The 72,089-nt window shown below is 39.6% G+C and overlaps 3 protein-coding genes across 3 annotated transcripts in view; 2 read left to right on the top strand and 1 right to left on the bottom strand.

The window, feature by feature from the left end:
• LOC114667673 (gastrula zinc finger protein XlCGF26.1-like) overlaps positions 1–91 on the top strand; it is a 29,333-nt gene extending 29,242 nt beyond the window's left edge. Inside the window, exon 3 of the mRNA XM_028823064.2 lies at positions 1–91. This exon is cut by the window's left edge and continues 1,403 nt beyond it. The gene's annotated coding sequence lies outside the window, so the exon portion shown is untranslated.
• A 14,003-nt stretch (positions 92–14,094) lies between these two features.
• LOC127527713 (uncharacterized) lies at positions 14,095–19,367 on the bottom strand. The gene is made up of 2 exons (XM_051927334.1): positions 19,320–19,367; positions 14,095–16,687 (listed from the first exon to the last, which is right to left on the bottom strand). Exon 2 carries the CDS (start codon positions 16,647–16,649, stop codon positions 15,798–15,800), a length of 852 nt encoding a protein of 283 aa, XP_051783294.1. The 5' UTR covers positions 16,650–16,687; positions 19,320–19,367; the 3' UTR covers positions 14,095–15,797.
• On the top strand, positions 18,701–64,547 carry LOC114666990 (NACHT, LRR and PYD domains-containing protein 3-like). Its single transcript, XM_028822052.2, has 8 exons — positions 18,701–18,845; positions 31,645–32,082; positions 38,900–40,595; positions 42,243–42,416; positions 51,008–51,181; positions 51,400–51,573; positions 63,347–63,520; positions 64,308–64,547. Exons 2-8 carry the CDS (start codon positions 31,683–31,685, stop codon positions 64,408–64,410), a joined length of 2,895 nt encoding a protein of 964 aa, XP_028677885.2. The 5' UTR covers positions 18,701–18,845; positions 31,645–31,682; the 3' UTR covers positions 64,411–64,547.
• Positions 64,548–72,089: the final 7,542 nt, after the last annotated feature.

The following is a 72,089-nucleotide window of genomic DNA, read 5'->3' as shown; positions in this document are numbered from 1 at the left end:
CTACTCTAATATGTCTTCTTTAATTGGGAACTTAAAGTGAGGTAAACATTAAAATTTATAAGAGCTGAGAGAGCACGAACTGTGTTTTCAAAAGCATTCACACGAACGAGAGGTGAGAGGACCTTGTGTGTGGTTTAATATGAGAGGAGGGAAGAGGAGGGTGGGACTTGAAACAATCTCATGACCAAAGTCTCATCTCGCGGGACTTGAAAAAAATCTCGTCTTGTCACAGAATTTTCTTTATATAATAGAGATTGTTTCTCGATGTTCATATTGTTCATTACGTGTTCATAATGTACAAATAAATGTTTGTAAACTAGCTTATTATAAGCTGCTGTCTGACGCTAACCCTCTCTTTTTACCCGGCCTGGAACAAGTACTAGCTGGGCTAGTTTGACCCTTGGTGACTCGGTTTTCAAGGTAAAGGATCAGACTTGGGGAGGATGTAATGGACTGAGGTGGATGGAAAGGATCATCAGGCACATTGACTCCACATAGAAGTGGGAAGAGATGAAGAGGAAGAAGATCGTTGATGAGCATATAGTTATTAGCCACCAGCCAATGACACCTTTTTTTTCTGAAAAGGCTAGCAAGTTATAGCATTAAACTGCATACAACATTACTCCAGAGTATCCTGTATGCACAGGAATATAAATTATGGACTATTACCTATTAAAGGCAGAGTTATCTCATTTGTGATGATATAATTTAGCTACATACATAGTCAAGTTTGCCCAGTCCAATTCAGGATCATAAAAGCCAAAGCCTATCCTTTCAACACTGGGCATAAGACAGGAAGCAACCCTGGACAAGGGACAGTCTGTCAGATGGTCCTCTCTGGCACACACCAACACTCACTTGGGGGTCAATGTAGAACAGCAGATTTATTTAATGGGCACGTCTTTAGGGAATGTGAATGGAAAACCAAAGTACAAAACACATCAGCACAGAGAGACCATGCAAAGATAAACACAGATAACAGTCAGGCATAGGAATTAAATCCAGATAACGGTGTCTATAAAAGTGGCATGTTCTGTGCTGATTATATTACATTTAAAAAGGAGGAAAATTACTTGAACTACCTTTTCAGATGACAGTAATACTTGATGTTCTTTGAACTCATTCTGTTATAGAAAATACTTCCCCTCGGGGATTAATGCAGTGTACCAAAACAAAAAAAAAAAAAGAAAATCATGGATGACCTTGTGGCTCTCAACAGATTTGACATTTAGGTAGCCAAATTCTGTTCACCAAAGTAATGGGTATATCATAAGACTTGCTATACAGCCCTATACCATTATGTGTTGATAATTTAGCTATGAGAAATGTCGAAATGCTAGAAATTGTTCAATGAAATAACATTCATTACATTAAAAAAATCTGTCTAAATGAATTCAAGTTAGTGTGGTTGACTTTTATTATTATTATTATTATTATTATTTATTTATTTCCCACATTGAACAACACTTTCAAAAGTAATGGGATAAGGCAATTTCCATCTAGTCCAATTTCTCAGTGGAATTTTCTACCCAATCTTTAAAAGATGGGTACTCCTAGATTTTTATTATTTGGCAAATATAATAATAACAAGACCAAAATATTAATAAATTCTTACGTCTTGGTCACTAATGTTTAAATATGGTTTCTCTTTCAGTTTTTTTTTTCTTCTGTATTAACCATGATACCCTATACAAAAACTAATTTTGATCCGTAATATAAAAGTAATATTTTATTAGTCATTCAGCCTCTAAGATCAACGAGGAGGCTATATAATTAGTCTCATTTTTACTATAAGATTCTGATATGTCCTAACCAGTTTTCCCCTTAACCCCTCAATTTATGGTAAAGTAGTTAAATTTCTCCATTAGAAACAAAAAGATTAGTATCTTCTTTCAGTATAATTTAGTGATTATTCCTTATCTAATGGCTAATTGTTTTTTTTTTCTTGCAACTACACAATGAACAAATGTTTTTAAACACAAATTTTTTACATTTATTTTAGGAATGTACCTTAATAATAATAATATTTTATTTACATAACACATTTCTCATGCTTAAAGCGCTTTATGAAAGCAGTTTTATTAGAGGTTTCATTTTAAATAATTTTCTCTATTCTTTAAAGATGTAGCGCTTAAAGAAATCTGCTCGTTTTACTTATAAAGTTTCACAGTCCCAAATGTAAATTTAATGACAAAAAGAACTATTTATTGAATAGGTCAAGCAATAAATCTGTTAAAATTGTGAAAAATGTTTAATTGGTTCTTGTTTACTTTGCAGTATTTATTTTTATTGCTTTCTATGAAAAAATATTTGATCATAATATTAACAATTAAATTTTTAAAAATGTTATAATGGAACATATTTTTTATGGATATTAGCCTAAAATATTTTATTTTGGTAGCGACTGGTAATTTCATGGAGGAGCGTTAATTGCAAGTAAGTATTTTATTTCGACGGCTTCAATTATTTGCGCCAAAGATATGTGCATTTTGATCAGCGGAGCAAACCGTCACGTGTTCCTATGGTGGAATGCTGCGTGATGCTATCAGCAGCGTCGAGAAACTGAAGTGACAGCTGCTGCCGTCTTTCATTTAAATTAATGTTCAACACACATATTGGATGAATGTCAGTCGGCTTTTATAAAAGGAAGAAATATACATAATCCTATTAGACTGATTCTTGGTATGCTTGATTATCGAGAGCTAATTAAAATATAAAGCTTTTGATACTGTTGAACATTCTTTTTTGCTTGAAACCTTACATCACCTGGGTTTTGGAAAAAGTTTTGCAATATAATCAAAATGTTTCACACTAACATCTTTAGCTTGGTTTCCCTTAATCCTGGAATGACCCCTAGGTTTGAGGTGAAGTGAGGTATTAGACAGGGATGCCCAATTTCCCCAAAACTGTTCATACTGACCACTCAATTACTGGTGCTAATCATTCAAAATGACCCCAATTTACAAGGCATAACCATTTTTGACAAAGAATATAGAATCAGTCAATTTGCGGACGATATAGTTCTGTTTTTAAAAGACTAATCCATGGTAATTAAAGCTCTCAGTATTATTTCTTTATTCTCCCAGGCTTCATGACTATGTCTGAATATTAAAAAATGTGAATTATTACCTATCCACACATATTCTGATTCTAATATTGCTTCAATAAGAGTAGAACCAGAAGTGAAACATTTAGGAATAGTGATATCTAAAAACATGATCAGAAGGGAAGACACCAACATCTGTAATTGTATTGTCGACATGAAGAGATCTCTTAGTTGTTGGCTGGCCAGTGATTTTACTATAGTTGGTAAAGTCATCCTTTCCAAAGCTGAAGGTCTATCCAAATTAATTTACTCCTGTCATTTTCTGTATGTCTCTCCTCAAAACATAAAGAAAGCCAACTCAGTAATTTTTCAATTGCTATGGAAAAATAAAAACCAACTATATTAAAAAAATCACAGTTCGTAAATGATTATGATAAGTGTGGTGTTAAAGCCTTAAACTTTGAATCAATGGTAGGAACTTTTAAGATTAACTGGCTCAGAGTTTGTTTGTCACAATCTGATTCCATGTGGTTTCATATACCCAGATCTATATTTAAAAAATTAGGAGGAATTGAGTTTCTATTAAAATTCAACTTTGAGATTAGTAAAATTCTTGTTAAATTATCTAGTTTTCACAAACAGATCTTTTTTTTCTGGAAAATGATATTTACACACAACGTTTCTCCCCACATGTCTACCCTATGGAACAACAGAGTGATAACAGCTAATAGAAAGTCATTATTTAATAGAAACTGGTTTGAGAGTGATATCTTGTTTGTAACTGATTTGTTGGACTCAGAAGGTAGTCTGCTAGATTATATGTCCTTTTTGAAGAAATTTAAATTAGGTTGTACTCAAAATGAGTACAGGCAGGTTTGTCATGCAGTCCCATTGGCATTAAGGCAGTTAATCTACAACATCATGTTATATTCAGAAGTCAAGCCAGCATTGCCAAACTTAAAAATTGGAAATTGTAATCTAAACGATAGTAGTTGTAATTCAGGAAAGCATTTGCAAGTTTTTAATGGGGATCAGTCAATTATGGAAAAGGCTTTTTCTAAATTTAAGTGGCCTGTTTCCTCAAAAATTAAAGAAACACATTTCAAGATAATTAATAATATATACCCAGTGGCAGAATTTCTAAAAAGATTTAAATTTGAGGTGGACCTGTGTTCCTTTTCTGATTCAACTTGTGAAACATTACAACACTTGTTCTTTTCATGTCCTGTTTCGGCTCATTTTTGGTTAGAAATACACAGCTGGTTATCACTCAAGGTTAATGATATCCCATAGTTTGACTTATCTCATATTATGTTCTACACGGATAACTTATATCCATCTGTCTCTGATATGATTAACATTGTCATTCTTAGGTAAATACCATATACACTGTATTAAGTGGAGAAATAGCAAACCATCTTTTACATGGTTCATTAATTATTTTAAACAATACTTCCTTTCACTTAAGGAACTGAAATCCAGCAAATCTGTAAGAAGGATTTATGATAAAATGTCTCATTTATTACTGTTTTGATTTATGCCTCCTGTGTCTGGCCTGTGCTCCATATTTGTTATCTTGCACTGTTTTGTATACTGTGAAATTCATCTAGCCCCCCTGTACTCTGAATGTTGTTAATACTTTTTTGAATGTTGAATTTATATCCTCTATGAGAGTTTTGTTTTGTTTTGTGTTTCATTTGGTAATATAAAAGTAAAATTTAAAAAAAAAAAAAAAAAAAAAAAGCTGCTGCCGTCTTACATTTGCTGCTACGTGAGACGAAGGCTCTTGTCGCGAGGGTAAGTGCTCAGTACTTGGGAGCCCATTATGATGCGTATTTAGCCAGTAGATATTCCTGGAAAGCTAATTTTCAACTGAATGTACTCTAAAATTTTACACTAACATATCCATACCAATAGCTACAGTTTTATCAATTCTGTTTCACACCATTTCACATTTTTGAAATTTTATAATTGTATCGTGCCGTGTGGTGTTCATCAAAGCAAGTGGAAACATATTAAAGGTATTGTTACAAAAAAGAACCATTATTTGAGCTCATCCCTGTCTGTATATAGTTGTGTGCAAGGTTTAAGAGTTTGTTAGCGCCTCCGACATTATATATTTTTTCAAAAGATTTTTTAGAGAGCAGGAAATGAGCTCTCTGTTCTACATCAGGCACTCTCACTAAATAAAGAGATTATTTGGCTTATATAGACATAGATAAGAAATATAGTGAACAAGTAGTAAATCACCCTATAGACAGTGGACGTTTACTTGGAAAACTTAAAATACTTCACATGATTCAGTTTACCCACCGTTTTAGGTGTAACATTTAGCGTTACATATATTTTAGCTTTTTTCCCCCATTTGCTTTGCACCACTCCACTAACGACAGTTTATTCTGTCAAAACAACACATGGAGTTCTCCACAATTGTGCAGAATGAAATCTCATTTCTGTAACTTTTTTTTTTTTTTTTTTTACAAATTGAAAATGCTTTAGTACACATGAATAAATGATGAGTACAATTGTCCACAATTTGAGCAATTGTCAATTTAATGTGACTTTGTGATGAAACCAGGTTACTTCTCAGTTGAATAGTTTTACACTTCCAGACATTTAAGAATTCCCCCATTGTATAAGTCATCACAGATCTACTAGTGCTATGTTTTGTCGATTGCTGTGACATGGAGTTATTGTAATGTCTCCTAAATTTATGAATCGGTCCTCCAGCAAAACCTGAACTTCACTAACAATGTGGAAGGTTCTCACATCTTAGATTAACCAATGACACTTGCTGTTAAGTTATCTCATAGGTAGGATTCATGAGTATAAGTATTGTCAAACACATCTGTAGACAATAAGTGCAACTGAATTTGTACACTTTGTGAACATGATGGAACCTGTGTGTTCAAACATTCTACTTGGGCAACAGACTGTTAGTGGAGGAGGAAGAGGAGGAAGAATGTGTGGCAGTGGTATGAGAGCTAAACAGTAGAATAGAAGGAGGGACAGAAGAGTACAAAAGCACCAAGCTTTACCAGAAGAAATGCGGGCCACACCTGTGGACCAGGCCATTAACCATGGCCTTACAATTGCAGAGGCTGATCGCTGGGTGAAATCTAATGTAAGCTGTTCTACATTGTCATCCTTCATCCTGACATTCCCCAGAGAAAAGAGTACAGTTTTCAGTTTGATACTCAATAACTAGAACAATAACAGTTTGGTGTAGTAGACATACAAGAAATGTTTGAAATTAGAAGATAAGGAGTATATTTTCAGAGTTCACTGTCATACTGACAAAATATTTTGACCACCATGATTCTAGACAATGCAAAAGGAACTTCTCATTTTGATGACTTGAACTTATTCATTGACACAACAATTCAATTTTGAAGCAGGAGTTAATAGTTTTGAGTGAGAAATTTGCTTTTGAACTTGGGCTATAGTGTCATCATAGTAAACTGATTTTAATAAGTGTTTATATTGTGATGTGTGTGTCACAGACTTGCACAAGAGAGAAGGAGGTGAGTCCAGGTTTCTGAGACAGGACTAATCTTAAGCATTTAACTAAATGGGAGCTGTCTTATCAGCACTCCAACACACAGCAAGCAAGCAGTGATACTGAGAGTCCTCCTGCATTTGCTCCCTTCTTCAGATTAACACTAGAATTACCAAAGCTTACAGAAAAACTCGTAAATCCGGCCCACCTTAAATCCGCTCACACCTCTCCATTCAGTGTCCTTTGTGTTGTAAATGTGTTGTACAACACCGCTTTATAAACGACAAAAACCTCTCCCAACTGAAGCCTTGTTTATCGGGGAGTCCTAGAGCTATATAGGCAAAAAAATATATATTGTTATTTGGAACACATGCATTTCATGTGTGTTCCATGTCTACAAAGATCTACTGTCTATGTAAGTGTAGGAAGACAGAAATGTTGAACACATACCTAAAAGACAAACTTTTTTCCATGTTTTAGTACTAACGATACAATTTTGACATGAAGTGTATAATGTGTGAAGACTGAAGTCCAAATATCAAATGAACACTTTCACAAAAGGTACAAGTATAACAAAACAAGTCCGCTTTTATTCAAGACTATAACCGAAGAAAAAGAAATTGGGTTAGTATGGCTTTTTGTCGTGACTTCTTTGGTAGTATAGTGGTAAGAGCTGCTGACTCCTATTCAGAAGGTCCCGGGTTCGAGTCTTAACATGTCCCAAAATAAACATTTTCAGTAGTGAGCTGCTCTTATTGTTACTATTATACAATAAAAACATACGTTTAATTTAAGTCTGTAACAGCCGGTGTAAATGTATGGTACTTGTAAAGGTTAGCATTTTTTTTTTTAATTCAGTTTTATTCTCTCAGTCGCATTCACGCTTGCCCCGATCTGACACTGCTGTTTTCAGATAAAGACGAGCTGTAGCAGAGGTGAACTGAGATCGGAGAAAGCGAACTGAAGCCCTCCCCGCAAGAAACATTCACTCACATATAAGAACAATGCAGTTGCACCAGGCGTAAAGGTGAAAGATGGTACCGTTTCGATGCAGGAGGAGGTCTGGCGTCATCCTGCCAATCAGTCTGCTCTACAACAGCACGGCTTACAGAGCTTGCCAACGTATCGTGTAAACTCCTGTTTGTGATTATATTTTGTGATGGTATTTACATAAAAAACATTTAGATGTTACTTCTATAAAAGCCAAATCGAATGTTAGTTACCTTGATTTGTTTACTTATTTTCCTACAGTGTAAAGTCACAAGTAGACTGCAGAGCTTCCTCTGTTTGATCAACAAGGGCGAGCTCACAAGTTATACGTGTAATGCCACGAAAAAATGCCGGCTGACACTTTAGTACATGAGCAATGGTACGAGAATGCAGTTAGACTTCTTTTTGGGCACATACACTAACCACATCTAAACACTAGCGTGGAGAGTCGCTCGCGTACTGAAGAGTCTATAGCTGTAGGTGGAAGCTGCCATTGCACATTTCCAGTCACTGTACTTTGTATATAAAAGTCACATCGAATGTTATTTACCTTGATTTATTTACTTATTTTCGTACAGTGTAAAGTCACAAATAGACTGCAGAGCTTCCTTTGTTTGATAACGCAAATATCCAATCAACCAATCACATGGAAGTAACTCAGCCCATTTAGGTATGTAGACATTGTCAAAACAACCTGCTTAAGTTCAACCCAGCATCAGAATGGGGAAGAAGGGTGATTTAAATGACTTTGAACATGGCATGTGTAAAAAAAAGGCTCCTGTGCCTTTAAGGTGCTGAAGCATGATCACGTGAAAACCGTGGCGTGTGCAGTGAGCATGTGCGTTTGTGAGATGTACCTCGTGAAAGCCGGAACTACTGGAGCCACTAGAGAAAGTTTAAGTTTGTGCGTTGTTGATCAAATGTAAGTGCTTATGTACATACAGTGGTGTGAAAAATTATTTGCCCCCTTCCTGATTTCTTATTCTTTTGCATTTTTGTCACACAAAATGTTTCTGATCATCAAACACATTTAACCATTAGTCAAATATAACACAAGTAAACACCAAATGCAGTTTGTAATGGTGGTTTTTATTATTTAGGGAGAAAAAAAAATCCAAACTTACATGGCCCTGTGTGAAAAAGTAATTGCCCCCTGAACCTAATAACTGGTTGGGCCACCCTTAGCAGCAATAACTGCAATCAAGCGTTTGCGATAACTTGCAATGAGTCTTTTACAGCACTCTGGAGGAATTTTGGCCCACTCATCTTTGCAAAATTGTTGTAATTCAGCTTTATTTGAGGGTTTTCTAGCATGAACCGCCTTTTTAAGGTCATGCCATAGCATCTCAATTGGATTCAGGTCAGGACTTTGACTAGGCCACTCCAAAGTCTTCATTTTGTTTTTCTTCAGCCATTCAGAGGTGGATTTGCTGGTGTGTTTTGGGTCATTGTCCTGTTGCAGCACCCAAGATCGCTTCAGCTTGAGTTGACGAACAGATGGCTGGACATTCTCCTTCAGGATTTTTTGGTAGACAGTAGAATTCATGGTTCCATCTATCACAGCAAGCCTTCCAGGTCCTGAAGCAGCAAAACAACCCCAGACCATCACACTACCACCACCATATTTTACTGTTGGTATGATGTTCTTTTTCTGAAATGCTGTGTTCCTTTTACGCCAGATGTAACGGGACATTTGCCTTCCAAAAAGTTCAACTTTTGACTCATCAGTCCACAAGGTATTTTCCCAAAAGTCTTGGCAATCATTGAGATGTTTCTTAGCAAAATTGAGACGAGCCCTAATGTTCTTTTTGCTTAACAGTGGTTTGCGTCTTGGAAATCTGCCATGCAGGCCGTTTTTGCCCAGTCTCTTTCTTATGGTGGAGTCGTGAACACTGACCTTAATTGAGGCAAGTGAGGCCTGCAGTTCTTTAGACGTTGTCCTTGGGTCTTTTGTGACCTCTCGGATGAGTCGTCTCTACGCTCTTGGGGTAATTTTGGTCGGCCGGCCACTCCTGGGAAGGTTCACCACTGTTCCATGTTTTTGCCATTTGTGGATAATGGCTCTCACTGTGGTTCGCTGGAGTCCCAAAGCTTTAGAAATGGCTTTATAACCTTTACCAGACTGATAGATCTCAATTACTTCTGTTCTCATTTGTTCCTGAATTTCTTTGGATCTTGGCATGATGTCTAGCTTTTGAGGTGCTTTTGGTCTACTTCTCTGTGTCAGGCAGCTCCTATTTAAGTGATTTCTTGATTGAAACAGGTGTGGCAGTAATCAGGCCTGGGGGTGGCTACGGAAATTGAACTCAGGTGTGATACACCACAGTTAGGTTATTTTTTAACAAGGTGGCAATTACTTTTTCACACAGGGCCATGTAGGTTTGGATTTTTTTTTCTCCCTAAATAATAAACACCATCATTTAAAAACTGCATTTTGTGTTTACTTGTGTTATATTTGACTAATGGTTAAATGTGTTTGATGATCAGAAACATTTTGTGTGACAAACATGCAAAAGAATAAGAAATCAGGAAGGGGGCAAATAGTTTTTCACACCACTGTATTTGGAAGTTAAGTGTTAAAGGTTAGAGAGAAAACTGTTCTGAATTAGTAGTTAGGTTAATATTTTACGTTTCCACATTGAAATTGTAATTGCAAACGCCTTACGTTGAAAGTGTGAAGCTATAGTGCCACTTATTGGACATTTGTGTATAGCATAGTGAGATAACATGTATATATGTACTAAATGTCTTATTTTGTTGTTTGCCTGTTAGAACCACACATACACCTACTCACCTACCTGTACAGTTGTTCTACTTCATGTGAAATTTTGGCATCTCAACATTAAAGCGATTTCCTGAAATGGTTGGATTAGTTCCTGTGTTCTAACCGACACACCACAGCGAGTACAGCGTATTGCAAGTCTGCCTTTCTTCATAACAGCATGGTTATTGGTGCCAGATGGGCTGGTCTCAGTATTTCAGAAACAGATTATCTACTGGAATTTTCACTCAAAGTCATCTGTAGATTTTACAGTGAATGGTCTGAAAAAGGGAAAATATCCAGTGAGTAGCAGTTCTCTGGGAGAAAATACCTTGCTGATGCCAGAGGTCAGATGAGAATGGACAGACGGGTTCGAAAGAAAGGTAACAGTAACTCAAATAACCACTCGTTACAGCCAAGGTATGCAGAAGAGCAGCTCTGAATGCACAACATTTCAAACCATAAAGGACATGGTCTACAGTAGCAGGCGACCACACCAGATGCCTCTCCTGTCAGCTAAGAACAAGCAGCTGAGGCTGAAATTCCCCCAGGCTCACCAAAATTGGACAATAGAAGATTGGAAAAATGTTGCCTTGTCTGATGAGTCTTAATTTCTGCTCTGACATTCGGATGATAGGGTCAGAATTTGGCATCAACAACATGAAGGCATGGATCCATCCTACCTTGAACCAACAGTTCAGACTGCTGGTGATGGTGGTTTAATGGTGTGGAGCATATTTTCTTGGCACACTTTGGGCCCCTTAGTACTAATTGAGCATTGTTTAAATGACACCTAGCCTACCTGAGTATTGTTGCTGACCATGTCCATCCCTTTATGACCGCAGCATACCCATCTTCTGATGGCTACTTCCAGCATGATAACACACCATGTCACAAAGCTGAAATCATCTCAAACTGGTTTCTTGAACATGACAATGAGTTCACTGTACACAAATGGCCTCCACAGTCGCCAGATCTCAATCCAATGGAGCACCTCTGGCATGTGGTGGAATGGGAGATTCACATCATGGATGTGTAGCCAACAAATCTGCAGCAACTGGGTAATGCTATCATGTCAATATGGACCAAAATCCCTGAGGAATGTGTGTATAATATACAGTGCATCCGGAAAGTATTCCCAGCGCATCACTTTTTCCACATTTTGTTATGTTACAGCCTTATTCCAAAATGGACTAAATTCATTTTTTTCCTCAGAATTCTACACACAACACCCCATAATGACAACGTGAAGAAAGTTTACTTGAGGTTTTTGCAAATTTATTAATAGAAAAACTGAGAAATCACATGTACATAAGTATTCACAGCCTTTGCTCAATACTTTGTCGATGCACCTTTGGCAGCAATTCCAGCCTCAAGTCTTTTTAAATATGATGCCACAAGCTTGGCACACCCATTCTTGGCCAGTTTCGCCCATTCCTTTTTGCAGCACCTCTCAAGCTCCATCAGGTTGGATGGGAAGCGTCGGTGCACAGCCATTTTAAGATCTCTCCAGAGATGTTCAATCGGATTCAAGTCTGGGCTCTGGCTGGGCCACTCAAGGACATTCACAGAGTTGTCCTGAAGCCACTCCTTTGATATCTTGGCTGTGTGCTTAGGGTCGTCGCCCTGCTGAAAGATGAACTGTCGCCCCAGTCTGAGGTCAAGAGCGCTCTGGAGCAGGTTTTCATCCAGGATGTCTCTGTACATTGCTGCAGTCATCTTTCCCTTTATCCTGACTAATCTCCAAGTCCCTGCCACTGAAAAACATTCCCACAGCATGATGCTGCCACCACCATGCTTCACTGTAGGGATGGTATTGGCCCGGTGATGAGCAACAACAACAACAACAACATTTATTTATATAGCACATTTTCATACAAAAAGTAGCTCAAAGTGCTTTACATAATGAAGAAAAGAAGAATAAAAGACAAATAAGAAATTAAAATAAGACAACATTAGTTAACATAGAAAGGAGTAAGGTCCGATGGCCAGGGTGGACAGAAAAAACAAAAAAAAACTCCAGAAGGCTGGAGAAAAAAAATAAAATCTGTAGGGGTTCCAGGCCACGAGACCGCCCAGTCCCCTTTGGGCATTCTACCTAACATAAATGAAATAGTCCTCTTTGTATTTAGGGTTCTCACGGAGTCACTTGACGCTGATGGTTATACAGACTTCTGGCTTTTAATCCATCCATCATTGTTGGAACATCATGGTGCTTTGGGTAGATGGTGGTGGCACAAGCCACCACCAATAGGACACCGGAAAAGAAAACAGAAGAGAGAGTAGGGGTTAGTACAAATTTTGAATGAATAGTTATTATAATGAATTGGATATACAGAGTGTCAGGATTAAATTACAGTGAAGTTATGAGAAGGCCATGTTAAAGTAATGTGTTTTCAGTAGTTTTTTAAAGTGCTCCACTGTATTAGCCTGGCGAATTCCTACTGGCAGGCTATTCCAGATTTTAGGTGCATAACAGCAGAAGGCCGCCTCACCACTTCTTTTAAGTTTTGCTCTTGGAATTCTAAGGAGACACTCAGTTGAGGATCTGAGGTTGCGATTTGGAATATAAGGTGTCAGACATTCCGATATATAAGACGGGGCGAGATTATTTAAAGCTTTATAAACCATAAGCAGAATTTTAAAGTCAATTCTGAATGACACAGGTAACCAGTGTAGTGACATCAAAACTGGAGAAATGTGTTCGGATTTTCTTTTCCTGGTAAGGATTCTAGCAGCTGCATTCTGCACTAACTGCAAACGATTGATGTCTTTTTTGGGTAGTCCTGAGAGGAGTGCATTACAGTAATCTAGCCGACTAAAGACAAACGCATGAACTAATTTCTCTGCATCTTTCGATGATATAAGAGGTCTAACTTTTGCTATGTTCCTTAGGTGAAAAAATGCTGTCCTAGTGATTTTATTAATATGCGATTTAAAGTTCAGATTACAATCAACGGTTACCCCTAAGCTTTTTACCTCCGATTTGACTTTTAATCCTAATGCATCCAGTTTATTTCTAATAGCCTCATTGTATCCATTATTGCCAATCACTAAGATTTCGGTTTTTTCTTTATTTAATTTGAGAAAGTTACTATTCATCCATTCTGAGATACAGGTTAGACATTGTGTTAGCGAATCAAGAGATTTGGGGTCATCAGGTGCTATTGATAAATACAGCTGTGTGTCATCAGCATAGCTGTGGTAGCTCACGTTATGTCCCGAGATAATCTGACCTAATGGAAGCATGTAGATTGAGAAGAGCAGCGGACCCAGGATAGAGCCTTGTGGAACACCATATAGAATATCATGTGTCTTTGAGTTATAATTACCACAACTAACAAAGAATTTTCTCCCTGCCAGGTAGGATTCAAACCAGTTTAAGACACTGCCAGAGAGGCCCACCCATTGACTAAGGCGATTCTTAAGAATATTATGATCAATAGTGTCAAATGCGGCACTCAAATCTAAGAGGATGAGAACAGATAAATGGCCTCTGTCTGCATTTACCCGCAAGTCATTTACTACTTTAACGAGTGCAGTTTCTGTGCTGTGATTTGTTCTAAAACCTGACTGAAATTTATCAAGAATAGCATGTTTACTGAGGTGCTCATTTAACTGCATAATGACTGCCTTCTCTAGAATTTTACTTAAGAAAGGCAGGTTAGAGATGGGTCTATAATTTTCAAGAGAAGAGGGGTCGAGATTATTTTTCTTAAGTAGGGGTTTAACTACCGCAGTCTTAAGACAGTCTGGGAAGACCCCCGTATCTAATGACGAATTTACTATGTCAAGAACATTATCAATAAGCACACCCGATACTTCTTTGAAAAAATTTGTTGGTATTGGGTCAAGGGCACAGGTGGATGGTTTCATTTGAGAAATTATTTTATGTAAATCAGGTAAATCTATCCTAGTGAAAGACTCTAATTTATTTATTATGGAGTACTGGGGTTTCGGGGGATCCTTAGTGTTGGGGAGATATACTATGTTATTTCTAATATCATTAATTTTTTGATTGAAAAATACAGCGATAGCCTCACAGGTTTTACTGGAAGTACTTAGAAGGCATTCCTTTGAGTTACCTGGGTTTAACAGATGATCAATTGTCGAAAATAAGACTCTGGGATTACTAGCATTGTTATTTATAATCTTAGAGAAATAGCAGCGCCTCTCAAGACGGACTGTGTTATTGTATTCTGTTATTTTAACTTTTAATATCTCATAGTCAATAGTTAGTTTAGTCTTCCTCCATTTACGCTCAGCTCTACGGCATGTTCTCTTTAAATCAGACACTCTTTGGGTCTTCCAAGGTATAACAATGCTAGAAGATTTTTTAACTGTCTTTTCAGGTGCAACTATGTCAACAGCAGCCCTCATTTTAGTATTAAATCTTTCCACCTTACTATTTACATTCTCCTCGCTATTATAGTTGGCACTATAAACGGACTGATTGGTTAGAATGTTTGTAAGTTTTAAAGTTGCTGATGAGTCAAAGAAGCGTTTTTTAACAATATGCTTCTCATGAGTGTTTTCTATCATTATTTCTATATTAAAAAGTAGAAGAAAATGGTCTGAAAGACCCGTATCAATGACCTGCTTTATATCAACTTTTAGTCCTTTAGTAATTACTAAGTCTAACGTATGACCTGCTTTATGTGTAGGCTGATTAACGAGCTGTCTCAAATCAAAAGAGTCCAGGAGGTTCATAAATTCTTTTACTTTTTGGTCACATTGATTATCTACATGAAAATTAAAGTCGCCGACTATTAAGAGTGCGTCATAGTTCGTAATTAAGATTGACATCAAGTCAGAGAATTCCTCAAAGAAAGACGCGTTGAATTTAGGAGGTCTATACACGGATAATACTAGAACGTGAGAATCTCCCTGAATAACAATGGCGAGATACTCAAAAGACTTGAACTTACCAAAACTGATATTTTTACATTTTAACCTGCTAGAGTAAATGTTTGCTAGCCCTCCACCTCTCTTTCCTTGGCGATCAGCACGAGTAAAACTGTAATCCGGAGGCGCAGATTCGATTAAAACAGCTGCGCCATCTGAGCTAAGCCACGTTTCACTTAGTGCAATAAAATCTATTTTTTTTTTCACTAATAATGTCGTTGATAAAAAACGTCTTGTTAGTTAAAGCTCTAATATTTAATAGTGCCATATTCAATGTTTCGGAGGAGCAGAGATGAATACTATGTGCGTTATTGATATAGGGAACAGGAATTAAGTTATTTTTATTAGCGCCGCTCTGCGTGTATTTTTTATTTAATCTATGATGTTTTTACAGTTTTAATACATTGTTCATCTAAAGTAGTAACTTTAATTAAATTATTGGCGTTTATGCCGTATTGCCTAGATTTTCTATGTGCATTAAGATTGGTTATTACAGTATTTATGTTGCGCACTTTTATGGAAGATTTTTTTAAACAATTATCATGACCAAACACAGGAGTGGCATTTCGGAAGGGGTTAAAAGCAGAGATAGATAGTCAAGATAAACGAATTACCTTCGCTATGTTTTCGGAGAGGACCCGGGCGCCGAAGCTGTTCGGATGCAGGCCATCTCGCTTGAAGAAACGCGGTCTTTCCCAAAAGAGATCCCAGTTGTTAATGAACCCGATGTCTTGATTCTTGCAGAAGCCCTGCAGCCAGTTGTTTAAACCAAGCAGACGACTGTAATACTCGTTTGATCGTCTGACGAGAGGGAGTGGACCCGAGATGAATATCTTTGCCGATGGGGTCCTCTCCTTTGTGTCTTTAATTAATGCAGTGAAGTCTGCCTTGAGGATCTCCGACTGTCGGTGCCTTATGTCATTTACGCCAGCATGTATAACAATGGCTCCAACTGCCCTGTTCTTGTAGATCGCCGGCGCACGTCTCGTCACATCTCGGACACGAGCACCGGGAAAACAAGAAACAAAAGATTTTCTATTAGGGCAAGTGATATTGAGGTTCCTAACAATAGAATCACCTACCACAATTACATCACCAGGAGCTGAAGGCGAACTGGGGACGCTTAGAGGGTCAAACCGGTTCTGGGTTACGATGCTTGCCTGTGCCGATGGAGGTGTTCTGGCCTTGAACCCCCGCCTGCATAGCTGAAATACACCGAGGTCATCATCGGTGTCGCTCCTACGAGGCGCGGGGGTGAAGGTGACTTGCGCGGCACAACGCGGGGTTGATGTTACGCCGATAACAGATGGCGAGGACGGTTTATCCAACAGCCGAGCCTTCAGATCTCTGAGGTATCTTCGTCTGGACAGAAGATTCTGAATCTGTTCATCGAGTGCCTGGAGTTCCTCGACTACAGTTGCAATGCGATTCACCTCACTGTCGGCCATTGTCCGCTTCTGCTTTGCTTCCGCTTCCGCTTCGTGCCCTAGGAAAAATGAGAGAGAGAGAGAAGGTGCCTGGTTTCCTCCAAACGTGACGCCTGGCATTCACACCAAAGAGTTCAATCTTTGTCTCATCAGACCAGAGAATTTTCTTTCTCATGGTCTGAGAGTCCTTCAGGTGCCTTTTGGCAAACTCCAGGCTGGCTGCCATGTGCCTTTTACTAAGGAGTGGCTTCCGTCTGGCCACTCTACCATACAGGCCTGATTGGTGGATTGCTGCAGAGATGGTTGTCCTTCTGGAAGGTTCTTCTCTCTCCACAGAGGACCTCTGGAGCTCTGACAGAGTTACCATCGGGTTCTTGGTCACCTCCCTGACTAAGGCCCTTCTCCCCCGATCGCTCAGTTTAGATGGCCAGCCAGCTCTAGGAAGAGTCCTGGTGGTTTTGAACTTCTTCCACTTACGGATGATGGAGGCCACTGTGCTCATTGGGACCTTCAAAGCAGCAGAAATTTTTCTGTAACCTTCCCCAGATTTGTGCCTCGAGACAATCCTGTCTCAGAGGTCTACAGACAATTCCTTTGACTTCATGCTTGGTTTGTGCTCTGACATGAACTGTCAACTGTGGGACCTTGCATAGACAGGTGTGTGCCTTTCCAAATTATGTCCAGTCAACTGAATTTACCACAGGTGGACTCCAATTAAGCTGCAGAAACATCTCAAGATGATCAGGAGAAACAGGATGCACCTGAGCTCAGTTTTGAGCTTCATGGCAAAGGCTGTGAATACTTATGTACATGTGCTTTCTCAATTTTTTTATTTTTAATAAATTTGCAAAAATCTCAAGAAAACTTTTTTCACGGGTCATTATGGAGTGTTGTGTGTAGAATTCTGAGGAAAAAAATGAATTTAATCCATTTTGGAATAAGGCTGTAACATAGCAAAATGTGGAAAAAGTGATGCACTGTGAATGCTTTCCGGATGCACTGTATGTACAAATGGATTAGAATTTTTTTAATCAAACAAACAAAGTTCAGATAGGGAGAAACAGATCAAAAGAAATTCAGATAGAAAATGGAGTCCCACAGTGAGTATACTTAGCCCAGTTTTGTTTAATATAATGGTTAATGATATATTTTCTGACTCCGGATTCAAAGTGGATCGACTCTCATATGCAGAAGATGCAGTAATTTGGAAGAGTGGTAGAAATGTAAACTATGTGAAAAGAATAGTTCAGAAGGTATTAGAAGTACTAGAACAATGTCTGTTAACATGGGGATTTAAATTTTGACCACAAAGACCAAAATATTTTTAAAATTAATTTTATTATTGGGCGGAATGGTGGCGCAGTGGGTAGCGCTGCTGCCTCGCAGTTGGGAGATCTGGGGACCCGGGTTCGCTTCCCGGGTCCTCCCTGCGTGGAGTTTGCATGTTCTCCCCGTGTCTGCGTGGGTTTCCTCTGGGTACTCCGGTTTCCTCCCACAGTCCAAAGACGTGCAGGTTAGGTGGATTGGTGATTCTAAATTGGCCCTAGTGTGTGCTTGGTGTGTGGATGTGTTTGTGTGTGTCCTGCGGTGGTTTGGCACCCTGCCCGGGATTGGTTCCTGCCTTGTGCCCTATGTTGGCTGGGATTGACTCCAGCAGACCCCCGTGGTTCAGCGGGTTGGATAATGGATGGATGGATGGATTTTATTATTAATGAAGATTAAGGGAAAGGTTTCAAAAAATTATATAACACTTGGGTTGAAACAGGATAACATTAAATATTTGGGTATTTGGTTTGATTCATATAACAAACATAGAAAGTAAATGTAAGAATGTGATAAAATCTGATGAGATGTCTGTAAGGCTGGGGTTCAGATAAATCAACGCTTATTAACTTTTACCCACTCTGATAAGATCTGTGTTTTTTAAACCCATGAGACTGAGAAAAATATTTAGCATATTTAATTCAATGATGAATTTTCCCTCCGTACAGCAGATGGCGGCAACATGCCAAAAGTATATTGGAGGAGGCTGCTTAAGATTGGTTTGGGAAGTCGCGACAAAGTACCTGCTGTCACCTGCATTGAAGAGGTGTTCGTTAATGGCCAAGGTTAACTGTTTTCATAAACCCCAGCCCAGATCTTGTCTGTCGGTCAGATGGATGTGATATTATTGAGTGCGTGACGTCTTCAAGAGTGACGAAAGCAGTAACACAGAGGGTAAGTGTTCGGGGCGTCATTTTACCGATATGTGAGTTTTCTTTCGCTCCACTCAGTTACAGCACGCGGATTAAACTAGAGGAGAGCGGCGCGTTTGTGTCCATCAGGCCGCTCCGCCGACTTTGCTCGAGTGAATCCCACTGTGTCCCGTGTGTAGTTACTGTTCACTTGTGATTGAGGTTCACTCAACATCATCGAGTCCCATTTCTATTTCAGAGACCCCACACACGTCGCTGCCTCCTCTTCGTTTTTTTCCGCATATTCCGTAAGTCGTGTTCTTCTCGAATCGCCCGAGTCGAGGAGACGGCCATTCCGCACACACGGCACTTTGATTTCTGTCTGTCTTTCTCAATTTGATCCGCGGTGCCTAGTTCAAAAAAGATCCATGCAATTTCTAACCTACCGACAAACAGACAGTAAGCATCATCAATTACATATGTCAACCTATGCTAGCAAATCAATTATTTCACCTACTGTTCGTCAACTGGGGCAGGCTTTGCGCTTCTGTATGGGTAAGTTTCGCTTTCATTAACCCCTTCCTGTCATGTGTCTGTTTCCGTGTTGTACCGTGTTAGCCATTATAGATGTAGTGAGAGGTCAAGCAAAATGACACCTTTGATTGGTTAAACTAAAAAGATTACAATATGCAAGCATTCGAGGCAACCCCGGCCCCTTCAAAACTTGCCTGAAGAAGGGGCCTAAGTTACCTCCAAAGCTTGGATATTGTAATTTAAAATCTACGTGTACAAGCATCCCTTACCATAATTGACAGCACATTCCCGTGATCCCAAAAATATTGTAGTGTGTCTGAAATGGTACCATACTAGCTGCGCCGTTACCATATCCTTACTTAGTCATATGTTAATGCTAATTTATTATTAGAGAAATGTTTCTAAGCTTGTTACCACTGCTGAAACCTGTTATGTTCATTTGCATTGCAAGGTACTGGCATTCCTAAAGTTCAGTTCTGGGTTAAAAAATGGGGAAAATGAAGCAAAGCAGCATTCTCAAGAAACATGTCAGCATTTTGTGGTGTGTTTAAGGTTATTCCATTTGAGGGACTGCCAAGAAACTGAATATTTCATACAAAGGTGTCTATTACTGCCTTGGGAGAAGAGGGTGAACTGAATAATAATATTAATTCTTTATTTGTCACATACATAGTTATGCAGTGAAATGCATCTTTTTTGCATACCCCTTGGGGTCAGAGCGCAGGGTCAGCCATTGTACAGCGCCCCTGGAGCAATTGAAGGTTAAGGGCTTTGCTCAAGGGCCCAGCAGAGTAGCATGTCTTTTGCCAGTGACGGGGATTCGAACCGTCGGGATGCCAGTGCAGATCCTTAGCCTCAGAGCCACCACTCCACCCTCAATCAAACCAGGAGAGAAAAAAAGGAGGAGGAAGGCTGAGATGGACAACTGCATAAGAGGAGAAGAACATCAGAATCTGTAGCTTGAGAAACAACCAACAATGTATATCTTGTATAGCCCAAAGTCGCACAAGGAATGCCTCAATGGGCTTTAACAGGCCCTGTTTATTGATGGCCTCCCAGCCTTAACTTCCTTGTTCTCAGTTGACTTCTTCTTTAAATACATGCCAAATACCCGTGCTGTCTGCAGCAGGATAAAGACCATTCTGGGATACCTTCTTCAAAGGCAAAGTAAAAATCAAAAACAGTGAAATTGGAAAATAAAAAGAAAAGGTAAAAATAGGCAAAGGAACAAAGACCTTTTCTTCAGTAATATATTGTAGATGACCCTGGTACTGGACATCTTTTTGATAAAGAAGACAACCAAGGACCTGTAAGGTGTGTGTTTCTCAAACTACATACTCTGATGTTCTTATCCTCTTATGCAGTTGCCCATCCCAGCCTCCCTCTTCCCTTTTCTATCCTGGTTACATCCAGTTCACCCTCTTCACTCAAGCCAGTAACAGACACCTTTGTATGAAATCTTCAGTTTCTTGACAATCTGTTACATGAAAATGAGCTTCATTCAGCCAAAATTTTTTTTACATGTTTCTTTAGAAAGCTGATTTATTTTGGCAATTTTTTTTCCCCAGAGCTGATCTTTGATGCCAGTGCCTTCTAATGTAAGTAAACAGAATAACTGGTTTCAGTGGTGCTAATGCAGTTAGAATGGTTTTTCTAATAACCATTTGACTAATTAAGGGTAAGCTTAGGGAGTTTATCATTAGGATGCAGAAGGAAATGCTACTGAAAATGGGGCTTTGCAGCCATATGTGAATAAAAAATTAAAAATCGGCCATTTCAAGCAGCAATAGCCATTATACACACTAGTAAAAAATAAACAATAAAATTAGCATAATGGTATCTTTAATAAAATAGGTAACTTTCTAACTAAAACATGAAAATTTCTGGGTGAGCCCAAACGTTTGACTGGTACTGTATATTGGCTTGAATTACAGCTAGGGGAGTCGGAGTCGGTAGTTTCCATAAACTGAGGAGTTGGTGTCGGGAGTCAACGTTTTTAATGTAACAATTCCACAGCCCTGAATATGCAGTTGCTAAATTTATTCTGACATTTTCCCTCGAGTAACTGGCAAATACTGTTTAAAATCAATACTAAAAATAAAAATCGGGAGTGTGCGCCCCTCGACTTTATCATGTACTGAGATAGAGGAAAAGGTTATCAGAACCACTTCCAGGTGCGCTATATTTCTTATCTCTTTGTTTCTTATCCTAACTAACTGATAATATCGACACAATCATTTATCTCTATTCATAATCAAACTTTATATTAAAATGATATTTTCGCACTTAGGGAGGTCAAAAATGGTGGTGGAATTTTTTCATGATTACATATGCATTACCTAGATTACATGCAAAGTAAAAAGAGTTATAGTCACCTAAAAACATAGAAAAACTGTTGGTATCAAATAATATTTTTTGTTGCAATAAATTGCTATAGGTAAAACTGCATTTAATTGTGATGATGATAGCGGGGAAAAAAAAAAATATATCATTAAATTAATAGTATTACCAGGAACACGACGGGGGTGTAACAACTTATTGTTTTAATTACATCTTTATATTTACATGGCATGTTCAATGTTTACATGTTATTGTTAAACTGATGATGTATAGATTAAAATTAATAAGTTACTGAAAGAATGTGTTATATTGAATTCCCACGATACAGAAAATTCGGATGGTCATTTAAATAAAATACTACATCCGGCTAAGTAATTTTTTTTTAATTTCCAATGTTTTCTTTTTATCATTATAAATATCTATACAAAATTTGAATCATCTGTAATTATAACCATAGTTTACTTGAAAATTCGTGAAGTATTCAGTTAAAGTGCCAACTCCGATTGTCGGAACTGACCCAAAAGTTGATAGGATTCCTTATTTTTGATATAAAGCAGGTGTACAAAATCTCATTGTCTGAGGTCAAAGCGTTTTCGAGTTATTGTGTTTACACACAGACCGACATAACTTCAAAAATGGTATTTTCGGACTCGGGAAGATCTAAAACGTCAATATTCATCAAAATCTTGAGGTCAGTTTTTTTTTTTGCAATACTTTCTATATACTATGTATGTGAGAAAGTAAAAAGGCAGATATTATTAAACCAGTACTGTTGAATTAATTAATACCATTTTATTTAATGAAATTTCATTTAAAGTAATTCTCTGACGAGTCACTTTTTTTTAAGCTGTTTTTGTAATTACATGCTTTAAAGAGTTTGTTAGGTTTGAAATATTTGCTATTGTGAGAGTTATGTTTGCATCGTTAGCTAGTTAAAAATCTTACTAAAGAGTTATACATATTGTAATAACGAGAAAGAGACAAGCATAAAAGTTTGGGGTTTTTAGCCCTGTATACTGCAACAAAAATTGGTAAACCGTTTCACATAAACTCAAGACATTGAAGGGTAGGAAGCTGGACAGTTTATAGGGAAGGACCGGAAATTTGAACGTGGAATGCTGGGAAAATCGTGGTGGTGTATGGGAGTTTGACGTCATCAATGGGGAAGCAGAGGGAAGAAAGGAACCTGGAAGTGTGCATCTCTTTGAGTCATCTGGGCGGTCTTTACGGCGGCGGTGTCTCGGTCTTTCTGAAGAAACAAATTACATTGCCTGAAGAAGGGGCCTGAGTTGCCTCGAAAGCTTGCATATTGTAATCTTTTTAGTTAGCCAATAAAAGGTGTCATTTTGCTTGGCTTTTCTCTGAAGAAACAAAGAAAGAGAGAGAGAGAGGTTAGCACGCTGCCGTTGTCCCCAGGCAGGATTTGTTGCGGTGCAAATCGGGTCCTTGAGCTACTCCCCAAGCGCTCGTGCATGACAATATATATTGAATGAGTCATTAAATACATTTCAAGTGGTAAATCCTGGTTGTGTTAATTTTATGAACTTCTCCATCTTTTTATAATATTAAGGCTTTCTGTGTAAAATCCATCCATCCATCCTCTTCCTCTTATCTGAGGTCGGGTTGCGGGGGCAGCAGCTTGAGCAGAGATGCCCAGACTTTCCTCTCCCCAGCCACTTCTTCTAGCTCTTCCGGGAGAATCCCAAGGCGTTCCCAGGCCAGCCGGGAGACATAGTCCCTCCAGCGTGTCCTGGGTCTTCCCATGAGCCTCCTCCCGGTTGGACGTGCCCGGAACGCCTCACCAGGGAGGCGTCCAGGAGGCATCCTGATCAGATGCCAGAGCCACCTCATCTGACTCCTCTTGATGCGGAGGAACAGCGGCTCTACTCTGAGCCCCGCCTGGATGACTGAGCTTCTCACCCTATCTTTAAGGGAAAGCCCAGACACCCTGCGGAGGAAACTCATTTCAGCCGCTTGTATTCACGATCTCGTTCTTTCGGTCACTACCCATAGCTTATGACCATAAGTGAGGGTAGGAGCATAGATCGACTGGTAAATTGAGAGCTTTGCCTTGTGGCTCAGTTTCTTTTTCACCACGACAGACCAATGCAGAGCCCTCATCACTGCGGATGCTGCACCGATCCACCTATCGATCTCACGCTCCATTCTTCCCTCACTCGTGAACAAGACCCCGAGATACTTGAACTCCTCTACTTGAGGCAGGATCTCGCTCCTAACCCTGAGAGGGCACTTCACCCTTTTCCGGCTGAGGACCATGGTCTCGGATTTGGAGGTGCTGATTCCCATCCCAGCCGCTTCACACTCAGCTGCGAACCGATTCAGAGAGAGCTGAAGATCACGGCCTGATGAAGCAAACAGGACAACATCCTCTGCAAAAAGCAGTGACCCAATCCTGAGCCCACCAAACCGGACCCCCTCAACGCCCTGGCTGTGCCTAGAAATTCTGTCCATAAAAGTTATGAACAGAATCGGTGACAAAGGGCAGCCCTGGCGGAGTCCAACTCTCACTGGAAACGGGTTCGACTTACTGCCGGCAATGTGGACCAGGCTCTGGCACCGATCGTACAGGGACTGAACAGCCCTTATCAGGGGGGCCGGTACCCCATACTCTCGGAGTACCCCCCACAGGATTCCCCGAGGGACACGGTCGAATGCCTTTTTCAAGTCCACAAAACACATGTGGACTGGTTGGGCAAACTCCCATGCACCCTCCAGAACTCTGCTAAGGGTGTAGAGCTGGTCCATTGTTCCACGACCAGGACGAAAACCACACTGTTCCTCCTGAATCCGAGGTTCGACTATCTGACGGACTCTCTTCTCCAGAACCCCCGAATAGACTTTTCCAGGGATGCTGAGAAGTGTGGTCCCTCTGTAGTTGGAACACACCCTCCGGTCCCCCTTCTTAAAGAGGGGGACCACCACCCCGGTCTGCCAATCCAGAGGCACTGTCCCCGATGTCCATGCGATGTTGCAGAGACGTGTCAACCAAGACAGTCCTACAACATTCAGAGCCTTGAGGAACTCCGGGCGTATCTCATCCACCCCCAGGGCCCTGCCACCAAGGAATTTTTTGACCACCTCGGTGACCTCAGACCCAGAGATGGGGGAGCCCACCTCCAAGTCCCCAGGCTCTGCTTCCTCATTGGAAGGCATGTTAGTGGGATTGAGGAGGTCTTCGAAGTACTTCCCCCACAGACCCACAACATCCTGAGTCGAGGTCAGCAGCGCACCATCCCCACCATACACAGTGTTGACACTGCACTGCTTCCCCCTCCTGAGACGCCGGACGGTGGACCAGAATCTCCTCGAAGCCATCTGAAAGTCGTTATCCATGGCCTCCCCAAACTCCTCCCATGCCTGAGTTTTTGCCTCCGCAACCACTGAAGCCGCATTCCGCTTGGCCTGCCGGTACCTATTAGCTGCCTCCAGAGTCCCACAGGACATTAGGGACTGGTAGGACTCCTTCTTCAGCTTTACAGCATCCCTCATCGCCGGTGTCCACCAACGGGTTCGGGGATTGCTGCCACGACAGGCACTGACCACCTTACGGCCACAGCTCCGGTCAGCTGCCTCAACAATAGAGGCACGGAACATGGCCCATTCGGACTCAATGTCCCCCACCTCCCTCGGGACATGGTCAAAGTTCTGCCGGAGGTGGGAGTTGAAGCTACTTCTGACAGGGGGCTCTGACAGACATTCCCAGCAGACTCTTACAACATGTTTGGGCCTACCAGGCCTGACCGGCATCCTCCCCCACCATCGAAGCCAACTTACCACCAGATGGTGATCAGTTGACCGCTCCGCCCCTCTCTTCACCCGAGTGTCCAAGACATGTGGCCGCAAGTCCGACAACACGACCACAAAGTCGATCATTGAACTGAGGCCTAGGGTGTCCTGGTGCCAAGTGCACATATGAACACCCCTATGCTTGAACATGGTGTTTGTTATGGACAATCCGTGACAAGCACAGAAGTCCAATAACAAAACACCACTCGGGTTCAGATCGGGGGGGGGGGGGGGCATTCCTCCCAATCATGCCCTTCCACGTCTCACTGTCATTGCCCATGTGAGCATTGAAGTCTCTCAGCATTATGAGGGAGTCCCCAGAAGGTATGCCCTCTAGCACCACCTCCAGGGACTCCAAAAAGGGTGGGTACTCCAGACTGCTGTTCGGTGCATAAGCACAAACAACAATTAGGACCCGTCCCCTCACCCGAAGGAGGAGGGAGGCTACCCTGTCGTCCACCGGGGTAAACCCCAATGTACAGGCTCCAAGTCGGGGGGCAATAAGTATGCCCACACCCGTTCGGCGCCTCTCACCGGGGGCAACTCCAGAGTGGTAGAGAGCCCAGCCCCTCTCAAGGAGATTGGTTCCAGAGTCCAAGCTGTGCGTTGAGGTGAGCCCGACTATATCTAGCCAGAACCTCTCGACCTCACGCACTAGCCCAGGCTCCTTCCCCTTCAGAGAGGTGACATTCCACGTCCCAAGAGCCAGCTTCTGTAGCCGAGGATCAGACCACCAAGGTCCCCGCCTTCGGCCACCACCCAACTCACACTGCACCCGACCTCCTTGGCCCCTCCCATAGGTGGTGAGCCCATGGGAAGGGGGACCCACGTTACCTCTTCGGGCTGTGCCTGGCCGAGCCCCATGGGTGCAAGCCCGGCCACCAGGTGCTCGCCATCGAGCCCCACCTCCAGGCCTGGCTCCAGAGGGGGGGGGGGGGGGCCCTGGTGACCCGCATCCGGGTTAAGGGAAAACGCCGTCCAAATTTTTTATTCATCATAGAAAGTCTGTTGATCCGCACTTTGTCTCATCCCTCACCTAGGACCAGTTTGCCTTGGGTGGCCCTACCAGGGGCATAAAGCCCCGGACAACAGAGCTCCTAGGATCATTGGGACACGCAAACCCCTCCACCACGGTAAGGTGGCGGTTCGAGGAGGGGTCTGTGTGAAATCAATCATGGCAATTTTGCATTACTCAATAATTTCAGATCTCCTTTCACTTTGCCTTTGTCGTGCCATTTTTAAGGTTGCTTATTTGTTATTGCTTAGCATGTGCAGAACCTGAACTAGGAAGTTTACTGAGCTGACATTACCTGTAGCTAATTAATTTATAATTGAGAGACCGCATCCCAATCACCAACTTACTGTTTGAATATATATGTGCTTTCACAACATTTTAGCTATTATATTAATAAACCATTAGTTTGACTTTAAAAATAAAAGCTAAATGTGTGTCATTTGTTTGAATTCGGCAATGGAGTTTGCCGTTTTGACAGTTCTGCTAACTGTGTTTCTCTGTGATGCGCTTCTGTTAACACAGTACATGTTGCATTAATAGCAAGCTCAGTGCCCTGAGCTTTGAACACTGAAACACTAAATCCATTTATGTTGGTATTAACAAATGGAGGAGCAGCTCATTTCATTTCCTGTATAGACGTGCCAAAGGTATAAAGATAGCCACTTCATTGGAAACATCCCTCTAATTTTTATGGTTACAGCTGCTGTCAGCAAAGCCATTGTGCAGTTTCCTTGTATATCCCAATGACCTGCAGGTTAGATTACAGTAATCCCTCGCTATATCGCGCTTCGCCTTTCGCGGTTTCACTCTATCACGGATTTTATATGTAAGCATATTTAAATATATATCGCGGATTTTTTGCTGGTTCGCGGATTTCTGCGGACAATGGGTCTTTAAATTTCTGGTACATGCTTCCTCAGTTGTTTTGCCCAGTTGATTTCATACAAGGGACGCTATTGGCAGATGGCTGAGAAGCTACCCAACTTAATTTTCTCTCTCTCTCTCGCGCTGACATTCTCTGATCCTGACGTAGGGGGATTGAGCAGGGGGGCTGTTCGCACACCTAGACGATACGGATGCTCGTCTAAAAATGCTGAAAGATTATCTTCACTTTGCTCCCTTCTGTGCAGCTGCTTCGTGAAGCGACATGCTGCAGGGTGCTTCGCATACTTAAAAGCACGCAGGGCACGTATTGATTTTTGCTTGTTTGTTTTTATCTGTCTCTCTCTCTCTCTCTCTCTCTCTCTCTCTCTCTCTTTGTCTGCTCCTGACGGAGGGGGGTGTGTGAGCTGCCGCCTTCTACAGCTTTGTGCCTTGGTGCTTCGCATGCTTAAAAGCCAAACAGCCCTATTGATTTGTTTGCTTTCTTCTCTCTATCTGTCTGACATTATCTGCTCCTGACGCGCACTCCTTTGAAGAGGAAGAAATGTTTGCATTCTTTTAATTGTGAGATGGAACTGTCATCTCTGTCTTGTCATGGAGCACAGTTTAAACTTTTGAAAAAGAGACAAATTTTTGTTTGCAGTGTTTGAATAAAGTTCCTGTCTCTCTACAACTTCCCGTGTTTCTGTGCAAATCTGTGACCCAAGCATGACGATATAAAAATAACCATATAAACATATGGTTTCTACTTCGCGGATTTTCACCTTTCGCGGGGGGTTCTGGAACGCAACCCCCGCGATGGAGGAGGGATTACTGTACTTGATAATGTTAAATTAGTCCTTAGTTATTTGTGATGCTCCATTTGATCTGCCACTGATCTAAATTGGATGATTTTGACTACAAAAGAATGAACTGATAAATTGGCTGATCACAAAAACACAACTTTCTTCAGCATCTGCTTTTGTAAGCTTTACAGTAATTTAGTTGCAGTGCTTCTTTATGCAAGTTATAAGGTGTTATGGTAGCTGAGCTAGTGCTTAATTGTGGATGCATGCAATGTTTCCACTGTGACTCTGAACAGTATAAGCTGGTTAGAAAATTGGTGGATGCTTAGACAGACATCTATAGGCATTCACGTTGGAATCTATAATAATAAAAGGCAAAGCCCTCACTGACTGACTGACTGACTCACTGACTGACTGACTCACTCATCACTAATTCTCCAACTTCCCGTGTAGGTGGAAGGCTGAAATTTGGCAGGCTCATTCCTTACAGCTTACTTACAAAAGTTAGGCAGGTTTCATTTCGAAATTCAAAGCGTAATGGTCATAACTGGAACATATTTTTTGTCCATACACTGTAATGGAGGAGGCGGAGTGACGTATCGCGTCATCACGCCTCCTACCTAATCACGTGAACTAAAAACAAGGAAGAGATTTACAGCACGAGTCACACGCGGGAACGAAGGTAAATGACGTTAATTTTTGACTGTCTTTTAATACTGTGTAAGCATACATATTAACACATGTGCAATTAAACGTGTGCATTTACGGGGTGATTTCTCAGGCTTAAAAGCTCACCTTTTATCAAACGCGGGAACAAAGGTAACTGACGTTGTTCACTGTCTTTTAATACTGTGTAACCATACATATTAACACATGTGCAATTAAACGTGTGCATTTACGGGGTGATTTCTCAGGCTTAAAAGCTCGCCTTTTACTAAAAAGGTAAATGCAAAACTATTTTCAATCAGTTTATTGAAACGCTCCCGTTAAGGATTGCAATAACATATTCGCGAGATAAAAGAACGAAGTAGGGGGAAATGGAGGAAGAGCCGCGAACAGCTAAGAGCAAAAAATTAATTAAACAATTGAGAACGGAGCGAGTTAAGCATACAAGCATGTTCATAAGGGAAAGAAAGCACGGTGTAAAACGTAAGTTTAAATGAAGTTTATAGAAACGCTCCCGCTGCGGATTGCAATAACATATTCGCGAGATAAAAGTTTTTAATGAGAACACACGAGGTATAAACGAAGCACACGCCGTGGCGCAACGTTAGGGGCAACAGTTTCAACCATTCTATGATCTGCTTCTCGCAACTGAAAGACGGCACATGGCGGATGTTAGCCGACTTGCTGACCGCAACGTTAGGGGCTTCAACTATGGCGCTGACGCCACATGTCAGTGCCAACACTTTGCAGACTGTACTTAAAAGACACGCCCTCCTCACTGGACAGTTAAAAACACCAATCAAACTAACGATGACATCAAGTATTACCCAATCAAAAGTAGGAAAGGAGGCATCTTCATAAAATGCGTGTGGGATGATTTGCATGAGACGCTGCTTTAAAAAAAAAATGATAAAAAAAATACGGGATAAATCCCGTCCAGTATTGATTCAAAACGGGACGCGCAATTTCATTCTCAAACGCGGCACGATTCCATATTTTAAAGGACGGGTGGCAACCCTACAGTGCCAGGTAACCACCCATACAATCAGATTGTGATTCAGACTAGGAATGCAATGAATGTAATTACCCCGATCTACATACAAGGCGAAAGTCTTGCAACATTCAAAGATGATGGTTTGGGATAATTAGTACTTATTAAGTACACCATGGAACATAAAAGAGCTTATGAAGCCTTGAACCGAAAAAAGCAACATCTCAGAGATCGTAAAAAAAAAAAAACGAGGTAATGTCGTTTTACTCGCTGTAGATTTTAGTCAAACATTACCAGTTATTCCACGAGGTAGACCAGCAGATGAACTCAACGCGTGTTTAAAATCCATGCTTCTCCCACGGTCGGTTATATGTCGCGTGTTCTCGGGTAGGTACACCAAAAAATTTATACATTTAAGCATGTAATGGGCAAACAAAAAATGAGGTATACCCGAAGGCACTGCAGTAGTACTCAATCTAACTTTACTTCTTAAATGTTAATGTTTTACTGTTTAATAATTTATACGCTTCTTATATATTGTTCAAATTCTTTTATCAAAATACCAGTGACAGCGCAATGCACGATAACATGGAGTGAATACACCATACGCATCTGCCCACGGACGCCCTGGTGTGCGCAGATAGGAGTTGATTCTAAAATAAAATAAACATAAAAAGAGTAATACAATCATCACCCATTAAGCGGATAGCAGACGTGACGTATTATATGTGTACCAGATTTCAAGTCAATAGGTGAAACGGTTTCCAAGCTACAGGTGATTTAAAATCCTGGACAGACCAACGAAAAGCCACGGTAGCAAATTATAGAAGAAGATTTTACTGTTTAATAATTTATATTTATATGAAATGTGCTTCTTATATATTACTTCATATTCTCATATGATAATGATGTTAATGTTGTTTATATTGATTTCTATGTTATTGTAAGTGCATCTATGTGTGTATATGTATGTATGTATGTATGTATGTGTATATATATTTATTTATATATATATATATATATATATTTATTTATATATATATATATATATATTTATTTATATATATATATATATATATATGTGTATATGTATATATAATATATCTGTATATGTGTGTGTATATGTATATATATATGACAGCAACACTCATAACAATGACAACACAATTACATTGACAATCATGTTACGTTATTTTTAAAATGTTTCCTTTACTTTTTCATAACCTCTTTAACACACTACTTCTCCGCTGCGAAGCGCGGGTATTTTGCTAGTCAAAAAATAAATGGTAGAACTTCCGTTCCTTTTTTTTGGTACTATGTATGACAATATTAAAGCGATTGAATCTCGAAACCATTTTGTCTGCCACATTCAAATGCAATATGTTACAGATTAAATGATTACAACTCACATCTGATTAATCACATTATTGGATTCTCAAATCCTGCAATAACTATTTATGAACTAATGTCGCTGACAAGTTTGAATTGGCAATGATGAACACCTGTTTGTACAAGGGTTTTTTTTTTTTTTGATAAGTTCGCACAATTTCTGCATTTCCAAATGAAATTCCCCTTGAGGCATTTTCATAGGCAGGTTCTATTATAAGTGTTTCTCACATATCTCATAATTTCGAGATAAATTGTCTTCTTGCTATAACACAACCGACCTTTGCTTGGTACTACCAATACCAACCAGTACCTCATACCTAGACTGACTTAATGTAATTCTTAACTGAGCAGGTGTTGTCAAATTATATTCAGATGTCTTTAGATCTAAATGTGCCTTTTATGGAATAAAATCTTTTTTTTTTTCTTTCAACAGAGAAAGAGAAAATATTGTAACATGCGGATTGATGTGAGATGTATGTAGCTGATAACAATATCATGGAGAAGCAAACCATAAATGTTGAGGAAGAGGAGGTCTGTGAATGGGAGTGTGTCCACGCTAAAGTAAAGAGTCTGGGCATTAAGGAAGAGGATTGTGAACTAGTGTCATTGGACATTAAAGAAGAGGCTGAAGTGAAGCCTTCCATCACAGAGACAAACGGATATAAAAACGTGGAGCGTGTCAAGAAAGATGACCTTCATCTTGGGTGCCAAAATGGAGCGGTGACCGGGTTAGCCTCATCTCAAAGCAGACACGTTTCACCAGTCAATGTAAAGTTTGAATCATTAGAGTCTGACACCAAGAGGACTGAGGAAATTTCATCTGTTGAAACTCTGGAAGATCAGCCACCACCTACAAATCCATCTGGAAAAAGTAAGTGTAAAAATAACTCAAGTTTTAGGGTCAAGTACAGTATATGGTCCTAAAAGGGAGGTCTTGTGCTTTTTGAAGGAAACAGAAAATTTAGTGAAATCAATTTGATTTAACATGGTTTGAGAGGTCACATATGTTAATGTTATAGGTTTCAGCAATTTGCTGTTCTTTTATTAGAGTTTTAAATTTGTGAAAAAGTGCAGAGGTACAATGGTAAGAAAGTGTGTGAACCCTTTTGGAATTCACTGAAATTTTGCCTGAATTCCTCTTAACAATGCGTTCTGATTCCCAGCTAAGTTACAATACTAGACAAGCACAACTTTAAATGATTTACTCGGCATTGTGTGTTAGGAGTTAAACATTCAGTCCAGTCAGAGACCTTTTTTATGACAATGACCTTTTCAGAGGCCAAACTAAGGAGGTTAAACTCGTCTGCACCTTTAGACCTGGGATACACTTACATTTCATTTTCTCTTCCCAAGCACATTTTTAAGTATTACTGTGTCTGTTGGTCAAGAACTCTCAGTCTTGCCTATTACTTATAGAGCTGCCGGAGCATGAGAGGAAATAAAATTTCTTTAATCTTGCGTCTTTTGCATTTGCTTCAGCTTCCCTTTACATAGAGTATTTTTTTCCAGTTTGGATTTCTATGGCTTTGACTCCCACTACTTTTTGGTGGAGGAGTATTTTATTTACTTATATATTCAGTGGAACCTCGGTTTGCGAGTAACTTGGTTTACGAGTGTTTTGCAAGACGAGCAAAAATTTTTAATAAATTTTCACTTGATAAACGAGCGAGGTCTTGCAGTACGAGTAGTTTGTCTGCTGAGCGTCATGTGATCACAACTGAGCTGATGGTTCTTCTCTCTCTCACTGCGGGATTGTGGGCAATCGTCTCCTATTCTCCGTCTGAGTCGGCGTGCCTCACTCATGTAGTCAACATCCGTATGAGCGTGTAGTGTTTATTACAGCATTAGCATTGTCACTGTGTGCGCGCGCGTGTATGTGTGCTCGCTCGTGCGCTTGTGTGTGCTGTAACGTGCGAGTCCCCGTCTTGCACCCTAAAACACGAAGCTGAGTCTCAGTACTTTAGCAACACAAACTTTATTCAGCTTGAAACAGCAACAGCACAGTTATTTATACACAGACACAGCAGTCAGGCAGGGCCCTGCACATTTATAATGTTCCTTGTTCCTTGTATCACCCATTGACGGCAGGCGCTTATAGCATGTCCGCGATCTTTTCGGATTCGCTTTTACGGAGAACTGCTACAGCGCTGGGAGACTGCGATTGCTTTGGGACGCTCTTCAGCATGTCATCCCGTTGGGTGCAATCCCACAAGAGTTTAGAAACTCACTCACACCAGCCATGATTCTTTTCAAAGGTAAAGTGCAAGTTAATTTGTTTTTTATGTATTTTTACTTTATATTTTGTATTAATCATTTTTATATGAATAGCTTTGGGTTGTGGAACAAATCATCTGAGTTTCCATTATTTCTTAAGGGGAAATTCACTTTAATATACGAGTGCTTTGGACTACGAGCACGTTTTCCGGAACGAATTATGCTTGCAAACCGAGGTTCCACTCTATTTTGTTTCATCGTGGCCCATGTGGTTTTAATTTCATGTTTCCATGCAGTTTGGAGAAAGTAATGTATCTGATAGAATGGACATCTATGGAAACCAGTACTAGGCAGCAAACAAAATATGAAAAGGTCCTTCAGAAATTTTCCATTACTTGTATCATATAATCCACATGTCAAGTCTTTCAGTCCTATCCTTATGTCCCCCTCATTCACTAGTCAAAAGTATTTGCCTTCAATTCAAAGGTTCAACCCTGTTTTGAATGCTTTTCCTATTCATGCACTATTGAAGTATTTGTTTCACAAAATACAAAATTTATGCATTTTTGCTAAACAACTGTTAATGTTCAACTGGACAATTTACATGTGGATTATTCAACACTAGTAACTTGATGTGTGTGTGTGTTTTTTCTTTTTCCATGGATATTTCAGTATTGTTTGCTGCAGTATTGGACCCCGCCAACCCTCACTAAAGTCTGTTGTATCAAATTTTTTGATCTTCGTTCTTCCTTATACTCCGCTCCTTTGTTATTCCCTTAATGGTAAATTTTAATGTGGCTCACCTGGCTGTGTATTTCAACTGTTGTCAGCACTAAATCTCAAGACAAGTAAGGCAATTGGTTGTGTTTTAGATTTTGACCAGTTATCTTTTAGGATTGTGTACGTTGGGTATCAACTTTGCTTTGTTAATTAACCTTTTGAGGCTGAATGATGTGCCTATGCATTCATCGTTCATGCCCTAAAACATCAACTTTGCCAAGTGAAACTTAAACCTACAAGTATGTCAAACAGTGTTATAAAGTTAAAACATTTTACTTGTAACGTCCTTGGTGTTAATCTGGTGCGCCACTTGGGCTCAATTCTATGTAATTACGGTTAACCATGAATCACACTCTGGGTGACATATAATGATCTACTTTACAGTTTAAGCCTGAGTAACACTCAGGACAGTATTCTGCTGCATTTTGTGGATGAAATAAATGAATATAGCAGAAACTCATGAATTTTGCCACTCTAAGGTAACTCCTCAATATTCATGATTGGGACAAAGATTTCAACCAAAACACAATGACTTGTAAATGACAAGCTTTACAGTCGGTTTTAGAACAATTTGCACCATAGAAATCCCAAGATGACACTGACAATGTGGCCCATTCAAACTGATTTACATCCCTCAGAAGACGAGGAGTCCTTTTGAATGCGGCCACAGCACATTCCTTACAGGGTGATTTCAAATTATTTTTCACTGCATACACAATAAAGACAAACATGAAATCTGTTATAAATATTCAACATCTTCCCATTTTTATTTCATGCCTTTTTGAAGGGCCAGAATTCTGCAGATTCCTTGAAGTAATATTGTGAAATTCATTTCTGAATTTATTACACAACATGCACCTCGGCGACCCAGAGGAGGATATTGAAAATGATAAGATGAAAGGAACACCACACCATGACAAGCTTTGCACCCTCAAACCTCTGGCTGATGACATCCACATTGCATGTCAAGCACATTGCCACCCAAGGAGATAGCTAGCTAGCTAGCTAGACGATGACGAGAAGCTGGTAGTGACAAAAGAGAGGACCAGTTTATGAAAGACAAGCCAGCCAAATTGGGGATAAAGTTATTTGTGCTGGCTGATTCAAACAATGGCTACATGCTCTCTTTCAATATGTGTACTTGGGATTCTTATACACCTAGTAAGCTTGGACTGTCGTATGATTTAATGGTTAATCTTATAAAACCAGCATATCTAGTAACTGATTACCACATTTACATGGACAAGCCCCAAGCTTTTCCTGGACTTGTGTGATCTGAAATGTGAAGCTTGTGGGACATATTGGAGAGGTCTTCCAATTGGAAGATCAAGTGCAATCACTAAAAAAAAAATCGCCCAATGTAGTGGATTAGAAGAGGTCTCATCCTTTTTTTTTTCCAAGCGGATGAACACAAGAGGTGGTTGTCTGCTTTACAATTCATCCATCCTTCAGCGGGGAAACAGTTGGGGAAGAATGAACAACCCAGATGAAAACTAGACAGTGACAGACATTGCTTGCCCTACTGCCATTGCACAGGTACGTGGGTGGGTTGATCATTCGGATCAACTTGTACAGTATTACTCTGCCCATCAAACTGTACACTGGTACCATACGATGTTTTTTTCATTTCTTGGACATTGCTACAACTGATGTCTACATCCTGCACTGTGAGATCACTAGCATACAAGGCAAGGAGCAGTTAGGCTACAAAGACTTTATTGTTGCACTCTTGTACCAGCTATGCACCATGGGCGGGGATTGGAGATGGACCCCACTGCAACAGGGGCACCAGTCATGCTCCTATGGCAATTGCCACAATAACTGATTCAAGATTGAAAGACCCTCAATGCTGCAGTTCATATTGCCAGTACATATGCAGGATTAAAGGAAATGTCACTCAATGGAGATGTAGAGCCTGTGACATGCCAGTCTGTCTGTCTTCTTTTACTTCAAGGAGTGGCACAGCTAAATTTATTTATTACATATTTGCATACATAAAAGTTGATCTTAATTAATTAAATTATATTGGCTAAATAAAACAATATTTTTCTAAGATTTTCTTTGTGGTTTGTTCATTGTGGTCCAAAAAAATGCTAACAAAGTTATGCAATGCACTGATCATTGTATTTAACCAGCTGAGACAGGCACATGGACAGAAAAGTTATCTAATAGCTAAGTTGTCCCAATATCTCATCCAGATCTTTCTTCAAGGCGTCCAGGGTTTCTGCTTCAACTCCATGCCTCAGTAGGTTGTTCCAGAGTCCCACAACTCTTTGCATAAAGAAGTGCTTCCTGGCTTCAGTTTTAAATTCACTTTCCATGAAGACCAACCTCCTCCTCTAGTTCAGCCCAGCAGCAGCTTATTCATTGGCTAACATTGCACTTCACATAACATTGAAATTGTAAAGTGCCATCATGACAGAGTAAAAGATAAACAAAGCGAGTGCAAATATAATCGAGAAGAGCATATTCCTTGCACTTGTGCATATCAGAGTTGCTTTAGTAAGCAGAAGGTCAGTTCCTCCGTGCAGTTTCATAGCCTGCACTAACTAATCCAGAGGTACTCCAGTTGCATTTATGAATATAAATGTAAATAAATGAGGGAGGTCAGATGCTGATTGATGTCTGAGTGTATTTCTTTGTCGATTATGAGATCATGTTTACTTTACTTGTGGATTATGTGACACAAGTAATGTGAGATTTTTTTCTCTTGGACTTCGAGATTCTTTGCTGTTGTCCAGCATTGTGCACTACAGACTCTTGTTCTGTCAGAAACCTCATCTCCTTTCTTCATTTAATTTTTTTTTCTTCTCCTCTTCTAATTCATCATTACAAACTAGATGAGGTAATTAACATATGAAAACATTTTTTTTTTAAGATGGAGACAGTAACAGGAGAAAACTTTGAATAAGAAGGATGGAAATTTAAACATCTCTGATGATTGTAATCTTATTCTTTAAAAAATTAATCACTTTTATTCTTCACACAAAACTGAATTGTTATTCTACTTGACAATGTGTGCAGAGTGTTGAAGCAGACTGGCACAGGCTCCCTCCACCCCAATGAAGGCACTCTGAGAGACTGGACAGACAGCAGAATCAGGCTTTATTGTACAGTGCACATACAGACTCCATTCAGATGACTGAGCCCTGACCCATAGGCATCTCATACATTTATTACAGTTCTTATTGTACAAGCCATTATTCATCCTCATCTGACTCCGCTAATCTTGCCTCTAGTTAATTCTACCAATATTTCTTAGCTTAGAGGGTGTCAAACCACTCTCTGTCCATCATTTCTGTTTGACAAGGCCTTACTCCTTAGTAGCTCGGTGCTTACTACTATTATTTACAGCAAAAGAGTTCACATTCTCTCTCTGTCAGCAAGGGGCCCATCTTTCTCCAGCTCTCCTTCACGTCTAACCTTTGGTTTAATGAACTAGTCGTGGTTTCTAGCTCATACGGAATAATAAAAATATGTAGGCATACGTCTTTTTAATCCTGACTCTAACATCTTAATACTTAAGAAAAGCAGACACAATATTTTACTATGTGCTTATAATACTTTTCTAATACGTAGAGATCACCAATTTTAAGAATACATTTTTCTATAGGAGCCAAACTGTTGTGAGTTCAAGGTGAGAAAATAAGCTTTGACTGTCAGGAACAGTTAAAGATTTGTTTCTGATGTTTATTTTAATTAATGATTGACAGAAAGATATGGAAGAAGATGATCCGCTGTGGTAACCCCTAATATGGGAGCAGCCAAAAGAAGAAGATTTTAGTTAATGATTGTTTGCAATTTTTATTATTCTTATTATTATTTTGGAGAAATCCTCTTATTGACAATTTTCCCTCGGGGATTAACACAGTGTATCAATTCAAAAAAAAAAAAAAAAAAAAAGTCCCTTTGCACATGGTGAGTTGCTTAACACATGACAAGCACACTATGTGATGGTGTTAACTGTGAAATTATGTAAAAATTGTTTTGCCTTTGATTTTTCAAAGCTCATTTAATAAACACAGTTTTGATGCAAATTCTCCTTTTAATTCAGCTTAGTTCTTTGAGTTTAGTCTAGCCCCTTATTGAGCGTACTGACCTGTTTCGATAGGTTTGACAATTGTCCTTCAAGCTCTAAATTATGATCTTACTTGATCTCGGGCACTCTAACTACACAAACTGCCCTAGGTGAATAGCTTCTTGGCTCACTTCGAACACAACTTGGGCAGGAAGGAAGACCTTCACAGAACATACTCGTGCACAAAGCCAACACACGGGGTCAATTTAGTGTCTACAATTAATTCAACCAGCACATTATCAGGCTTGTAAGGGAAAACTTAAGTACTGGGAGAAAAAGCAGCAAAGACATGGGAAGAACAGCCAGACTTGGCATAGACTGGGAAAGAGATTTGGGATCAAAACTAGGACTGGGAATCAATAGGGCAGCAGTACAGGCAAATCATGAATGAGTTATTTATTTAATGTAGAATGTATGGCATCTCTTGAAACTGCTGATGCTGTTCTCCTCTGCATTTTTCATTTTTTTGCAGGTCTGGATCTCTTGAAGGAGATTCAAGCCAGTGCCTCCCCTTGACCCACCTATTAAAGTTAAAGAAGTCCTCATGTCTCTGGTCAGGAAGTCCTTCATTCCTGTGCACCTTCTTTTCCTCACATGTTCTCATTGTGTCTTCCAGGCCTCCATGAATTACACAGACTTGCTGTGACAGAATTCATAAGAAACCCAGAAGATCCGTCTTTATCTGGTGATCCGCACAACGGAGCTGTGGACTTTGAGACACGATACACAGAGTTGATGATCATTGAACAGGACATTAAAGTTGAATTTGTGATGAATGGGAAGACTTGGGAACGACTTGAGGAAAAGGGAGAAAGTAAGAATTGTGAGAGAATCGAGACTGAAAACCTTTTCAGCAGGAGTCAAAGAAGCGAGACACCTCCCCGCATTGTAGTGGTTATTGGGGAGTCAGGAATTGGAAAGACCACAATGATCCAGAAGATCATGTTTGACTGGGCCAATGGCACTCAGTACCAGAGGTTTGCATTTGTGTTCTTGTTTACATTTAGGGATCTCAACCTTCTAGGCTATAAAAATGAACAACACATTTCACTGACCAAACTGATTTTAAGGCATTATAAATACATCAGTGATACAGAAGTCAAAGAAATCCTTCGGAAACCAGAATCTCTCCTGTTTTTACTTGATGGGCTAGATGAGTTCAGGCACAAACTGGACTTCACACAGAGTCTGATGTGCTCAGACCCAGACAGTTGTGTTCCTCTAAACATCCTGGTCTCCAGCCTAATCAGTCAGACATTGCTGAATGGCTGTTCAGTCCTGATAACAAGTAGATCAACGGCCCTGGAGGCCTTGGACATGCAGAGAGTTGATCAGTATGTCAAAGTTGTAGGGTTCGTCCATGAACAAAGAATGATATACTTTAAGAAGTTCTTTGGTGATGCAGATCTGGGTGCCAAAGCTTTTCAGTATGTGGAGGAGAATGCCATCCTTTACATTAAGTGTTTCAACCCCTCATACTGCTGGATTATCTGCCGTGTGCTGAAGAACTACTTTATGACACCTGAAGAAGAGCGAGGACCTGCCCCCAGAACTCTCACTGAGGTCTATGTGATGTTCTTTCACATCATCCTTACCAATCAGAGGCAAGAAACCGAGAACCAGAGGAGGGTTTTAATCCAACTAGCAAAGATGGCATATTATGCTGTAGATAACAAGATTCGTGTGTTAAATGAGACGCAAGAGATATTCACCTTTGGTCTCCAGTCAGTCCTCACCTCTTCATTCCTCTCTGGGCTCCTGTGGAGACAAAGCTATCAGGAGCACATGACATATACATTCTACCCTCTTGCCCTGCAGGAGTTTATGGCTGCCTTTTACTTCTACCTTGAACCATCAGAGGGCATTGAAGAGCTGCTTGTGAAGCTGGACTTGTGTAAAGATGAACAGTTTAAGATTCTTACTCAATTCTTGTTAGGACTGGCCAGGAAGTCAGTGTTTAAAACACTAGGGTGGACCCTGGGGGAGTCCAAGAGGAAGACAGCAATACGGATATTGAAGTGGATGAAGCACAAAGCAAAACGGGCCCTAAAGGGCCGAGATAAAAATGAAGCTCTGCTAGTGTGTCAGTGGCTGTGTGAGACTCCGAATAAGAAATTAATCCGAGATTCCATAGGGAAGGATTTAGAGATGGACTTTTGTCGATCAACATTATCTCTTCTGGACTGTGCTGTATTGAGCTCCGTCATCAGCTGCTGTGGAGAACTTAAGGTACTTGACCTGTCATCCACACATCTCACCCCAGAGTTCATCAGGAGATTAGCGCCAGGCCTCAACTACTGCACTAAAGTCTTGTGAGTAATACAACTTTTAGGGGTTTACTTTTATTTGCATGTAGGAGTACTTTTATTTATATTAGACTAGGGGGCTTTGCCCCCTGCTCGCTTACATGATATATGAATAATTTAATAAAATTATCTGACCTAGTTTCCCCTGTTTTGCCCGAAGTGTGCAGAAACTTGTTGGCGAGGTAGTGGAACTTAGATATTTTTTGTGGGGAACACAGGCTTTTTTCTTTTGAATTGTACAGGGAGATTTACTCGAAAGAGGCCCCAGATATTCTGTTGTAACTCCTGTGAGGATAAAGCAATCTGAACCAAAAACAAAAAGCTCTATACCTTGACGTTTTTTGTAATTGATTGCATTACATGCGATGCTGGAAGTGGTTTCCATTTTCTGCCAGATACATTTCGACACGGCGCTCCATGTTCCTGAATGTATCGGCGAGTGTCTCTGGGGGAATATCAGCAATTTCATTTTGGATGTTTTCCTTCAAATCTTCCACAGTGCGAGGCTTGTTCCAATAGACTTTTCCTTTGAGCAGACCCCAAAGGAAGAAGCCTGGTGGTGTCAGATCCGGCGAACATGGTGGCCAAAGCCCCTTTGAAATTACCCTGTTGCCAAAGAAGGACTCAGTTTCTGCCATGCTCCTTGCCAATATATGACAAGTTGCTCCATCTTGCTGGAAGTAACCTTCCATTAATTGATGATCATCCAATTGATGCTAATAGCTGTGGTCGCACATTTTAATTTAAAAAATGAACTAAAGAAACAAAATGACCATGAATGTCGGACAACATGGACATTCGTTAATAAACTCTTGAGACTGACCTTGACTAATATGAAGTGAAGGATTGTGGGCATTCAGATAAATGATGGAAATTAATGTGGACTGAGGTCACAAGCTCTGTGTGTAAAATGTACTCTTCTGACTTTATCAAATGTGCCTTTTTGTCCCTCTTTGTCATCACGCAGGTGACAGTGATGATGGTGGTAGTATTCTGACCATGTCACAATCAATGACATTCTTTGACCAACATGCAACATGTGGCCACTCTCCAGGGCCATGATAAAGAAAAATATATGAACACAGAACATTTGTTTCATTTGAGAAAGAACCCAAATGCTCTCACTTGCTATACTCCTTACTTCTGATTTAATGCTGTGATTACCTGAAACCTTGTGGGGGAAAAAAATGAGAAACTCAAGTGAAGTTAGGATTTAATATGGAGAGATCTGTCAGTAATATAGAGATCCATTAGATACATGTGTATGTGTTTTTTCTTCATAAACCTAGGATGTACTGTATATACCCTCCAAACTTTTATTGTCTCCTTTTCTGAACAATTCTAGTATTGTATTACTAAACAGCTTATGTAACTGCATCTCACAATGCAGAAGAGTATAGCAATTCATCTTTTTTTTCCTTGCTCTTTGTACTTCTTGTTGACTGCTTATCCCATTCCTTAGATGCTTTGTTGTCCACGGTAGTTAGTTCTTCACTATGGATGAACACCGCAGTCAACTTTTTGTTACTAGAGTGAACTGTTTGTTTTGTTTCGTTTTTTTTTTTTCCTCTTCATTTAGTTCTCTTAACCCTTCTTTTGGCCCATTGGTCTGTTGCTAAACATACCCTCACTCCTCTCCCTTTCTCTCTATAGCCTGGATAGATGTAATCTCACTTATGAATGTTGTTCAGTTGTCTCCTCTGTGCTCTCTGCCCCACACTCACAACTGACTTATCTGAGGCTGAATGGCAATAACCTGGAGGATTCGGGACTGGATGTGCTCTGTGAAGGGATGAGGAATGAAAACTGTAAACTAGAGAAACTGATGTAAGTAAACACTGAGTTTGGTGGTGGTGAGGGGGGGGGGGGGGGGGGGGTTGTATGAATTATTCCCTGGTGGCTTTATGGATATGAGTGTTAACACACTTAATAAAAGTGCTGTGTCTATATAGCACAGACTGCAGCTTCAGATGTGTACAAACAAATGGATGCCAGAAGGACATAAAAGGAGATCAAATTAGATCATTAACAGAGTGGTTAATTAAATAACATTAAACAGCAAAATTGCATCTTATTAGCCCAACAAGTCTAATAACATCAAATTTTTATGGGCCATAAGAACAACAAAATAACAAATACGTACTGGCTTCAAAATGTGGCTAGCCACATTCTGTTCCTAACCTATCCATTACCGGTATCACATTAATAGCAATTACCGTTACACTCTTCGTGATTGAGGTGATCCTGGTGCAAGCAGGTGCTGATACCTAGTACAGTAATCCCTCACTTATCGCAGGAGATAGGTTCCAAGGCTGACCGCGATAACTGAATTTCCGCGAAGTAGGGACACCATATTTATTTAATTATTTATCGTTTTTAAACCCTCCCTGTATTGTTTACAACCCACCCTTTACTCTGTTAATAACAGGTACAACTGCTTAGCAATATGAAATCGGTAGATAAGTTTACACTTACTGTATAGCGAAGTACACGTAGCTATATATGACGTGATGAATATGCTGCGCAGTAAAAATGATGACGATGAAGGTGATAATCCCCTGAATGCAGTAGCAAGAGCACGTTAATGCTGAATGAATGAGATGAGACTTCCTGGTTAATGCAGCACTCCGTCGCTGAACCAATCAGCAGCACACAGGAACTTAACTGCGTGCTCTGATTGGGTAGCTTCTCAGCCATCCGCCAATAGCATCTCTTGTATGAAATCAACTGGGCAAACCAACTGAGGAAGCAAATACCAGAAGTAAAAAGACCCATTGTCCGCAGAAACCCGCGAAGCAGCGAAAAATCCACGTTATATATTTAGATATGCTTACATATAAAATCCGTGAAGTCGTGAATCCGCGAAAAATGAACCGCGAAGTAGCGAGGGATTACTGTACTCCAATATATTTATGTGCTATGAAGATCTTAAACCTTTTTCTTACATTTTCTTGATGTGCTTCCTTGCTTACAGTATGCTCATAGAACATATGCTTGCGTCCAGCTCTGCTCATAGTAATCATGTCAGTTAGTAAGACCCTATGTGTCAGTGTGTATTTAAATAAACAGTGGACACAGCACTAGTTTACTTTTAGAATGAAGTGAAGGGACATCAAATGTACAGCATGGACATTTAGTTGATGAACCCTTGAGAATAATCAAGAAAGGGGACTTTATTAAGGGTTACAGTGACTAGTATGAAATACGAGATTGTTAAAATTCAGACAAATGATGGAGCTAGGTATTTGTGTGACATTTACTAATCTAACTTTATGAAATGTTTCTTTGTTGCCTTTCATTATCATCACACAGATAACAGTTGCTCCTCATGTTGTTTCTGTTGAATGTGATGCTGTTTAGTGTTGTTCTCTCCCTATTATGTGTATTTTGTTGGTGTTTTTCTTTCTATTTTTCTATGTGGAACTGCCTGTTTTATTAAATATGACTGCACATCATACCTGAGAATCCCAAACTATGTTCCTGACTATCTCCATTTTCCAGATTTATCTGAAGATATTGTTTGGAATGCTACAATTGGTGTTCATCAGCAGGTGAGGCAATATCCTGGCCTGACTGCAGTGGCATCCTTCCTAGGCACAGTCCCCATTGTTCTTCTGGCTAATCTCCAGTTCATGGAGATCAAGCTGGATGGACTCCAGTGTCATATCAACACTTAACACAACTTATATGAGTGGAGTGTGTTCTGCTTTGTAGAGGCTTGGCTGAGCCCAGACAGAGCTATATAACCCCAGGTTTTTACAGTTCACTGCTCAGATCGAAAACACAGCAACTACCAGAAAAACAAAGTGAGGTGGCATATGTGCTTATTGTGTTAACAGAGCTTGGCTCACTGATGCCAACACTTTTTCTTAGTCATGGTTGCCAGTTCTGAATCACTGATCAAATGCTGGCTTTTTTATTTGCAGAGTTTTCTTCTTTGCTATTTACTACTGTTTGTTTACATTCCCATAGAATCCCCAACCATGGCTGCACTGGATGAGGGCTGCATAGCAATTTGCTTACAATTGGCTCCAGCCAGAGATCAGTCTCAATGATAGCAGGATATTTGAACCACTGTAGCTTCAAAAAAGTTCATCCCAAATATTACCAACAAGTTACTTGCTGCACTAGGGGTGTTTGGACTCTTGACCTATGTTTTAGTATAGTCAGAGGTACCTATAAGTCCATTCCTTGTCCTGGTTTCAGCAAACCCAATTATTTGTCCGTGTTTCTCCTCCCTGCCTGTAAGCAGAAAACTGAAATGCGTGCAGACAGGGTGAGGAAAGTAAAATCCTAGATACCGAATTATGAAAGCAAACTTCAGGATTGCATGGACTTGACTGACTGGTCTGCCTTCATAGATTCTTCTGTGACTTTGGTGACAAATTCTGTTGGGTTTTTCAAAGCCTTATGTGTGTCTTCCTGGTTTGTATGACCCTTTCCTAACAAAAAGCCTTTTTAAACACTGCTTTTTGCTTGTGCTTGAGGTAATGGTCCACTGCTTTGATTTTTAATGATCCAAACTGCTACATGAATCCCAAATCTGATTTTTGAAAGGCTGATAAAGCAGCCAAGAGACAGTATGACAACAAGCTGGAGAGTGACTGGTAGCAGAGACTCGTGTCCTTTGTGGTAAGGAGTGCAGGTCATAATGTATTACAGATTTTAACTAGCTATGCTTAACAACACCCCCACCTCATGACAAGGCATGATAAATAACTGTTGTGCTTGTTTGGAGGTACACAGCCTAGACAGAGCAAGACGGACAGTAATTCCAGAGTGAAGTTGCCTTGCAATTGTCAATGGCTGAAGTGTGTAAAACATTAGATGGTTTAAAAACCATTCCATCTTGGTTCCTAGAGCCATGTACCACCCAGTTGTCATTAAGTGTATCAAGACATTTTAAACTTGTTCTTGTCTATATACAGTGTGCCACTGTGTTTTAAGAAAGCTACAGTTATGTCTGTGCCAAAGGAATCAGTTTCTTGCCCAAATGACTACCAGTGAGGGGCTTTAACCTCTACAGTGATAAAATGTCTAGAAAGGTTGCTAATATCCTACATCAATCAGAATATCCTTACAACATTAGGTCCATTACAATTTGCATTTTGGTCAAATAAATTTATGGATTATGCCATTTACCTTGCCCTGCAGAGAAAAGAAATATATCTATGTGCGATTTATCAACTACAGCTCTGCTTTTAACACCATTTTTCCATCTAATTTGATGCTAAAGTTCAGAGATATTGGCCTGTGCAGTTCCATCTCCATCTGGGTATTAGACTTTCCATCTAACAGACCCCAGACACTGAAGTTGGAACCATAGTGGATGAATGTCTATATACTATTTTCAGTGTCCTGTAGTGTCCTTCGCTCTACAGTCTCTTTAGCTATGGCTGTGTGGCAAAATAGGAGTGTAACAGCATCATTAAGTTTGCAAATATTAACACTGTAATCTGCCTCATTAGCAACAATGGAGAGTTTTCCACCAGAGGGAATTTCGGGAACTGTTTGTGTGGTGCTGTGACAACAATCTCTCCCTGAGCATTAGAAAGATGAAGGAAATAATTATAGACTTTTCCTTTTTACATTGGTGACTCTCCTGTTGAGACAGTCAGTAGCTTTAGGCTCTTGGGAGTTCAACTCACTAAATCTCTTTCATGGCTTTTCCACACAGCCCACCTCCTCAGGATGCCCCAGTGTGACTGTGTGGATCTTCTTCACTCTCTAACTCCTATTTTTAGGAGCCTCTGAACCCAATACCGTAACAGAGATGAGTCTGGAAAATGAGGACAAACACACATAGCAAAGGGATGGTGATAAAGTGAACAGTGCTTTTATTAACAAACAAACCAAACAAGTGCTCTAATAAATAGTGCAGGTTAAAATCTTCTTAAATATATAAATCCATAAAACAGGAGCAAATCCCTAGAGGATAAAACATCCATAAACTGTTCAGTAGAAATGAAGATAAAATCCCAAGGCAGGTAAAACCACAAACCCCTTAAAAAGAGTAAGAGCTTTGTACAGGTATATGAGCACTGGTGCTTCCTTCTCTACACAGATGTCTCCCAGGCTCACCTTCAACAGATCAGTCAGCCTGAGGAGATGTACCACTGACAGGCACAGCCACTCCTTAATCCAGGCTCTCAACATGACTGCCTCCTTTGGCGCATCTGCCATGCCGCTATGAACCTTGCCTCGCTCCATTCATCTGTCGCTGCCTCTCCCTGGACTTACGCAGAAACCCGCTACAAGAAAATGAGTTACTCTGACTATCCGTATTGCTCAGCCAAGTCACCGTCTTCAGCCCCCTAGAGCATCCAACCTCCGCACTCCTTGGGCTCTTCTTCCCAGCTGCCTGCCTCCAACCTCTCGCATCTGCTCATGCACCTCCTGTAGCCCTCCGTCATTACGCTGTATATTTCAACCTCTGTCTTTTTACTGTCTCTTTCTTCAATCTCTCTTGTTCTTTCACTGGCCAGTCTCTTTTCTTTCTTTCTTTCTAATCTTTTTTTTTTTTCTCCTTCCCCTTCCCATATATACTTTTTTATATAATCTCTGCTTGATTGGGTGCAGGCACTCTTCTTCCTGAAGAGGCCAAAGAGCTTTGGGGTAGGAATTAAAACCTTATTTAAATTTTATTTATGTACCATTGAGAGCACTCTGATAAGTCACATGTGAATGTGATTTCCCAAGATTGCAATTTACTTCAGAGAAATGTTCAAATTGCGTCAAGTCTTTGGCACAGATCTTTCTTCAGTCTAGACTATTCATTTGGTGTGCTGTCAGAGGAGAACTGCGTCTGTCATCTCTGATGCCAGTCATTCAGCTCATTGATTCCTTTTAGTCCTGCCCTGTGCAAAGTGCTATCAGTGCATTCTTTGTTGCACTTCATGTCAAAGAGAGAGTATCCCCCCCGACCCCCTACCCCCCCGCAAAGGCTATAAAGATAGTTAACAATAAATGAATGTGACATTTTTTTTTTATATAGCACACTTTCATGCAAAGAATGTAACTCAAAATGTGAATTACAAGATGTCAAAGAGAAAGTTACAAGAAGAGAAAAAACAAAAAAGATTAGATAAGAATATTAATGAATACAGTAATCCCTCTTCCATCACGGGGGTTGCGTTCCAGAGCCACCCGCGAAATAAGAAAATCCGCGAAGTAGAAACCATATGTTTATATGGTTATTTTTATATTGTCATGCTTGGGTCACAGATTTGCGCAGAAACACAGGAGGTTGTAGAGAGACAGGAACGTTATTCAAACACTGCAAACAAACATTTGTCTCTTTTTCAAAAGTTTAAACTGTGCTCCATGACAAGACAGAGATGACAGTTCTGTCTCACAATTAAAAGAATGCAAACATATCTTCCTCTTCAAAGGAGTGCGTGTCAGGAGCAGAGACTGTCATAAAGACAGAGAAAACAAACAAATCAATAGTGCTGTTTGGCTTTTAAGTATGCGAAGCACCGCGGCACAAAGCTGTTGAAGGCGGCAGCTCACACCCCCTCCGTCAGGAGCAGGGAGAGAGAAAGAGAGAGAGACAGAGAAAAACAAAGTCAAAAATCAATACGTGCCCTTTGAGCTTTTAAGTATGCGAAGCACTGTGCAGCATGTCGCTTCACGAAGCAGCTGCACACAGAAGGTAGCAACGTGAAGATAATCTTTCAGCATTTTTAGACGAGCGTCCGTATCGTCTAGGTGTGCGAACAGCCCCCCTGCTCACACTCCCTACGTCAGGATCAGAGAAAGTCAGCGCAAGAGAGAGAGAAAGACAAAAGTAAGTTGGGTAGCTTCTCAGCCATCTGCCAATAGCGTCCCTTGTATGAAATCAACTGGGCAAACCAACTGAGGAAGCATGTACCAGAAATTAAAAGACCCATTGTCCTCAGAAATCCGCGAACCAGCAAAAAATCCGCAATATATATTTAAATATGCTTACATATAAAATCCACGGTAGAGTGAAGCCACGAAAGGCGAAGCGCGATATAGCGAAGGATCACTGTACATAAAAAACAAAAATTAAATCATTCCAATTTTATAAAACAGATTTTTAATTAGAAGGTTAGTGTCCTTATGTACAATATCATAATGTAAGTCTGTAAAGATGAGTCCAGTGATAGTCATATGGCCGAGAGGACCAAAAAAAAACTCCAGTTAAGCTGGTGGGAAAAAAAAACCCAAAGTGTTTAGGGGTACCAAGACCAAAAGAACGGCCAGTCCCCACTGAGCATTCTATCTCACGGGTGTCGAACTCCGGTCCTGGAAGGCCACAGTGGCTGCAGGTTTTCATTCTGACCACCTTCTTAATTAGTGACCATTTTTTGCTGCTAATTAACTTCTTTTGCCTTCATTTTAATTAACTTGACTTGGGCCTCTTTGTTGTTTCTTTTTCCTTATTTAGCAGCCAAGTAATAGTGAGACACAAAACAAGCCACCACATGACCAGCTCACCTGTGCAAATCACACAATATCTGAAAATAAAGAAAAGTGAAGGTCTCAGTAAGGCTGATCTCTCAGGTCACCAAAACATTTTGACGGTGCTATGGCAGAATAAGAGCAGCAACAAGCCATGAAATTAAAAAAAAATGAGTGTAATTAACAGCAAGAATCGGCTTCTCATTAAGAAAGTGATTGGAGGGAAATTGGTTGGAGTTTGCAGCCCCAATTTAGTTGCTCATCTGTTGGCTCGTTTCACATCGCATGTCTGTTTGGCTGTCATTTAATGAAGAAAGGAATTAATTCAGAGAACTGAGTCCTTAAAAACAGAGCTATTAAGATGAAGGGAAAATAAGTTAATTAGCAGTGAAAATTGGTCACTGAAAAGGGTTAGAATGAAAACCTGCAGCCACTGCGGACCTCCAGGCCCGGAGTTCGACACCCCTGTTCTATCTAACATAAATATTCTTAAGTCATTCCTTATTGTTTCCAGGTATTTCCTGAGAGGATTTAATGCAGTTTGTCTCATGGACCACTAGGGCGCCCCGTTTCATTCCAGCATCACAAATGGCTGCACAGTGAACAGAAAACACCACCACATACGAAATTGGTGGGGAGGGGGCTGGGAATAGAGAAAGATTAGTAAAGATTTGATAATTCTATGCCTATGACCTGTTTTCATTGTTTGCATACTGTGCTTCTGGCACATGTTGCAAATGTTTTAAACTGTCATTTACCTGCACAGTATGAGTATTGCATTGCTTAATATATTGTTTCTTCCATGATGCCTCTGTACTTTCTGCTATCTGTACAAGCATGCCATGAACTATTGTGTGCATGTTTCTTGTCACTCAAATCCTTGAGCTTTTTGGGGGGGTGGGGAATCTTGTTGTAGTCGTATTGTTTCATGTAAAGTCTAATGAAATTTTTACCTGCATTCCTGACCAACATACAATGTCTGGTCACTATCTATCACCACAATAAACAAAAATCTATTAAAGTGCATTGCAAAGTCATTGTAATTAATAGATTACAATGATGTGCTTTTTTTTTTATTCCTGTATGTCTGGTCACTATCTATCACCACAATAAACAAAAATCTATTAAAGTGCATTGCAAAGTCATTGTATTTAATAGATTACAATGATGTGCTTTTTTTTTTTTTGCCTGAAACCTGGTGCAGAAAAACACTTGGAAAAACCCCAAAGAAGTCAGCATAAATAAAGAGATAGGGAGTCACTTGGAGTACTGTGTGCAGTTTTAGTCTCCAGGCTACCAAATGGACATAACAGCATTGGAAAACTCCAGAGAGGAGCAACTAGGTTGATTCTGGGGCTAAAGATTAAAAAAGCTGAGCCTTTACAGTTTAAGAAAAAGAAGATGAAGAGGAGACCTGACTGAAGTGTTTAAAATTATGAAGGGAAATAGTCCAGTGGATCAAGACTGTGACTTCAAAATGAGTTCATCAAGAACACGGGGACACAGTTGTAAACTTAAGTGTAAATTTTGCACAAACATTAGGAAGTTTCTCTTTACACAGAGAACCACAGACAGAATCAGTAACTTAGTAGTGTGATAAGCAGATGTTATTTCCAAATAGTTATGTATGCATGTTCTTTTTGTATAACATTGTAGCATATAAACTAATTTTTATCATTGTGTTTTCCCTTTAGTAACAGTGTTGTGTTACATAATTTCAATTGATGTAAATATATCTTGTTAGGGAAAAGATTACAACAGCTTCTAATCTTTTCTGCTCATCCTGATTATTATTTAAAATTGTTTTACTCACAAGATGTGCTTTCTTCCATTTTCTTTAAAGACAGTTTTTCCATATAGATTGACATTATGAGCCTTTGTTACAGGGTTTTTTTTTTTTTTTTTTTTTTTTTTTTAAACCTTTGTGTTCTGTCAACGTCTTTCCATCTGTTACTCCTCAAATCCTTATTTTTCTCCCTTTATCCTCTTAGGCTGTTCTCAAGTTGTTTTACCTCTGGATGTTGCTCAGCTCTGTCCTTGACTGTTTCTTCTCCACACTCACAACTAACTGACCTGGATCTCAACTACAATAAACTGGATGATTCAGGTGTGTGTCTACTGTGTGAGGGGCTGAGGAGTGCAAACTGTAAACTAAAGACACTCTGGTAAGTACAGAGGGTGTGTGAAGGGGTGCATGTAGGCTTTACAGATTTATTCCTATAGTTGTTATCGCCCCAGAATACCTATAGTTGTTATCGCCCCAGAATAAATTGTACATGCTGACAGACTGCAATTCCACATAATAATCAGATCTGTTCATTTCATATTTTATGTTCTGAGCTCCATGACACTTTAACTAACTTTCTTTCTTCACTTCTCTTAGCATGGTCTCCTGTGCTCTCACCTCTGGATGTTGCTCAGCTCTCTCATCTGTCCTGTCTACTCCACACTCACAGCTGACTGAACTGTGGCTGTGCTTCAATGACCTGGAGGATTTAGGAGTAAATCTGTTGTGTGAGGGGATGAAGAGTGAAAATTGTAAATTAGAAAATCTGAGGTGAGGAAAAATGTTTGTGTTTATTTTTTTTTCTTTTGACTGTTAAACATCCAAAATGTAAACACAGAATAACTTCACTTGTGAACAGAAACATAAACATGACCAGTAAATATATTTCCCTTTAATCAATACATTTATAATGGCAGCATTGTAACCCTGAGCCCATCTCGTTCAAGGCTGGATGTTCTGTGAAATCTTATCCTGGTGTTGTGGACTTGACAATGAATGAGGTACGGAGACTGGCATCAGTTAGGATATGCAGATCTTGAACAACTGAAAGGCATTATACATGAACACTCAAACTGTCAACAAACACCATTCTACCTTGTCCTTCTGACCAGCATGCCACTTTACAGGATACATGAAAGACTGCTGTAGCACTGCTCTGATTCCTTCCCTGTAAACAACAACTTCCTTTAAAGTGCATAGCAATCAAAGCCATTTATATTGGCTTAAGGCAACAACAGATCAGGGCAGGGGACAAGATCAGATTATTCCCAAGCAGTTCACATCCCAAATATTGTCAGTATTGTATTATTGTGGAATTGACAATTTCCATCACACATTTCATCAGTGCTAACAAGTAGTGATCTGATTTATTAGTTTCCTATGAAAATATGTTTAATGCTCTGTTTTTGAATCCTCCTGATTAAAGTATGCACTTTATGTCCTTGCTGACGTACTGTTGCCTTTCAAACATTTTAGCCTCTTTCTTGTCTGTGAAGAGCTTTCTGCACTGTTTTAAAATTTTCTTATAAACTTAGTAATAAGCTCTGAGGGATTTATAACAACATAACATGATTTTAATATTTGTTTTTAGGACTTGCAAAAATTAGATTTTTGTGGTTTTTAGGGAGTACACAAGGTTCATCAAGGGATCCCAGCCCTTGGGACCACTCACCAATACCAAGCTCCCAAATTTTTCACCTTGGCTACTCCTGCAGTTTTGTCTCTTTATGCAAAGAACTGCAGTTTTAGTGAGCTTTCTTTCAAAAATCCTAAATTCATGGATAACACCTCTCTAACAATCCTCCTCTCCAACGATAATGAGTTTACATACAAACGAGATGATTTATCTGTCAGCCTGTTTAAAAATGCCATTAAACTGGCAGAACAAGAGAGAGAGGAAGTTTTGCATTGTCCCTATTAGAGTTGTGTGGTATACCAGTACTAAAAGAGGACCAAATTATACCCAACTTCTAAAATGGTGCTGTACCAGCTGACCCCAGGTAAAAAGACTGTGATGGAGCATGTGTGAGTGAGCTGGGTAGGGGGTCTCTTTTGTTTGTTTTGGTACCAATACTGAGCTATTAAAGCTGGTTTTGGTACTGTATTCAAGCTATTAGTTTCAACCCAACACTATTCCCTATATGTAAAGCACAAGTTTTCTAGAAAAGGTAAATCTACCTGGCCAATAATGTCATTCTGCTTACTTCACGTTAGGGTTGCTGGGTAGCAGGGACTCTCCAGGTAGCTGTACAGGCAAAGCAGAAACTAGGCACAAGAAAAATGGACTGTCCATTATGGAATACACACACACACACACACACACAGTGTTTTAAAATGACCAAGTCACTCAACTGAATGTCTCTAAACTTTAATGAAAAATACACAACTATGAAGGGAAATTAATGAGATAAATAGACATAATTCTACTAGCGTACAGAAAGTCCTGAGTTGAACCCAGGTTCAGTGCTGCCTGTAATACCACCATGCCACCTGTTTGTATTTCCTCTTCATGAAATCCCACCTAAAATGTTGATTCACTTGTCCCATCTCCCAACCCACTGTTGAACCCCCTCCCCCTATACTTAATCCAACCTAGTCTAAATGGGGTTGGATCTCAAATGGCTAGGCTGCTGTGGGGTAGTGGCCAAGTAGGTGTAAATGACCATGGCAGCATCTCAAGGTTATCCCCTCGAATCTATGACCTTTCCTTTCCTGGGAATACCAAAAAGTGCGCAACCTAGAAGTAAATAATAATTCATTACATTTATATAGCACTTTTCTCAGTACTCAAAGCGCTATCCACACAGGGAGGAACCGGGAAGCAAACCCACAATCTTCCACAGTCTCCTTACTGCAAAGCAGCAGCACTACCACTGCGCCACCTGTGAGGTAAAGTAAAGAACAGATGTCACAAAGTGCTTTACATGCAGTTATCACAGACACACAAAAGCAAACTTAAACAAATTAAAACCAAGAATAAAATGCATAGACATTCATAATATCACTTGAATAACACACAAGTGTAAGCTTAAACTAAATTCACACCTGATGCCTAGACATATATATTTTATATATAAAAGCAAGGAAAACTGAAAGGTTGTGAGTGCATATGTATTCACCCCTATTGCTATGAAAACTCTAAATAAGATCTGGTTTAACAAATTAATTTCAGAAGTCACATAATTAGTTGATTATGGTCCACGTAAGTGCAATCAGTGTCACATGATGTCTGTATAAACTGACCTGGTCTTAATGTTGCTGGCTTAGTGGTGCTGCAGAGTCAGTGGCCTTTCAGAACAAGGAGCACACCAAACAGGTCAGAGACAAAGCTGTGGAAATGTACAGATCAGGGTTGGATTATAAAAAAATCATCCCAAACTTTTAATGACCCATGAGTCACCATTAAATCCATTATAACAAAATGGAAACAATTTGGCACTACTGCAGACCTGAAAAGTGAAGACAAGCCCACCAAAACTCACAGAGCTGTGTAGGTGGCACACAAGATGGATAGGCATCCTGACCAGGAAAGGGGATGGGTCCTCCCCGGACAAGATGCTCCAAGAGGACAGACAGGCATCCCCCTCCAAAGAAGAGAAACGTACTATATCCGAATGGGACTTCCCAGGTGGAAGGACGGACATCCTGAACAGAGAAGATACCTTAAATAGACAGGAAGCCCCAGGCATATGCATACGTATCCCAACCAGGCAGATTTGCAGTACCTTCCCTGGGCAGGATGAAAGGGAAAAATGGGGAAGGACTGGCTGTAAAAGATATTTGTTCTCCTAGGTTGCTAGATGGCAGCAGCCCTCAATATCGGTGCCCATTCAGGAACCAGCAGGGAATGCTGGGAGTTGCAGTCCAGTTGCACAGCCCTGATGGGGTTCGTGGGTGCTGCAAGAGAGTGCTGCAGGGAGAGGTACTCACACTTCTGTGTGACCCGGAAATACTTTCAGTGGGCAACATCCCTGGCACCAAACGGGGACTACACTCCCTTGTCCATGTGAATCGGAGCTGGGAGGAAGGAAGGAAGGCAGGCAACACTCAACAGGTGGAAGGCAATGCAGTGGTGAAAGGAAAGGTAGTGAGGAGAGAAAATCTGTGCTTTTGTGCTTATACTGAGGTATTTTTTTCTAATAAACATCTGCTTATTTGAACCCGGGACCGTATTTCTGTCTTTGTGTTTGGGGCTCACTGGTGCCCTGGTTCTATCACACTGGGCAAGGAGGGTATTGATCACAGATGCAACAAAGCCACCTATGATAACACTGATGGAGCAGCAAAGATTCACAGCATCTGTCCTCAGGACCACTTTAAGCCATGCACTCCACAGCGTGGAGCTTTATGGAAGAGTGGCCAGCCATTAATTAAAGAACAAAATAAGAAAAAAATGTTTCGAGTTTGCCCAACAGCATGTGAAGGACTCCTAAGCCACATGGAAGAAGGTTCTCTCGTCAGATCAGTTTAAAATTGAACTTTTTGGCCATCATGGGAAACAACATGTGTGAAGAAAACCCAACACTTCCCATTACCCCAAGGACACCATTCCCACAATGAAGCATAGTGGTGGCAGCTTAATGCTGTAGGGACAGGAAAATTGGTCATGACCGAAGGAAAGATGGATGCACTAAATACAAGGGCAATTCTTGAAGAAGCCCTGTTTTAGTCTGCCAGAGATTTGAAACTTGGACAAAGGTTAACTTCTAGCAGACAATGAATGACTTTAAACATGCTGCAGAAGCTACACATTGTCTTGTAAAAGCCCAATATCAAAAAGCAGTTTTGCTTTGTGGAATGGGTAAAAATCCCAATGTTGAAATGTGATAAGCTAATACAGTTCTCAAGAGACCTGCAACTGGAATTGCAGCAAAGGGTGGTCTACAAAGACTTTGGGGGGTGAATACCTCTGCACACTCAGGAGTTTGTTTTTTTTTTTTTTGTCTGAATTATTTTTATTGCATGATAAATATTTTACACCTTCAAAGCGGTAGGAATATTGTGTAAATCAAAAGGATGCTAACCCCCAAAATCTATTTTAATTTCAGGTTGTAGTGCAACAAAACAGCACAAACATTGATGAATAATTTTGCAAGTCACTGTTTAAAAAAATGTGTGTGTGTAATATATATAATAATATTACCACAGTCTTTATTTGAGGAAATAGGGATAACATGGGATGCAAAAGTGACATTCTTATTAATGGTATAAAATAAGATCTTTGGATTGCATCTACTATTGGAAAATCATTTTGACCAATAAACAGATCTGGCATCCTTCACCATCTTGTTAAAAATCAAACTAACCAATTGTTTAAGTAAAGACGTGAATTTGAAGTTGAGTGGATTTTCACAAATGGTTCACTTTCCAACATTCCCACTTCGAGGCTCGAATACTGTCATTGAACCAAGAAGTGTAATTTAATGAGGATGCAGATTAAGTTTTAATAAGAGCAATTTTGTCTAAAATAAAGTCAACAATATTCATTAAAAAAGAACTAAAAATCATTGTTATTTTGAGAAGAAAGAGCTAAGCCAGGCTGGAAAAGTTCAGAAAGCTTATCTGAAGAAAGATGATTGAGAATGCAAGAGCTGTTCATATTCCGACAAGGCAAGGGGTCCATGTTAAAAGACAATTCAAATAAAGTACAATTTTGATCAAAATACTCAGATCCTCAGAAACAATAGTCAAGATTTATTAAAAACAAAATCCAATGTGTGTCCTTCTATACCTGTAGGGACAGAGACATGTCGAGTGAGATTAAGAGATTCAGTTAGAGTGATGCATTTTGAAGCAAAGTTTACATGAAAATGTAATTCTACTGAACCAGTGTCTCTTTCATCAGTAAACAAAGTAAGGCAGTATGCTATGTCACAGTTTTCATAAACTGAAGTGACAACGCTGTATAAACCAGCCAGTGTATTTGATTTTAACAAACATTGTAAACTTCACTTACACTGAATTAAAAAAATTACTAAATTGTCAGCAGAGACACCATGACATTATTGGACAGAAAAAGTGGGAGAACGAAAATAATCTGAGATTATCTGGAAAAGGAGAAAGGTCACAGAAAAGAACAGTGAGATGGATATAGTAAGAGGGAAATACAAGCAGATGACTTACATGACTTCACAACCAGAGGGCTGTTGGACGTGAGGGTCTAGTCGATGTCACATGAGGCACTTGGATGTTTTATAGGGTGTTCTGAACAAAGGTGAATGCAACATGAACTTGCCTGATAAGTCATCCTCTGTGACAGGGTTAACAGTAGTAATAATGAGTACCAACATTACTGGCAGCTCATATTACAACTGTGCTGCTCCTGTATGTGCAGTCTGAACTCATGTCTGATACTATCTCTGAATTTTAATGGAATTATTTGTAATAATACATTCTTTTCTCTTATTCAATTGTGTTGAGGTAATGTTGTTGTCTCTCCCATGAGTATTTTATTCATCCTCCTTTATCATACTTACTGTTGCTACGTAAGCGTAGCTCATTCAATAAATCGGTAATGAGATTTGAATAGACATAACTGTGTTGAACTATCCTATCCCTTAGCTACTGAGCCACAGTACACAAAGTGGGAAGCAGGCATTCAGAGAACCGATGAGTTGACATGTATTAGTTACTTTGGAGGGTATTGTATTTAAAAACTTATGAAGATCCTTCTGTCTTCATTCCACCCATATGCTGTCCACTGGCTGGTAGGATAGAGAACCAACATTTGGTAAACGCCTAAAAGTCATTCATGAAGACATTACTTGCAGTTGTAAGAAATACACATGGTTGTAGTATAAAAAGATGGAATCCACGTTAACCAGAAATGGCCTCCACAGGTGGAAGTGTGTACAATTTCCAGTAGCTAACAGCAGATGGTGATGTCAGTTTTTGATCCATTAATTTCTCAAATAACTTGAACTGAATGGGCATCTCACGAAGGTAGTGCATCCATCTATCCATTATCCAACCCGCCGAATCCAAACACAGGGTCACGGGGGTCTGCTGGAGCCAATCCCAGCCAACACAGGGCACAAGGCAGGAACCAATCCTGGGCAGGGTGCCAACCCACCGCAGGACACACACAAACACACCCACACACCAAGCACACACTAGGGCCAATTTAGAATCGCCAATCCACCTAACCTGCATGTCTTTGGACTGTGGGAGGAAACCCACGCAGACACGGGGAGAACATGCAAACTCCACGCAGGGAGGACCCGGGAAGCAAACCCAGGTCCCCAGGTCTCCCCACTGCGCCACCGTGCCGCCTATATTTTATTTATTTATATTTTAAATCTCATGAAGGATAGAGGATGTTCAAAGATTGTTTAGGAAAACAATTAATTTAGGTATTGTTAATCATTTATTCTCGTTGCTGTATATGTATAGGGATATTCACTAGACTAAGATTCTATGTAATTTTTATATAATCCCTGCATTTTTGTTTTCGACAAGCATGTTTTTACGTATTTATGCATATTTATCTTCTCTAACAAATGTTTGATAGGTTAAAGTGATCAGACTTAAATAAGAATCTGAATTACTGATATGTTTTATAAGTAAGTGTGCAAGTAAATAGAATACTGCTATATTATTTGAAACCTGTCAGTGGAATCTGTAATTGATTTTTTTCCTGGGATAAAGAAGAGCCTGACTGAGTGAAGGACACTAATCTCTCTTGCTTATCTTTTCCTTTTAAAAACAGAGCATCCTAATCAACACAGTAAAATCTGTACGTGATCTCAGGACCTGTAGGTCATGAATGATGTAGTTTCCATTTCCGAGGTTCAGCAAATGCAGCAACAGATATTATGTTGCTGAAAATTGCTGTCTACATGTTGGTCTTCTAAAAAAAAAAAACACATTAAACCATTATAGGCGTCATATTCTTAACCAATAGTTCACATAAAACGCTTGAATTAATAAGATATCGAAAATATAATAAAAAGGCTTCAGTTAATTATAACCTTTTTTGGATATAAACTTTTTTAATCGTAATGTATGAAACTCTGAACATTATTAGATTAATTTTGTTAAAATAATTTAAGCTAATTAAGTTAATAATTAATAATATTATCATTAAACAATGCATATTTTGTCTTTGCAGCATGTCACTGTTCAGGTTAAGTACCATCCGGTGCCTCAACCTCAAAGAATCGGTGAAAATTCGAATCTGTTTTCTTGCCCTTTTTGCACTTTGGACAAGTACAATCCAAAGGGGTATAATTCCGTTGCAGTCCATATTGCTTCCCACAGGACAAGGGTGGTTGAGTATGGTGGTGAGTGGTTGGTCTTGTTATGTTTTTCAGTTCATTCATAATCGCCAATGAACATCTATTAACATGATGCTTTTAATCTGTTTTAGACTATGTCATATATAGCTGCAGTCTTGGATGCCATGGGAGGACTACACATTTTCACTTCTGTCTGTGTACAGCTGTATATGTAAACAAAGGTGATCTGCAAAAGCATCTTTGCCATCACCATTCCATTGTTGCTAAGCAAACACACCGGCCACCCACCAGCACCTCCCGCCGGCCATCCACCAGGGCACCCTTATCAAGCACTCATGCCATGCCAACAAGCTGTCCATAGAAAGCAAGTAACTGTTGAATGTCCTCACTGTAGAATGAGCCTAAATAAGAAGAATCTTAAACAACATGTGGCAAGAAAACATCAGGTTGTTACAAATACCATAACTGCAACTTACCATTTAAAGTCACAGTGTATTGACAAACTTAGTGGGATTTATGTTGTGTCAAAAAGTTTTTATGGGCCCAGTGTCCCTGTCCATGTGGTTAAAAAAATTTGGGGCTCATCCCATAAAGTGATGTGTGACGTTGACCTGTGCAACACCCGTGCAGAAGTAGCACAAAGAAGTGACATCCTTGTTACGCAGTGTGTACACCTCAGATCGGCAGACTATGCGTGTGGTGATGAGTCCGAGGAGTTATTTGAATCCATACTGACCGAAATGGTGGAGCAAAAGTGGTTTGGGGAGACTAGAAAAAAACAGTGTCTTCAGCGGCAAAATCAGGCCAAAAGTGAAGGTGCTAAATTTAGTAGCCTGGTTAACATTGGAGGGCTAAGAGAACAAAATGTATTTATCAATACATGAACCAAAGTTGGCGTACTACAGTAGACTAGGCAGCATCTTGGTCTGCTACAATGCCAAGACCAATACATGGCACTGCCCTTGCAGCAGAGAGAGGGTACCATGCATACACAAATCCATTGCAAAATGGCATCTCTTTCAAATTAAGCGTGAAATCTTCCAAAGAGTATCAGACTCAGAAGAAGAGGCCAGGCCGCAAAATGTGGATTCCTCTGGCCAACGGTGGCAATACCCTCCGGAGACAGAAGGCCTGAAGCAGATGGTTCCGTACATATACAACTGCAAGAAATTGCCTGTGATGCTTGCAGAGACTTTTACTGAGGACTTAAAATAGGAAGATATTCCAAGGTGCCTTATACCTGAAGAGGAGGTCTGCTCTCAGTGTCCCGGAAATGTTCCTCTCAGTGATCCTGTTCTTATTTCAAGAAATGCAAAGGTGGCAACCCTTACAGGAGTGGTAAATGGTAAGTATTATTTGTTGGTCAAATTATATCTGTTACTCTTAATACTTGTCCTTAGAGAGTTAGGGCATTTTTAGTTTAGTTTTTTCCAATACAAGATTCTTGCCAGTATACTGTTAAAGTACAGTGCATGTTATCTATAGTGTCTTGTTAATGTTTTGTCACCAGGTGTATCCACTTACTGTAAAAAATGCAGCTGCTGTTGTATGTATTACCGCTACCAGGACTGGACTCATGGCCTTCACAATTTTAATGATCGAGTGCTGCTCAGCATCCACCTTTGCCTTTTCATTAGGAACTCTTTGCAGCTTTGAGTTGTTTCAGAAATGATTCATTAGTAAATTTTATCTTTCATATTATTAATCTTAACTGTATTATTGTTAATTTAGACTTCTATTTTATAATATTGCACAGTCAAAAAGAAGTGGTTCAGGATACATTTCACTGTGTGTTGTACTTGTATAGCTTGGGACACGTTTACTTTTAAATAAGTTTTAACCTTTGTATTCCTTAACGGGCTCATGTCTCCGTCGGAAGACTCACCTACTGTGAGTGCCAAGGTGGAAGGACAGGCGTCTCAGCCACAGTCTCCTTACTGCAAAGCAGCAGCACTACCACTGTGCCACCTGTGAGGACGGAGTGGTGGCTCTGAGGCTAGAGATCTGCACTGGCAATCAGAAGGTTGCCGGTTCGAATCCCGTAAATGCCAATAGGGACTCTGCTCTGTTGGGCCCTTGAGCAAGGCCCTTAACCTGCAATTGCTTAGCGCTTTGAGTAGTGAGAAAAGCGCTATATAAATGCAAATAATTTTTATTATTATTAAGGACCATATTGCAAAGGACGACACAAGTGGCTTATCCTTCTGAGAGAGACTTTCTGCATGCCTACTTGCATTTTGAGGCACTGACTGCCCATGATTACTCCTATTCGTATGTAAAATGTAGTCATCATCCTCCAGTAGTTGTAATGGATTTACACAAAAAAGGGATGTTTAACATGCCAGGTAAAATGTAAAATCATAATGCGTTTTCATATAGATTTTTTTTTTATATATTAAAATATATTGATTTACATTTTCCAATTTCAGTCAGTGAAATAAATATGCCACAAGAAAACTTCCATGGTTTTGGTATTCATTTTTTCATATTTCTTGTTCCTGTTTTGACTTGTTTATTTATTGTTATTTATTTTCAAAATCTCCTCAGGGATGTAGTGGGTCTTAATAAATAATGAGTGAACGGACTCTGTTTGTGTGCCTTTTTGTACCCAAGTAATTGTTGTGCAGTGTTTTTGTCTTCAATCTCTCAATGTGTAATTGGATGATGCAAATTATGATGCAATTATACAGAACCTGCATAATATTTAAACTATAACATCCTACAACAGATATTGAATCATTTTACAATGCAACAAAAATATTAAACTTACCGGTTACTGTGAATAAGATGGAAATTCAAAATTAGTTTTTGTTTTAATACAAATTAAAAGTATAGATTAAAAAGTATTAAAATGTTTAAGTATAAATATGAACAAGATAGAAAAAATTAATTACACACACAAATCTATACACTCCATGGCCACTTAATTAGGTGCACCTTGCTAGTAGCGGGTTGGACCCCCTTTTACTGTATACAATGACACTGCAAGTCCCCATCTCAGTTGAATTAAACATTGAAATCACACAGCACAAGACTTGGCATTAAAAACAATGTATAAACCACAACCAAGGCAGGTAAAAGTGAGTAAAATTGACAATCATGTAAAAGATAAAAATATAAAGTGCTTAAAAGTGTAAGGTGTAATGAGTGCCAGATTACAGCAACCAGTACATGTATTATGAACAAGATTTATTTGCGTATGGATATTAAAGATGTTCAAAGTTATTATTGAACGACTGGAATTCTTTTTGAAATAAGCTGTTCGGCAGTCTGTTAGTGCGTATTTTGATTGACGTTACGTTTTCCTGAGGGCAGAGGTTCGAAGTGTTGATGACCGGGATGAGACGTGTCCTTGATGATGTTCTTTGCTCTGCTATGGTACCGGGTGTTGGCAATGTCCTCGAGTGAGGGAGCCATTTGTTTTAAAAGCTGGTGTTAGGTTTGTGGAATATCTACACATGAATAATCGTATTAAAGGTAAATTGCACAGAGACAGAATATTATATAGGAGCTAAATACACATTAATTTGAATATGGTAGCAGAATATAAATATATATTGGACAAAAGAAATATTAGTATTGTACAGTCATGTTACTGTGCTAAGGGGATGGGGAGGTAGACAGAATGTACACATAACACAGTGACGAGAATAAATGTAATGTGCAGCGTATCTGACATTGACATCCGGAAGAATGGTAGGTTGATTTAAAAAAAAGCGTGCTCAGCAGGAGATCGCATGTGGATGTGTGTGGTTATAAACTGGAACGGTACCGCTTAATGCAGAGCAAAGCAGGCACATTACACATCCCAGCTCATCGCATTTTAAATATTGAAAGTGGCGGAACCAAGCCGTTACAGTTGTATTTTGCAGGTTGTGTTCCAGTTTCCCTGTTTTTTGTCACCGAAAAAAAGGTTTAACGATGATTGGATGCTTGAAACCAGCCCATACAGCTTGGGGAACGCCCATTACGTTCTCTGATTGGATGCTTGAAACCTGCCCATACTGTTTGGGGAACGCCCATGTTGTTCTGCAGAGACTAGTACTTGCATTTCTTTGACGTTCTTGCCAGTGTTAACATCCACATATCAGTTTGATGATTTCTCACCAGTTAGTACGGTGTTAAGGCAGGAGAAAACTCAGATTTTTAACACCCTACATTATAAGAATAGCAGTGGATGCAGATTTCAGCCGAGTCTCAATTAAAAATTCAAATATCAGCCATCACTGAACTTTGTGCTATGTGGGCTTGTGTCTTCATTTGTCTGTCTCTCCTCATGTCCTCACTCATCTTTCTTCACTGTACAGGTTGAAATCATGCCGTCTCACCTCTGAATGCTGCTCAGCCCTCTCCTCAGTCCTCTCTGCTGCACACTCACATCTAACTATCCTGGACCTGGGGATCAATAACCTAGAAGATAAAGGTGTGCATCTGTTATGTGAGGGACTGAAGGACAAAAACTGTAAATTAAAGACGCTGGGGTGAGTAAACATGGAATGTATTTTATCAATATATTGAATATTGATCAACTTTAAGTTGCCTGTTCACATTACATGGTATGGCAGTGGTCCCCAACTCCAGTCCTAGAGGGTTACAGTGGATTCCGGTTTTCATTCTGACCCTTTTTAGGTCACTAGTTAAGAAAACGGGTTTGAATGAAAACTTCCAGGACTGGAGTTGGGGACCTCTACCATATGGCCTGCCTGAAGAAGGGAGCAGGGGTGTAAGATGTACAGACAAATGGAACAAATAAAATGGTGGACATCAGCAGTAGCAATAACTATCCAGCCATAGACAGAAGGACAAGGCCAAAAAGAGGATAGGTGACAGGAGCAGGACATTAGGCCACGTGGACAGAATGAGGGATTATAGGGACTTTAGGGTCATTTTAAACAAAATGGAAGACCTGATACAAGAAGGAAAATGAGAAGAAACAAGAATGTTGAACAGACAAGGAGAAGACAGAATGAATGAGGAGGTGAGGCTTGGGAGTAGTTTGAAAATCACAATGAAAAAATAAAGCATTGATGAATGTAAATGCAAACCAGACAGGACACAGGATATGACCAGGTGACTTAGCGAGTCTCCATCATGTTATGTCGTGTTTTATTGGCCAATTCATAAACAAAGTGATTTGTCTATAGAGGATGTTGATCCTGTTGGTCAGTGGACCTAGTGACTGACAGGCTGGCACACACACAAATCATTTCACTACTAGGACACTGATGTCCTCTTGTGTTTGTAACTCACAATTGAGTCTCTTCACAGGCTGGCGCGTAATGGAATCAGTGAGAAGGAGAAGTGGAACCTGTTTTTACTGGAGAAAGAGCTGTACGAATCTGGGCGGCTGGTGAATATCAACACAATATGAGAAAGCTGGATGTAGCGAAAGAAGTGAACCCAGTGACAGCGTCCCTTGTCCACTCCTTGTGTTAGTCCATCTACTCAATGCTTTTCTTTGATCTTTCTCTAATCTTGTCATCTCTGTTTAATAATCTTGTGTTTTCTTAGCCTGTGTGATTCTCCTTTAAACTCATGTGTACCTTTCCCACTTTGTGACCCTGAAATGGTGACAAACCTCAAGTAAGATCAGATCTGAGATACCAGAGTTTCAGCATTAAGGATTTAAGGTTTTCTCCTAGTAAAGCCTCTTAAGTCACACATCCCACTGACAGCAGGAGCGAATACATTAGGTTGGGTTGGTGACAGAAGGCCAAAGCCTGTCTTGGGATTGGACATCGCTAATGGTCAGCTAAGGACAGAATATGAGTTTGAGTGCTCAGCTTGAGTGGGCTTCTTCGACACAGTGGGTGATGAGAACACAGAATAATCGTGAAAGATGAAAAAAGAAGAGATAACCAAGAGGAAAGGAAGAAGAGCTGTAATGAGAAAGCTACACTGCAAAAAAACTTAGCCTAGAAATAAGATAAAAACACTGAATTTCAGGAGAAAATGACTTAATATTAGTGAAATTATCTGTCCATGCAGCAAGATAATTTTACTTGCCAAGAAATCTTAAAATAAGTTAGTTCCAGTCTAGAAATAAGAAAGCTCTGTTAGGTGTTCAAAGGTTTGAAATAAGTAGAAAATGCTGTTTTTTTAGAACAAATTACTTGAGATCAGACTTTCTATGGTGGAAATACACTGAATATTAGACAATAATTTTTAATTCAGTTGTTTTGCATTCTTAATTTTAGCAGACTGAAAAATGAAGGCCAAGGAACAAGAGAATAAATCACTAATATAAGTGGAAAATTCTTAATACAAGTGGAGAAAGAAAGTCTTGTTCCTTGAAACCAGTTAGCTCATCAATAGGTAGTCCAATATTTAATCTCAGAGCATATATCTTACAACAGGAAAATTATTTTACAAAAATCGCAGAAGAAGAAAAAAAAATATACGATTATTAAGAAAGAAATGCTTGAAATAAGCAAAATTATATGCCAATGGGGTGAGATATATTTACTTGGATTTTTAAAAAATCCTGAAAGTAGTTAATTTCAACACATACTAAGCTATATTTGCATGATATATACAACAAATTTCAGTCCACCTACAAAAAGAATAAGGTAAAAGTAGCACAGTGCTCTCCTTTTAGGATGGTCTTCATTTCAAATTGAAACCAAATATTTTAGCAGAGGTTTTAATTAGGAATTCATTCCTACATTCAAGACACATAATTAATATATATTTTCCTGATATATGTTGGCTTCCTGAATAAAATAAAATAACTTACAATAAAGACATAATCATTAGCATTGCTCTTTATTTAAGTATTACATCAGTATCCAACAGCACTACTGCTGTGTTTACAATACAGAAACAGAAAAACATAAGCACATGAAAATTAGTTGACACCGGAAGATTACCTTGTATATAACACAAACGTCATATCCATATCATTACTGTACATTTTAGTTCAGGACTGTCTCATCTTGTCACAGTCAGAAATACGTAACAATTACATAAACAAAATTTTAACAGTTGTAACTTTACCAAAAAACAGGACAAAAAAAATACAACCTAACATGTTAATCCACAAAATATCAAATTATTTACAATTTAATTGATTTTCAAATATTATGGTAATTATATACAGTACATCATAGACCTGCATTTCCTGTTCTACATTTGGCTCACACAATTTTTCTTCTAGCATATTTGTATTTTCCCTTCAAATTGTGTCCAGTAATATTTCAGTTTGAATTGCAGAGAGGACAGTGGCAATGCACTTATGATATGTTAGATGTAGTGCATAATAGTATGCCATAAGGTACATGATACCTTCCTGTAACATTTCTTGAGGGAAAGTTGTCACAGGCTCACTTCCAATAGCTAGTATGCAGTTATCTTGGTCCACAATAAGGGCAGCGCTAGTCAGTGGTCAGTCCTTGCTGTAGAAAGGCATCAGGATTCTCGGAGGTCTTCAAGACAAACAAAAACCAACAAAGAAAATAGGCTGAATTTATTTTATCCTCTGTAGTCCTATACAGATTTATTATACATTTACTTATTTATAATACTGAATTAATGTGCTAATTTTAACAGAAGCGGTTATACACAGCTTGTAATTGAAATAGCAAAGAAATCACTAAAAACTGGAGATTGTTATATTCTGTTGAGCCCTTTTAATCAAATTGTTTAATGTATAATGTCATTCCTGTAGCTAACATTAAAAACAACCCTGAAAATTGCTGCCAGCCACAGATGGATAGAATTGCAGTAACTGTCTGCATTTTTACATTGCTTAAAGGAAAAATAAAAAGTTTTACCTTAAGGCCATGAACTAATGCCTCATGTTTTGTTTTCCACCTTTTTTATGGGGGTAGAGAAAGTGAAGGAAACATGGATGGCAGAGCTCTAAATATGGCGATGGCATTTTTCACTAATAAAAAAAAAAATTAAATATCTTTCACATTATGTTCTAATATAACTCGAACATTCTCCTTTTAAAGAAAACAACAACATACAGCAAGCTTTAAATTGAGAATGATTTATAACAAAAATTATATTATGTCTGGTATTATTTTTACCTACTAATATTCTAGAACATGAATGAACAATTGAACCTTACATAGATCATATTTAAAGTTTTAAGTATTCTTTAAAACTAGGGGGCTCCGCCCCCTGCTCGCTTCGCTCGCCAACCCCTGGTGTTGGGAATGACAAAGAGCGTGATGTATGAATGAGATATAGAATAGTGTGACGGTGTAGATGATGCAAATAGAAATCAAACAATAAAGTGTGTGGCACAGTGTAAAGGTTTATTTGAAAATGTCTTTTTACACGCCGTTTAAGTGTAAAAGGTAATTCCAGCTCAGAACTTGTAAGGTCATTTAAGATGGTTATTGTTGTGATCAGAGTCAAGTTTGTCAGAGCTTAGAAAGAGTTGTGTCTCTCCAGGAAGTAATGGAATGACTTGGGTATTTATGTTTTCCACATTAATATTTTTTGGACATAATATAGTGCGTTGTGTTAAAAGGGGCATTTGGTCTAATGAGATTGCTGTTCCAAATGTCTCTGTAACTAAGTCGTCGCAGATAAAGGCTTGAGGAATTGTAATAATATGTGGCTGAAGTCCATCTGTATTGGTGAGTGTACCATCTCTCAGTTGTAATAAGCAATTGTTATGATCTGGTTCTGGACATCGTATCTTTTTTATTAACTGTATCTTTTGAAAGTAATGCTAATTGTCTGCGTATTTTAAGGTGCACTGAACAATAGCTGAGTGAATGGCATCTGGAAGAATAGCTAATCACTGTCTAAAATCTCCTCCTCATAAAAGTACCTTTCCTCCAAATCGAATATTATTATTCATAAACGTTTGTAGAAGTTTATGAATGGTGTTGAGTAAGTGACTTCATGTCATTGAACATTCATCAATAAAGAACATTTTTTCAAGACGGATGTCACGTGCAGTGCCACCATTAATGTTCATAGTGGATACCGATTTGTAGGATCTAATGTAGTTGATAAAGATTTCACTTTCAGGTACATCGTCAGTTATAAGCTTCTGTAGATATTCAGTATATGAATGTAAAGAAGGCAGTCTAATTTGACCCTTTTGACAACAACGTGTAAATGTATAACTTGTATTGCCAGTTGTTTCTTCAGGGAAGTGAACTGAATGACAATGATTGCAAATGACATTCATTAATCCGAATGAATTTTCCTGGTGTATGTTTTCCTTGTGCCGTTTGAGAGGCGCGTTGTTGCATGTGTAGTATTTGGGACGTGTTGTTTTGGAGCTGTAATCGATTTGCCTGTGCTGTGTGAGAAGCCCGTTGTAGCCTTCGCTGCCATTAACGTATGTCTGAGACGGGAGGTGTTTCGTTTTGAATCCGTGCCTGTTGCGATGCAGCACTTTGATTGATAGTTTGCGTAATGTGGATCTAGGATGTAGATTTGTGCATATTTGCGTTGTTGATTTGTTTCAGGGTGCACTGTTCCAATGCGATGCAGTATTTGTGCACATATGTGAAAGCAGTATGGTCCATTGCCTTTTGGTGGCCTGATATTTACTCCGGTAAATGCAAAAGCAAATGAACTATTGTAGGATCTAATGCAGTTCATAAAGTTTTTACTTTTAGGTACATCGTTAGTTAGAAGCTTTAGTTGAGCTTTGCATTTTTGGAGTCGAGACATTTTTTCTTTTAGAAATATGGATAAGTAATAAGGAGTATTGCACTCACTGTTAATATGGAGCCTTTTCTGCGGTTGAATGGTTAATAGTGCCTTATTGTAATGAGATCCACCTATGCTGCATAGCCATCTATTTTGTTGTTTCTTTCGTGTTCGTGTGTTTGTTCCTGTTATCATTTCCTTTTCGTTTTGTACCCGTGACCGTATATTCATGACTTGTTTCTTTCTCAGCATGCGAAATATGGATAAGTAATAAGGACGATCGCAGTCACTGTTAATATGTTTCCTTTTCTGCAGTTGAACGGTTAATAGTGCTTTATTGTAAGGAGATCCACCTATGCTGACACCTATGCTGTCTAGTGTGAAGGTGATGACGTTCACTTTAGAATATGTGGCTTTGGGTGTCACTTCTTATGGATGTGTGTGTGTGGGGGGGGGGGGGTGAGGATTGTTGTTGCGCGAGCGTCTTCTTTCTTTTTGTGTTCCTGTGTCTTGTTTGAATCCCCCTGTTTGTGTGTGTCCCGTCCCTTGCTTGTAGGGTCTGTGGGGTGGTTTTGTGTTCTTTTTTTTGTGTTCCATGGGCTTGTTGAATCCCCCTCTTGGTGTGTGTCCCGTCCGGTGCCTGTAGGGGGGGGGGGGGGCCTTGCTGTTGTGCGCGAGCCTCTTTTTTTTTTTTTTTTTTTTTTGGGTCTAGTTTCGTGTGCAATGTGTTTCGTGCTTTGCTTGCGTTTGAATACTTTTTTATGTGCCTTTTCCTTTTTTCGTTGCTCTTTGCGCCTCATTTCTCCATTTTTCCTGTGCTCACTCCTTTTTTCTGTGGTCTTGTCCGCCTCTCGCGGCCCCTCATCCGCCTCTCTCGCCCTCTTTTGTCCGCCTTTCTCGGCTCCTCAGCCGACTCTCGCGGACTCTTTTTGCGCCTGCGCAGTACGTCTTTTTGCAGCTACGGCCCATTGCCGGATGTGCCTGCGTCCATCATCCGGTTTAGCATTCTCGGTTAGTAATATGGATGTTCCTTCATTATTTATACCTAATAAAAGATAGTGTCAGTCAGTTTATTATTCTGTTGTGTCTTAAAAAGATGCTAGACAAAACTATTTACAATGCTAATGAATGGCTTTTTAAAAACATAATTAAAGGGAAAACTTTATTTCAGAATAACACAGTACAACTTTCTAATACAAAGAAGAAAAGGGAAACTGGAATTCACAAATCAATAGTTACTGGCAAAGAGAGCAGTACTGTAATAATATTTTGCATGAAAATTTCTCAAAGTTTGGCTTACTATAATATAGACTTGGTCTTTATGGAAAAAATGGCATAAAAAAAGTGCAACCCTTTGAGCATCAACTGCAAAATATCATAACTTTAAACAACTTCAATTTGACTTTCATTTAGGCCTATCATGCTGCAACACTGAGTAAAGTGCATAACTAACTGTAAAATGAGCTTGAATAAAATATGCATGACAAATGTTACCATCATCGTGCATATGTGGAGGCTTCAGGATCTTCATTACTCCATACAGCTGTGCTTTTCCATAAAAACTGGTCCATCTGCTCTTAACTTCCATGATGTAGTTAAGATTATTCCAACTAAGAATACAACACATTTCATCCATTGCCTATAAAATAAGCGCACTCTAAGTCAGCACATATTTTGTTTTAAGAAACCATTTTCAAAAATATTTCAGTCAAATGTCTGTTTTATGTACTTACATGATCTAGTTCTTTAAAGCATGGGTAAGCCTCCCATATAATCTATAAATGACCTGTGGACGAAAAAGGCACACTGAAAGCAGGCAGATAATATTTTCTTCAGGTCTCTTTATTATTCATTCGGAGTCACAGTAAGTAGAGATTCAAAAGAGCATAACTTATTGCCGCAAAGCTCAATTGAACCCCGAGAAAAAATTAGGAGGGGTTTTTATAATTCAGCATTTCATGATTAATAAGACAGAAAAAACATCCTTATCAAAACAGTAAAGTTAAACAATAGGTCTGTTGAGCTAAGCATTATCTGTGTTTTCAAAGCTAAGCACAGGAGAGACGCCTTTGCATAAACTACATGTGCTGTCTGCAGCCTTGTGACCTTGTCCCTGAAACATTCACTCTGAGAAGGGGAAAACAAACAGCTTAGATTTTATTCATGTGGACACTATTTCTCCTGAACCCTGGAATAACATATTTTTGTTAGTTCATAAGCCAAAGCGTCTCTCACGGGCAAGTTACAAAATAGTTATTATAAAAATTCTAATTTACTAAACACACAAAATACATGGTGCTGAGGAGAACATTCTTCTACAGACCTCTGTGCATTAAATTCATGATCAAGGAGCTGGGTAACTGCAAATTTATTTGGCTTTGGCTTCTTGTAATGGTCCTGTAGGGTTTCGTAGTGGCTGTCAACTATTGTGTCAACAGCTGCAAAAACATATAAATGAATAATCAAATCAGTTGTGTTTTCTAAACAGTCTGAACTAAGATGGGATATGACCATCTCTATTGTGCACTTACCAGATGGTTCACATTCTTTCTCTGCTGTAACTTCTTGGGTACGACTAGAAGGTGACACGTTAACAAGCGTTGCTGAAGCAATAGAATTCCCCAAAGATGCAGTGGAATCGGCCTCACCTGAATTCTCGACTTCAGCATCAGGCTTGTCAGTGGTGATGCCGAGACATCACTTTATTTATTTGAGGCATACAGTCCTGTCGCTTCTGAGGTGTGCAGATATTCTGTAGCCTTTCCAGGAGTTGTTTAAACACAGGTTCCTGTAATGAGATTACACTTTTTTAAAAAGTGTGCAAGTGAATACAAGGTGTGACTGCTCAGTCTATTTCCCCTATAAAAACTAGTTATTTACACTCGCCCATGAATTTTGATCTTCAGCTGCATATAGCTTTGGATAATACTTGACTATAAGTTTTGCCATTGAAGAAACCTCAAGTTTAGAGGTATATTTGTCTTCCTTTGTTGTTGTCCTCAGTATGGGCACTATGTTGGTCACTGTAGTTCTAATTAATCTATAGCGCAGATCCTTTGAAAGAATACAATGCTCCCCTTTCCCTATGCGCTGCAGTGTTTTCTGACCTGCTCCAACTCACTGTAACTATGAAGTATGTATTCAGGCTTGGTAGTTGAATGATTTTAGAGGGGCTGGCTTCTCTTCAAAGTTTTCTGGAACATCCTTGCTCACTGGATTGAGGGGTAGGTGAAAGACTGGCATTTTTTAGAGTATTGCATTCAGAAGAGGAGGGAGATGTGCAGCTGTCTTATAAGTTATCTTGCTGCACAGAAAACTGCAGCTCCTGTTAAAAAATACAGGAAAAGGACATTGAAAATAGGCACCAGTTATCAAAACTGTTTATGAATTATGAAATTTGATGAGGGGCGGCACGGTGGCACAGTG

The sequence above is a fragment of the Erpetoichthys calabaricus genome, chromosome 1 (assembly GCF_900747795.2).
Source record: "Erpetoichthys calabaricus chromosome 1, fErpCal1.3, whole genome shotgun sequence".
Taxonomy (NCBI): domain Eukaryota; kingdom Metazoa; phylum Chordata; class Cladistia; order Polypteriformes; family Polypteridae; genus Erpetoichthys; species Erpetoichthys calabaricus.
Note: the sequence above shows the minus strand (reverse complement) of the source record. Positions and strands in the feature narration are given on the sequence as shown.

Coding starts and splice junctions, on each gene's coding strand:
- LOC127527713 (XM_051927334.1), bottom strand. CDS start 16,649: ATGGCCGACAGTGAGGTGAATCGCATTGCAACTGTAGTCGAGGAACTC.
- LOC114666990 (XM_028822052.2), top strand. CDS start 31,683: ATGTATGTAGCTGATAACAATATCATGGAGAAGCAAACCATAAATGTT. Junction 32,083..38,899: donor TACAAATCCATCTGGAAAAA/GTAAGTGTAAAA, acceptor TGTGTCTTCCAG/GCCTCCATGAATTACACAGA. Junction 42,417..51,007: donor TGTAAACTAGAGAAACTGAT/GTAAGTAAACAC, acceptor TTATCCTCTTAG/GCTGTTCTCAAGTTGTTTTA.